General features: G+C 44.0%; 1 protein-coding gene across 3 annotated transcripts; it reads right to left on the bottom strand.

Annotated features, from left to right (window-relative positions):
* Positions 1–28,221: 28,221 nt before the first annotated feature.
* On the bottom strand, positions 28,222–60,055 carry LOC140069267 (NACHT, LRR and PYD domains-containing protein 12-like). 3 transcript variants are annotated; one of them, XM_072114749.1, is made up of 11 exons: positions 60,014–60,055; positions 56,027–56,073; positions 54,414–54,577; positions 41,475–41,646; positions 38,174–38,239; positions 35,638–37,336; positions 34,362–34,532; positions 33,235–33,405; positions 30,409–30,576; positions 29,935–30,105; positions 28,222–29,153 (listed from the first exon to the last, which is right to left on the bottom strand). In XM_072114749.1, the coding sequence occupies exons 2-11, from the start codon at positions 56,058–56,060 to the stop codon at positions 29,063–29,065; spliced, it is 2,907 nt and encodes a 968-aa protein (XP_071970850.1). In that variant the 5' UTR covers positions 56,061–56,073; positions 60,014–60,055; the 3' UTR covers positions 28,222–29,062. The 3 variants fall into 3 exon arrangements, with proteins under 3 accessions (XP_071970850.1, XP_071970852.1, XP_071970851.1); XM_072114751.1 differs by lacking the exons at positions 54,414–54,577; positions 56,027–56,073; positions 60,014–60,055 and adding exons at positions 41,790–41,944; positions 42,064–43,298; XM_072114750.1 differs by lacking the exons at positions 54,414–54,577; positions 56,027–56,073; positions 60,014–60,055 and adding an exon at positions 41,790–43,298.
* Between the last annotated feature and the right edge of the window lie 12,034 nt (positions 60,056–72,089).

Below are 72,089 nucleotides of genomic sequence, written 5' to 3'. Positions count from 1 at the left end.
ATACATAGGGGACAGTATTATAGTAGTTATATTCTTGTACATAGGGGGCAGTATTATAGTAGTTATATTCTTGTACATAGGGGGCAGTATTATAGTAGTTTTATTCCTGTACATAGAGGGCAGTATTATAGTAGTTATAGTCCTGTACATAGGGGGCAGTATTATAGTAGTTATAGTCCTGTACATAGGGGGCAGTATTATAGTAGTTATATTCCTGTACATAGGGGGCAGTATTATAGTAGTTATATTCTTGTACATAGGGGGTAGTATTATAGTAGTTATATTCTTGTACATAGGGGGCAGTATTATAGTAGTTATATTCCTGTACATAGGTGCAGTATTATAGTAGTTATATTCTTGTACATAGGGGCAGTATTATAGTAGTTATATTCTTGTACATAGGTGCAGTATTATAGTAGTTATATTCCTGTACATAGGGGGCAGTATTATAGTAGTTATATTCTTGTACATAGGGGACAGTATTATAGTAGTTATATTCTTGTACATAGGGGGCAGTATTATAGTAGTTATATTCCTGTACATAGGGGGCAGTATTATAGTAGTTATATTCCTGTACATAGGGGGCAGTATTATAGTAGTTATATTCTTGTACATAGGGGGAAGTATTATAGTAGTTATATTCTTGTACATAGGGGGCAGTTTTATAGTAGTTATATTCTTGTACATAGGGGGCAGTATTATAGTAGTTATATTCCTGTACATAGGGGGTAGTATTATAGTAGTTATATTCTTGTACATAGGGGGGCAGTATTATAGTAGTTATATTCTTGTACATAGGGGCAATATTATAGTAGTTATATTCCTGTACATAGGGGGCAGTATTATAGTAGTTATATTCCTGTACATAGGGGGGAGTATTATAGTAGTTATATTCCTGTACATAGGTGCAGTATTATAGTAGTTATATTCCTGTACATAGGGGGCAGTATTATAGTAGTTATATTCCTGTACATAGGGGGCAGTATTATAGTAGTTATATTCCTGTACATAGGGGCAGTATTATAGTAGTTATATTCTTGTACATAGAGGGCCGTATTATAGTAGTTATATTCCTGTACATAGGGGGCAGTATTATAGTAGTTATATTCTTGTACATAGGGGGCCGTATTATAGTAGTTATATTCCTGTACATAGGGGCAGTATTATAGTAGTTATATTCCTGTACATAGGGGGCAGTATTATAGTAGTTATATTCTTGTACATAGGGGCAGTATTATATTAGTTATATTCTTGTACATAGGGGGCCGTATTATAGTAGTTATATTCCTGTACATAGGGGCAGTATTATAGTAGTTATATTCTTGTACATAGGGGGCAGTATTATAGTAGTTATATTCTTGTACATAGGGGGCAGTATTATAGTAGTTATATTCCTGTACATAGGGGGCAGTATTATAGTAGTTATATTCCTGTACATAGGTGGCAGTATTATAGTAGTTATATTCCTGTACATAGGGGGCAGTATTATAGTAGTTATATTCCTGTACATAGGGGGCAGTATTATAGTAGTTATATTCTTGTATATGGGGGGCAGTATTATAGTAGTTATATTCTTGTACATAGGGGCAGTATTATAGTAGTTATATTCTTATACATAGGGGACAGTATTATAGTAGTTATATTCTTGTACATAGGGGGCAGTATTATAGTAGTTATATTCTTGTACATAGGGGGCAGTATTATAGTAGTTTTATTCCTGTACATAGAGGGCAGTATTATAGTAGTTATATTCCTGTACATAGGGGGCAGTATTATAGTAGTTATAGTCCTGTACATAGGGGGCAGTATTATAGTAGTTATATTCCTGTACATAGGGGCAGTATTATAGTAGTTATATTCTTGTACATAGGGGGCAGTATTATAGTAGTTATATTCTTGTACATAGGGGGCAGTATTATAGTAGTTATATTCCTGTACATAGGGGGCAGTATTATAGTAGTTATATTCCTGTACATAGGTGGCAGTATTATAGTAGTTATATTCCTGTACATAGGGGGCAGTATTATAGTAGTTATATTCCTGTACATAGGGGGCAGTATTATAGTAGTTATATTCTTGTATATGGGGGGCAGTATTATAGTAGTTATATTCTTGTACATAGGGGCAGTATTATAGTAGTTATATTCTTATACATAGGGGACAGTATTATAGTAGTTATATTCTTGTACATAGGGGGCAGTATTATAGTAGTTATATTCTTGTACATAGGGGGCAGTATTATAGTAGTTTTATTCCTGTACATAGAGGGCAGTATTATAGTAGTTATATTCCTGTACATAGGGGGCAGTATTATAGTAGTTATAGTCCTGTACATAGGGGGCAGTATTATAGTAGTTATATTCCTGTACATAGGGGGCAGTATTATAGTAGTTATATTCTTGTACATAGGGGGTAGTATTATAGTAGTTATATTCTTGTACATAGGGGGCAGTATTATAGTAGTTATATTCCTGTACATAGGTGCAGTATTATAGTAGTTATATTCTTGTACATAGGGGCAGTATTATAGTAGTTATATTCTTGTACATAGGTGCAGTATTATAGTAGTTATATTCCTGTACATAGGGGGCAGTATTATAGTAGTTATATTCTTGTACATAGGGGACAGTATTATAGTAGTTATATTCTTGTACATAGGGGGCAGTATTATAGTAGTTATATTCCTGTACATAGGGGGCAGTATTATAGTAGTTATATTCCTGTACATAGGGGGCAGTATTATAGTAGTTATATTCTTGTACATAGGGGGAAGTATTATAGTAGTTATATTCTTGTACATAGGGGGCAGTTTTATAGTAGTTATATTCTTGTACATAGGGGGCAGTATTATAGTAGTTATATTCCTGTACATAGGGGGTAGTATTATAGTAGTTATATTCTTGTACATAGGGGGGCAGTATTATAGTAGTTATATTCTTGTACATAGGGGCAATATTATAGTAGTTATATTCCTGTACATAGGGGGCAGTATTATAGTAGTTATATTCCTGTACATAGGGGGGAGTATTATAGTAGTTATATTCCTGTACATAGGTGCAGTATTATAGTAGTTATATTCCTGTACATAGGGGGCAGTATTATAGTAGTTATATTCCTGTACATAGGGGGCAGTATTATAGTAGTTATATTCCTGTACATAGGGGCAGTATTATAGTAGTTATATTCTTGTACATAGAGGGCCGTATTATAGTAGTTATATTCCTGTACATAGGGGGCAGTATTATAGTAGTTATATTCTTGTACATAGGGGGCCGTATTATAGTAGTTATATTCCTGTACATAGGGGCAGTATTATAGTAGTTATATTCCTGTACATAGGGGGCAGTATTATAGTAGTTATATTCTTGTACATAGGGGCAGTATTATATTAGTTATATTCTTGTACATAGGGGGCCGTATTATAGTAGTTATATTCCTGTACATAGGGGCAGTATTATAGTAGTTATATTCTTGTACATAGGGGGCAGTATTATAGTAGTTATATTCTTGTACATAGGGGGCAGTATTATAGTAGTTATATTCCTGTACATAGGGGGCAGTATTATAGTAGTTATATTCCTGTACATAGGTGGCAGTATTATAGTAGTTATATTCCTGTACATAGGGGGCAGTATTATAGTAGTTATATTCCTGTACATAGGGGGCAGTATTATAGTAGTTATATTCTTGTATATGGGGGGCAGTATTATAGTAGTTATATTCTTGTACATAGGGGCAGTATTATAGTAGTTATATTCTTATACATAGGGGACAGTATTATAGTAGTTATATTCTTGTACATAGGGGGCAGTATTATAGTAGTTATATTCTTGTACATAGGGGGCAGTATTATAGTAGTTTTATTCCTGTACATAGAGGGCAGTATTATAGTAGTTATATTCCTGTACATAGGGGGCAGTATTATAGTAGTTATAGTCCTGTACATAGGGGGCAGTATTATAGTAGTTATATTCCTGTACATAGGGGGCAGTATTATAGTAGTTATATTCTTGTACATAGGGGGTAGTATTATAGTAGTTATATTCTTGTACATAGGGGGCAGTATTATAGTAGTTATATTCCTGTACATAGGGGGCAATTTTTATTAGTAAAAACAAACAAAATACATTATACATTCTTATCAGAATTTACAATAAATCATATATCAAAATTACATTTGTAATAACTTAAATGTCCATCACTGGTTTAAGGGAAAAAAGTCAGAAATAAACAGAATTACATGATGCATCAGTATAGACATAAATTCCTCCATAACTTTCTATTCCCATCACTTTTCCCAATCTCTATGGATCTGATCCACCTGAGCTCAGACATTATAAGTGTGACTGCGGTCATGTGCTGGAAGGTCTCGCTGTGGATGGAGACTCGGGTCCTGTTGTGCCAGTGGTAATACTTAATGATGGTGATTATGAGGTACATGGTCCCCCGGTCAATGTCCGTTATGTGTGATGTTACCCCATAGATGATATCTGGGTATCTGAGAGACTGTAGACGTGGTATTCTGAGCCTGCGGGACACCTCCTGCCATATCTGCCTCCCTCCCGGGCACTCGGTGGTAAAGTGTTCCATAGTCTCCTCTTGGTGACATCCTAAGGGGCACAAACGGTCAGAAAGACTCAGGAATTTTAAATTTCCTTTGACGAAAAGCCTCCCATGCAGAGACAACCAGGCGATGTCAAAGAATTTGGCTGGAAGCCTCGGTCCATTAAGGAACCTCAGACTCTCCTGCAGGGTGGCCGTTGTGCAGTCCCTCAGAGCTGGCTGTAATGTATAGAAGGTCCTACAGATATTAGTGTACAGCTCCTTCCTGGTCCTACTCTCCAGATATGTCTTATCTATTCTCCACTTTTTCAAACACCTGAGACCATACTCCAGATACTGGGGGAGGAAGCCAGGAGTCCATCGGCCCCTCTTGAGACTGCCGCCTCGCACCCAAGACTCTGCAAAAGGCAATATCCAGTCCCTGACACTACTTACCCACAGGAGACCATTGTTTGATTCCAGGCAACCAAAATTAACTTTCAGAAACATGGAGTCAAAAAAGACCCTTGGATTTAACATATCCAGTCCACCCTCTCTCCTCTGCAGGTAGGTGATCCCTCTTTTTACTGGGTTCAACCTATTCCCCCATAAAAGCTGGAAGAACAGGCTAAAGAGCCTAGCGGAGAAAAATTCTGGCAAAGGAAAGACGACAGAGACGTAGAGGAAGACAGGGACCAGGTAAGTCTTCATCAGAGTAACCCTTTCTCTATAGGTCAGCCTCCAGTTCTTCCATCGCTGAACCTTTGCATTTCCGGTTTCCAACTTCTCCTCCCAATTTAGTTTGGCATTATCTTCCCTCCCAAATTTAACCCCAAGGATCTTAATATGGGCGGAGGCCTTGGCGAACTGTGGCAGATCAAAGCCAGGAGCAGTATCCAATGTCCAGAAAGCTTGACTCTTCTCTAGGTTGACCAGAGACCCGGAGGCCTCTGAGTAGCTTCTGATGGCTGCAGACAACATCTCCACCTCACGAGGTTCAGATATCACCACAGTCACATCATCCGCGTAGGCGACTACCTTCAAAGGCAAGCAATGGGGGACCGGCACCCCCTGAAAATCACACCGCTGCAGTGATCGCAGAAACAAGTCTATGGCAAACACATACAGCAGTGGACTCAGGGGGCAGCCCTGTCGCACCCCTGCCTCTACTTCAAAAGTGTCCCCCTGCCAACCATTGATCAGAGGAAAGCTCTTCGCCTCTCTGTACAAAGTTCTCAGCCAATCTATAAATTGTCCCGGAATACCGTACTTTGACAAAGTGGCCCATAGATAATCGTGGTCAACCCTGTCAAAGGCTTTAGCCTGGTCCAGACCTACAACATATCTCCCACACCTCAGAGCTTTACATCTCTCAAACATCTCCCTTATCGAGATGACTGCTCCAGAGATGTTCCGCCCTCTTACTGTGCCGTACTGAGAGCCTGCCAACAGTGCCGGGGACAAACAGACTAATCTAGAGAATAGAATTTTTGCCAGAATCTTCCTGTCGACATTCAAGAGGGCGATCGGCCTCCAGTTCTTGATGTCACTAGGCTCCTTACCTTTGGACAGCAGAATAAGGGAGGACACTCTCATGGATGGAGGCATCAGGTGATTCTCTAGACAATTTGTAAATACATCCACAAGGATTGGGGCTAAGAGGTCTCTGAACTTTTTATAGAATTCTGCTGTTATACCATCAGGACCTGGTGCCTTCTTCAGATGTAACTTATCAATGGCCTCTTTAACCTCCTCCTCTGTTATTCCTGCTGTCAAAGGAGAAAAATCCAAATCTTTAGTGTCAGGGCCTGGAGTTGCCTCCAAGAATTGAGCCATTTTCTTTTTATCCAAAACCTTCTTCTGAAATAACTCAGCATAGTAGGATCTCACCACCCCCAGGATACCCTCCCGAGATTCCTGCAAAACTCCCTGGGAGTCAGTGAGACCTGTGATCGATTTCTTGGCCACACGTTCCCGGCAATTTTCATACGGATCAGGAACGCCCAATTTTCCGTAATCTCTCTCGATCACCAGGGACGTGTAGCGGCTGTACTGATACTGCTTTATCTCAGATTTCAGTCGGTCAATCTTTTGTTTGTCCCCCCCTCCCGCCGAATACAGTGACTCCAATTCTCTCCGCAGCTTGAGATACTGGCTGTACTTGCTCTTACCCTTCTTCACTGACAGTCTCTTTAAGAGGGACCTGATCTCCTCCTTGACGTTCTCCCACCAGTCAGATATGTTGTCATAAAAGTCCTGTCTCTGGAGCTGGTCCTGAAAAAGGGAGTGGATACAATTCTGGACATAGACATCATCCAGGACGCTGGAATTAAGCCTCCATAACCCCCGACCAATATCCGAGCGGTTAGTGGCTCCCATGGAAAACAATAAGGCCAGATGGTCAGAATATGGGACAACTCTCTCGCTCATCCCACTAACAGTCTCCGAGGGACTCACAAAAGCCATATCGATCCTGCTATGTCTGTCAGCACAGGAGTAGGTGTATTTAGGTGTCCTACCATCCAGGGTGAACACATCACACAGATTGGCCTGTGATATAATGCTCTTTAGGACTTTGGAGTCTCTGACCACTGCTCTGCCCGAGGACCTGTCACCCGATGTCATGGTAACATTAAAGTCGCCCGCCATTACTACAGGGATTGAGGTAAATAGATACTGCCGTACCTCATTGAACAGCTGGATTCTCTCTGTCACTGTCTGTGGGCCATAGATGTTGATCAGCCGGAGCCGCCTACCATGGATGGTCACCTCTAGCACCAGGCACCTCCCCATAGCGACCTCCGTCAGCCTGTGCACCGTCACGTCTGTGGTGTTAAACAGTATGGCGACCCCGGCGTACGGCTCCACAGCCAGTGACCAGTAAGAAGGACCAGACCGCCACTCACGCTCAGCCTCACGGAGATGCCCTAAGGTGGTCAGACGGGTCTCCTGCAGGAAGATGACATCCGCGTCCAGATATCTCAGGTGGTCATACACGGCGTGTCTGGTCCTTCTTACTTTAATGCTGTTGACGTTGCTAGAAGCAACTTTTAGAGAGAACCCAGCCATTACAATGATAAAGAGCAGAGCAGTGACCCCCATCATCATATGTCAGAGTCATCCTCCCCCTGTCTTCCACCTGTCTCCATGTCTGACTCTACAGCGGTATCTTCAGGAGGGGGCTTCTTTTTAGTTGGGGGATCCCCTATGTCCACCTCACACTCATTATCAATACGTTCCAGCTCTCGTTCATAATCCCCATCTGACTCTGACAGAGCATCAAACCGGTTGGAAAGGACCATGACCCCAGTATCACCACTGGACTTTCTCCTGGTCTTAGGCTCCGCACTGTACTCCTCAGGCTTTCGGGATGATTTGTCTTTTTTCTTCCTTTTATTCTTTTTCACCTCCTCATATTCAGTAGATGTTACAGAGGTGGCTGCCTGAGGCTTCTCCTGGGTTACAACCTCCACACTCCCCTGAGCGCTGTCTGACTGCTGTGGTGCCGGTACTGTCTCACCTGAGCCCTGATGTACCTCCCGCCTAGTCAGAATTTGCCCCGACACCAGGGCCTCTTCCTCTAAGGCGTCTGCCTCCTGCACCATCTCATCATCTGAGAAGTCCCTGGCGATGTTATGCCAGGCCTCCGGGCAATCCTTGTGTGGGTGGCCCATCTCACCGCATAGATTACACTTGACCTTCTCACAGGTGGCACTGAGATGGCCGACCTCCCCGCACAGATTACATTTTACCACAGTACATATTTTGGCCACGTGACCAATCCTACCGCACCTAAAGCACTTCCGTGGCTGCCCTGGGTAGAAACAGACACCTTTCTCTCTCCCTATGAAGAAGGAGTTGGGGAGGTGCAGGGTGATATTGTTATATTGGCGCAGTTTTACCAGCACCTTCCACCCTCCAGTCCAGATACCGTCAGTGTCCCTGTTCTTAGTGAGGTCAGACAGCAGATCACAATGGCGCCTGAGCCACACTAGAACATCCTGAGGGGGAACAGACTCGTTCCAGAATATTATATTAACTACCACAGTACCTGGTCTGGATATGGGGACAAATGTAAACTTATTCCAGCCGTCCTTGTCCCCAAGCCGGGGTAATTTATCCCAAAACCTATCCAGACTGGACATGAGCTTAAAGCTGACATCATAGCCCTGTCTGTCTGGAAGGTTGATGACCGCCAGGATGTCATCTGGGGAGAACCCCATCTGGCGGCACAGGAGATCCCGCACCACAAACCTCCTATCCGGGAGATCTTCCTTTGCACCTCTGTTCTTAAAGCGCACCACGTTCCTCCTCTTAAACGCCTGCCCTGTGTAGTGTGCGCCGGAGGTGAAGGAGGGAGCGCCGCGGCTCCAGGCGTTTTTGGGAGGTTCCTGACGGGTCTCACTCTGGGTATTGGGGGGAGGGTCAGCTCTAGAGGGACCTGACTCTTCTGGGGGGCTCGATGTTAGTGGGGGAAAATCACACACATTATCCTGTACCCCCTGCCCCCCATCCACCTGTACATTATCCTCCGGTGGCTGCACCTCCCAGATAGACTCTGAGTCCCCTCCATCCCCCGACCCCTCAGACACATCAAGATGTCCACCAGTGTCCCCAGTCTCTGCCACAACAGTAAAGTTCTCCTGGGTCACCGCATCACCATGATGCATGGATGGAAGTCCGCTCTCCTGCTGCTGCATAGTCTCTGCTGGGACCTGTGGTACTACAGCATTTTTATCTACTGCGGGGATCTGCGGCTGCTCTTGTGTTTGTCCCTTCTGGAAAGAAAAGCTTGCAGGTTTCAGTACTTGCACTGACATTTTTTGGGGTGCATCTGGGGGGACGGGTTCTGCTTGTGCTGCAGGGGCCCGGGGTCCAGGGTTATAGCTCTGCTTCTGCTGGGCAAAGCGCTCCCTGTTCTTATAGGACTCGGCCAAGGGTCCCATCCTCTCCAGAACACAGTCCATGTCCCTCACCACCACCGCCAGCTCCTTACTTAGCGCCTGCAGCTTACTATTGTACAGGGCGCTGCTCTCAGGGTGCGTGGTCCTCAGGCTGTACATACAGTCTATCTGCATTTGCAGCATCTGCTTATGGTGACTTAGCTCCCCCATCCTCCTTACCAGTGCCGGGATCTCCTCCGCCATCTGCAGCTCAGGCGCTCGGGTGGTCTCCTTCAGCTGCCGTGCTGGTCTCTGTAGTCCTCCTCCTGTCTCTGGCCTTGGCTCCCCAGGCTTGCTGCTTGTACCAGCAGTGGCTGTGGCTGGTGCACACTGTGCAGGCCTGGTCTGTGGCTTTACAGCGGATCTGGTGCGGCCCGGACAGGACATGCTGGACACAACATCCCTCTGCTGCAGATTTTCTTGCAGGGTTTGTCTTTCCAATGATGTTCTCCTCTGTCTGGGTGCAGGAGTGGGGGGCTGTGCACCTGCTGCTGATCTCACACTCTGCATCACCTGTGCTCCTCCATGCTGGATGGACATGGGACTCACTGCTTTCACTGTTGTACTCACTTCCTTGTCTTGTTTCTTCTTTAATAAATCAACATTCTGTCCACAAACTTCTCTGTTAGTAACATTGGGATTTGCATCCCTAGTAGAAAGCTTTTGGGAGTTCACTCCCGGTGTAGGCCTGGAAGCCTGGGCCTTGCTTGGGGAATCTCCCCACCCAGGGTGGCCCCGCCCTGGGCTGTCTCCAGGCATCAGGAGACTTCAGGAGCTCTGCTCTCACACAACCTCCCAGCAAGGGGGCAGTATTATAGTAGTTATATTCCTGTACATAGGGGGCAGTATTATAATAGTTATATTCTTGTACATAGGGGGCAGTATTATAGTAGTTATATTCCTGTACATAGGGGGCAGTATTATAGTAGTTATATTCCTGTACATAGGAGGCAGTATTATAGTAGTTATATTCTTGTACATAGGGGGCAGTATTATAGTAGTTATATTCTGGTACATAGGGGGCAGTATTATAGTAGTTATATTCTTGTACATAGGTGCAGTATTATAGTAGTTATATTCTTGTACATAGGGGGCAGTATTATAGTAGTTATATTCTTGTACATAGGGGGCAGCATTATAGTAGTAATATTCCTGTACATAGGGGGCAGCATTATAGTAGTTATATTCTTGTACATAGGGGGCAGTATTATAGTAGTTATAGTCCTGTACATAGGGGGCAGTATTATAGTAGTTATATTCTTGTACATAGGGGGCAGTATTATAGTAGTTATATTCCTGTACATAGGGGGCAGTATTATAATAGTTATATTCTTGTACATAGGGGGCAGTATTATAGTAGTTATAGTCCTGTACATAGGGGGCAGTATTATAGTAGTTATATTCTTGTACATAGGGGGCAGTATTATTGTAGTTATATTCTTGTACATAGGGGGCAGTATTATAGTAGTTATATTCTTGTACATAGGGGGCAGTGTTATAGTAGTTATATTCTTGTACATAGGGGGCAGTATTATAGTAGATATATTCTTATACATAGGGGGCAGTGTTATAGTAGTTATATTCTTGTACATAGGGGGCAGTATTATAGTAGTTATATTCTTGTACATAGAGGGCAGTATTATAGTAGTTATATTCTTGTACATAGGGGAAGTATTATAGTAGTTATATTACTGTACATAGGGGGCAGTATTATAGTAGTTATATTCCTGTACATAGGGGGCAGTATTATAGTAGTTATATTCTTGTACATAGGGGGCAGTATTATAGTAGCCATATCCCTGTACATAGGGGGCAGTATTATAGTAGTTATATACTTGTACATAGGGGACAGTATTATAGTAATTATATTCTTGTACATAGGGGGCAGTATTATAGTAATTATATTCCTGTACATAGGGGGCAGTATTATAGTAGTTATATTCTTGTACATAGGGGGCAGTATTATAGTAGTTATATTCTTGTACATAGGGGGCAGTATTATAGTAGTTATATTCTTGTACATAGGGGGCAGTATTATAGTAGTTATATTCCTGTACATAGGGGGCAGTATTATAATAGTTATACTCCTGTACATAGGGGGCAGTATTATAATAGTTATATTCTTGTACATAGGGGGCAGTATTATAATAGTTATATTCTTGTACATAGGGGGCAATTTTTATTAGTATAAAACAAACATAAATACAGAAATACTTTTCCATCAAATAAATCAACATTAAAGGCCATCAGTATAAATCATACATGTTCATAAAAATAAAATTTAGATTAACTGTAACTTAAAAGTCCATTTTGGCTTAAAAAAAAAAAAAAAAAATAAAGAAAGATATATATATATATACATAACAGATACAATCGCATATTACAATCAGTCTAGATGGATGTTCCTCCAGAGTCTTATATTCTGGCTCTTTTTCTTGACCTCTAATGACTGGATCCACCTGAGCTCGGACATGATGAGGCTTATGGCTTTATCATGGTGGAATGGCTCGCTATGGATGGACACTCTGGTTCTCATGTGCCAGTGATAGTATTTAATGACCTGTATAACTATGTACATGGTCTCCGGATTGATGTTACTTACATTAGATCTTATACCATAAAGGATCTCTGGGTACTGAAGGGACTGCAGTGATGGGATTCTTATCTTGGTGGATATGTCACGCCAGATGTTATGTCCACCCCAGCACTCAGATATAAAGTGGACCATAGTCTCCTCTGTCTGACACCCGAGGGGACACATACGATCTGTCACGCTTAGGAATTTTAGATTTCCCCTGACAAAGAGCTTTCCCTGTAATGAGAGCCAGGCAATGTCACAGAACTTGGGGGGCAGCCTCCGACCATTCAGAAACCTCAGACTGTCCTGTAGGGTGGTGGTTGGACAGTCTGGAAGTGCCAGCTGTAAGCAATAGAAGGTCCTACATATTCGGGAGTACAAATCTTTCCTGGTCTTACTCTCAATAAAACCTTTGTCTATACCCCATTTCTTCAGACACCTTATTCCATACTCCAGATACTGGGGGAGGAAGCCAGGAGTCCACCGACCCTTCTTGAGACTGCCGCCTCGCATCCAGGATTCTGCAGAAGGCAATATCCAGTCCCTGACACTACTTACCCACAGGAGACTGTGGTTTGAGTCCAAGTTACCAAAATTAGCTTTCAGAAACATGGAGTCAAAGAAAACCCTTGGATTTAACATATCCAGCCCACCCTCTCTCCTCTGCAGGTAGGTGATCCCTCTTTTTACTGGGTTCAACCTGTTCCCCCATAAAAGCTGGAAGAACAGGCTAAAGAGCCTAGCGGAGAAAGATTCTGGCAAAGGAAAGACGACAGAGACGTAGAGGAAGACAGGGACCAGAGAAGTCTTCATCAGAGTAACCCTTTCTCTATAGGTCAGCCTCCAGTTCTTCCATCGCTGAACCTTTACATTTCCGGCTTCCAACTTCTCTTCCCAATTTAGCTTGGAATTATCTTCCCTCCCAAATTTCACCCCAAGAATTTTAATATGGGTGGAGGCCTTTGCGAACTGTGGCAGATCAAAGCCAGGAGCAGTATCCAATGTCCAGAAAGCCTGACTCTTCTCAAGGTTGACCAGAGACCTGGAGGCCTCTGAGTAACTTCTGATGGCTGCAGATAACATCTCCACCTCATGAGGCTCAGATATCACCACAGTCACATCATCTGCGTAGGCAACAACATCCAGGGGCAAGCAATGGGGGACCGGCACCCCCTGAAAATCGCACCGCTGCAGTGATCTCAGGAACGGATCGATGGCAAACACATACAGCAGTGGACTCAGGGGGCAGCCCTGTCTCACCCCTGCCTCTACCCTGAAAGTGTCCCCCTGCCAACCATTGATCAGAGGAAAGCTCTTCGCCTCTCTATACAAAGTCCTGAGCCAATCCACAAATTCTCCCGGGATACCGTACTTTGATAAAGTGGCCAATAGATAGTCATGGTCAACCCTGTCAAAGGCTTTAGCCTGGTCCAGACCTACAACATATCTCCCACACCTCAGAGCTTTACATCTCTCAAACATCTCCCTTATCGAGATGACTGCTCCAGAGATGTTCCGCCCTCTTACTGTGCCGTACTGAGAGCCTGCCAACAGTGCCGGGGACAAACAGACTAATCTACAGAATAGAATTTTTGCCAAAATTTTTCTGTCAACATTCAAGAGGGCGATCGGCCTCCAGTTTTTGATGTCGCTAGGCTCCTTACCTTTGGACAGCAGAATTAGCGATGAAATCCTCATGGATGGAGGCATCAGGTGATTTTCTAGACAATTTCTGTAAACATCCACGAGGATTGGAGCTAAGAGGTCTCTGAACTTCTTATAAAATTCTGCTGTTATCACATCTGGTCCTGGTGCCTTCTTCAGATTTAACTTATCAATTGCCTCTTTTATTTCCTCCACCGTTATTTCTGCTGTTAAAGGAGAAAAGTCCAATTCCCTAGTATCAGGGCCTGGAGTTGCCTCCAAGAATTGGGTCACTTTTTCCTTATCCAAAGCCTTCTTCTGAAACAAGTCAGTATAGTACGATCTCACCACCCCCAGGATTCCCTCCCGAGATTCTTGTAACACACCCTGGGAGTCAGTGAGACCTGCGATCAGTTTTTTCTCCACACGCTCCCGGCAATTCTCAAATGGATCCGGTGCCCCTCGGGTGCCATAGTCACGTTCGACTACCAGGGAGGTGTATCTACTGTACTGATACTGTCTTATCTCAGATTTCAGCCGGTCAATCCTTTGTTGATCATCCCCACCCGCCGAATAGAGTGACTCCAATTCTTTACGCAGTCTCAGATACTGGCTGTACTTACTTCTCCCTTTCTTAATTGACAGTCTCTGCAAGAGGGATCGGATCTCCTCCTTGACGTCCTCCCACCAGTCGGCCATGTTGTCATAAAAATCCACTCTGTCAAGTTGGTTCTGGAAAAAATAGTGCAAGTATTCCTCGACAGAATTGTCATCTAATAGACTAGAATTAAGTCTCCATAGCCCTCTACCAACATCAGGATACTTATTGGCACCCAAACAAAAATATAAGGCCAAATGATCGGAGTATGGGACAGTTCTTTCTCTTCTTTCCCTTATGGCTTCAGTAGGACTCACCAGAGCAAGATCTATCCTACTGCTGCGTCCTGCACATGTGTAGGTGAACTTAGGACTCCTACCACCCTGTACAAAAACATCAGACAGGCCAGACTGCTGAATTATACTATTAAGGACCTTACAGTCTCTGGTAAGGGGCCTACCGTTCCTGTCCCTGGTGGTAGTGGTGGCATTAAAGTCCCCAGCCATGATGACTGGAATAGACGTGAATAGATAAGGCTTCACATCATTAAAAAGCTGAGTCCTTTCGGTCACTGTCTGTGGGCCATAGATGTTAATGAGCCGGAGTCTTCTGCCTCTGATGGTGACCTCTAGCAGCAGGCACCGTCCCATCGATACCTCGGTGAGTCTGTGGATGGTGACATCATGGGTGTTAAACAAGATGGAGACTCCGGCATAAGGCTCCACAGCCAGCGACCAAAAGGAAGGACCAGACTGCCAATCTCTCTCCGCCTCTCGTAGGAGACCCAAGGTGTTTAATCGTGTCTCCTGTAAGAAATATACATCGGCCTTGAGATACTTCAGGTGGTCATATACAGCATGTCTGGTCCTTCTAGCCCTAATGCTATTCACATTGCTGGTGACCACAGTAAGATGGAAGTGTGCCATCATGAGAAGAAAAAGAAAGATCATCCCCATCATCATAGATCAGAGTCAGAGTTGTCTTGCTGACTACTAATCTCCATATCCCATATAGACTGAGACTCGGCATGAAGGGGTTTCCTTTTTGTGGGAGGATCCCCCCCCTGGGTCGTCATCATACTCCTCCATCATGCGCTTCAGTTCTCTCTCTATTTCCTCCTCTCCATCTGACTCAGACAGTACGCTGTACCTATTAGTGGTTACAGTAACATCAGCCTGACTCTGTACTTTCATTTTAGAGGGTTTTTGGACAGTGGTCCATGCACTCTCAGGTTTTCTGGTGCTCCTGTCCTTTTTCCTCTTTTTAACAGCACTATTATTATCCCCAGTGGCAGGTGCTGAGGCAGGGGAAGGGACGGGCACTGGTGGCTCTACAGACTGCTCCACTACCTCCATGTCTCCCTCAGTGTTACCTGTCCCTGGATGGTCCGGGGCAGCACCACTAATATCTGGGGTCTCTGGCACTGTGCACACTGACCCTGATAATAACGCCTCCTCCTCCTGCTCCTCATCTGGGACATCTGCCCCTTCCATCAGGTCTTCATCGGGGAGGTCCCTACAGATGTTGTGCCAGGCTTCAGGACAGTCCCTATGGGGATGACCGATCTGACCACAGAGGTTGCACCTGATGGTCTGGCAGTTGGCGCTCACATGGCCGAGGTCCCCACACAGGGTGCACTTCACTGTGGTGCAGTTGCTCGCCATGTGACCGGATCTCCCACACCTAAAGCATAACCTGGGCTGACCAAAATAAAAGCACACACCCTTCTCTCTGCCGATAAAGAATGAGTTGGGGAGGTGATGGGTGATGTTCTGGTTCTGATGTAATTTAACCAGGACCCTCCACCCCCCGGTCCAGATTCCATCCTCATCCCTGGTCTTGGTCATGTCTGACATGAGGGTGCAATGTCTCTTGAGCCATATGATGATATCTTGAGGTGGGACAGACTCGTTCCAGAACATTATGGTGACAATTGCAGTATCTGGTTTGGAGATGGGAATGAAACTAAACTTACTCCATCCCTCAGCATCTCTGTATCGGGGGCATTTAGACCAGAACCGGTCCAGATTACACATGAGCTTGAAGCTGATATCATACCCCTGTCTGTCTGGAAGATTTATTACGGCCAGGATGTCGGCTGGCTGGAAACCCATCTGGGTGCACAACATGTCCCTGACCACATGCCTCCTGTCAAGTAGATCCTCCTTAGCCCCTCTATGTCTAAACCTGACAACATTCCTCCTCTTGAAGGCCTGGCCGGTGTAATGGGTGCTAGAGGAGAAAAATGGGGAACCCCGACTCCACGCATTCCCTGATGTCTGACCCCTGTCCTGCTGTGGGGGATGTGTGGGCTGTGTACTGTCTGTACTAGGGGGCAGCTGACCACCCGGACCATGGGGCTTCTGAGCAGCTGGACCATGGGGCTCTGCTGCTTGTGGTGTAACTAAAGGGGGAAATTCCTCGCCCTCTACAACATCAACATTGGGGCTCTCTGTGTCACCAGCTGCCACTGATTGTACCTGAGATGACTCCTCAGCTGGGACATTATCAACCACAAAAACATCAACATTATCAGAAATATCTGCAATATCAGACATGTCAGCAACAGTATCAGAATTAACCACTTGCACAGCACAGTCCTGAATGTCCTGCTCAGATTCATCCTGAACTTCACAGTCCTGCTCAGAAATACCCTGGGGTACAGATACAGTGTTACCTGCATGTGAGAGTCCAGAGTCCTCCTGCAGTGCGCTGCCTTCTCCTGGGACTTTTGGTGTCTCCTCCACTACTTCACTGGCAACATCAGGTTTACTTACTGCTGGAGCTTGTAGTACCTCGTCAGGGCATGCTGGGACTTGTAGTACTTTATCAGGTGTAGTGGCAGGACTTGGCTGTTGTTGCTCTTTCTTGTAGACTTGTCCCTCTTCAAAGGGCAGAGTAGCTGGCTGTAGTATGGGCCTTACATGGGACTGCTGGGTCTCAGACCTGGATGATGAGGCCTTGTCCCTCTCAAACCTCTGCTGGTTTCTGAAAGTTTCTCCCACTGGCCCCATTTGCTCAATGATGGACTCCATCTCCTGCACAATGTCAGCAAGTTGTTTTGCGCACGTGTCCAGCTTCTTGTCCAGCAGGACCTGCTTCCCGGGGTTCGCTGCTTTTAGCTTATACGTGCAGTCAATCTGTTTCTGCAGGTGAAGTTTCTGCTCTTTCAATGCCTCCATCTTCCTCACCAGTGCTGGGATCTGTCTGGCCAGCTGGAGCTCAGGTGATGGCTCTGGGGGCTGCAGTTTGCTGCTGCGGTGTTGTTCCGGCCTGCTTGCAGTACTGGACCCTGCAAGTGCACCATGACCGCTGTTTCCTGGCACTGAACCCCGTGATTTTGGCGCAGAGTTCAGAGATTCCTGGATTTTCCCGGCTGCTGTCACAATCTCCTGATGGGCGACTGGATCCCGGATGTCTTGCAGACACGACGCTGGTAGCACCTTTGGATCTTGCTTCATGGCTGCCTTTGGTTTCTTTCACAGCCTGCAGGCCCCCAGACCTGGTACGATCAGACGGTAGCATCACCTGCTGCTGCAGGTTCTCCTGTATTGTCTGCCTTTCCAGTGATGTCCTCCTCTGCCTGCCCGGGGTGGAGGTGGATTGTCCACCTGAGGCTTGCACTGGACGCTGCTGCACACTCTGCATGGTACCTGACTTTGGACTCTGCGATACTTCAGGCTTGTTCACAGGCAGAACAACCTTCCTACTGGTAGGTGGTTTCACCAAATTCTTTCTTACTGTTACTTCTTTTTCTACACCAACTTTCCTGACACCACTGCAACTGCTGACATTTGTTCCAATAACAGACATTTTAGGGTTAACATCTCTTACTTCAGCTTGCTGATTGCTGTTCACCAAATTAGGCCTAGAAGCCTGGGCCTTGCATGGGGAGCTTCACCACCCAGGGTGGCCCCGTCCTGGGCTATCTCCAGACATGCAGAGGTCTCAGGAGCTCTAACCACGCACAACCTCACCTCTAGGAGGCAGGATTATAGTAGTTATATTCCTGTACACAGGGGGCAGTATTATAGTAGTTATATTCTTGTACATAGGGGGCAGTATTATAGTAGTTATATTCCTGTACATAGGGGGCAGTATTATAGTAGTTATATTCTTGTACATAGGGGGCAGTATTATAGTAGTTATATTCTTGTACATAGGGGGCACTATTATAGTAGTTATATTCCTGTACATAGGGGGCAGTATTATAGTAGTTATATTCTTGTACATAGGGGGCGGTATTATAGTAGATATATTCCTGTACATAGGGGGCAGTATTATAGTAGTTATATTCTTGTACATAGGGGCAGTATTATAATAGTTATATTCCTGTACATAGGGGGCAGTATTATAGTAGTTATATTCTTGTACATAGAGGGCAGTATTATAGTAGTTATATTCTTGTATATAGAGGGCAGTATTATAGTAGTTATTTTCTTGTACATAGGGGGCAGTATTATAGTAGTTATATTCTTGTACATAGGAGGCAGTATTATAGTAGTTATATTCCTATACATAAGGGGCAGTATTATAGTAGTTATATTCCTGTACATAGGGGGCAGTATTATAGTAGTTATATTCTTGTACATAGGGGCAGTATTATAGTAGTTATATTCTTCTACACAGGGGGCAGTATTATAGTAGTTATATTATTGTACATAGGAGGCAGTATTATAGTAGTTATATTCTTGTACATAGGGGCAGTATTATAGTAGTTATATTCCTGTACATAGGGGGCAGTATTATAGTAGTTATATTCTTGTACATAGAGGGCAGTATTATAGTAGTTATATTCCAGTACATAGGGAGCAGTATTATAGTAGTTATATTCTTGTACATAGGGGGCAGTATTATAGTAGTTATATTCTTGTACATAGAGGGCAGTATTATAGTAGTTATATTCTTGTACATAGGGGAAGTATTATAGTAGTTATATTCTTGTACATAGGGGGCAGTATTATAGTAGTTATATTCTTGTACATAGGGGGCAGTATTATAGTAGTTATATTCCTGTACATAGGAGGCAGTATTATAGTAGTTATATTCTTGTACATAGGGGGCAGTATTATAGTAGTTATATTCCTGTACATAGGAGGAAGTATTATAGTAGTTATATTCTTGTACATAGGGGGCAGTATTATAGTAGTTATATTCCTATACATAAGGGGCAGTATTATAGTAGTTATATTCCTGTACATAGGGGGCAGTATTATAGTAGTTATATTCTTGTACATAGGGGCAGTATTATAGTAGTTATATTCTTCTACACAGGGGGCAGTATTATAGTAGTTATATTATTGTACATAGGAGGCAGTATTATAGTAGTTATATTCTTGTACATAGGGGCAGTATTATAGTAGTTATATTCCTGTACATAGGGGGCAGTATTATAGTAGTTATATTCTTGTACATAGAGGGCAGTATTATAGTAGTTATATTCTTGTACATAGGGGGCAGTATTATAGTAGTTATATTCTTGTACATAGGGGGCAGTATTATAGTAGTTATATTCCTGTACATAGGAGGCAGTATTATAGTAGTTATATTCTTGTACATAGGGGGCAGTATTATAGTAGTTATATTCCTGTACATAGGAGGAAGTATTATAGTAGTTATATTCTTGTACATAGGGGGCAGTATTATAGTAGTTATATTCCTATACATAAGGGGCAGTATTATAGTAGTTATATTCCTGTACATAGGGGGCAGTATTATAGTAGTTATATTCTTGTACATAGGGGCAGTATTATAGTAGTTATATTCTTCTACACAGGGGGCAGTATTATAGTAGTTATATTATTGTACATAGGAGGCAGTATTATAGTAGTTATATTCTTGTACATAGGGGCAGTATTATAGTAGTTATATTCCTGTACATAGGGGGCAGTATTATAGTAGTTATATTCTTGTACATAGAGGGCAGTATTATAGTAGTTATATTCTTGTATATAGAGGGCAGTATTATAGTAGTTATATTCTTGTACATAGGGGGCAGTATTATAGTAGTTATATTCTTGTACATAGGGGGCAGTATTATAGTAGTTATATTCCTGTACATAGGGGGCAGTATTATAGTAGTTATATTCTTGTACATAGGGGGCAGTATTATAGTAGTTATATTCTTGTACATAGGGGGCAGTATTATAGTAGTTATATTCCTGTACATAGGAGGCAGTATTATAGTAGTTATATTCTTGTACATAGGGGGCAGTATTATAGTAGTTATATTCCTGTACATAGGAGGAAGTATTATAGTAGTTATATTCTTGTACATAGGGGGCAGTATTATAATAGTTATATTCTTGTACATAGAGGGCAGTATTATAGTAGTTATATTCCAGTACATAGGGAGCAGTATTATAGTAGTTATATTCTTGTACATAGGGGGCAGTATTATAGTAGTTATATTCTTGTACATAGAGGGCAGTATTATAGTAGTTATATTCTTGTACATAGGGGAAGTATTATAGTAGTTATATTCCTGTACATAGGGGGCAGTATTATAGTAGTTATATTCCTGTACATAGGGGGCAGTATTATAGTAGTTATATTCTTGTACATAGGGGGCAGTATTATAGTAGTTATATTCCTGTACATAGGGGGCAGTATTATAGTAGTTATATACTTGTACATAGGGGACAGTATTATAGTAATTATATTCTTGTACATAGGGGGCAGTATTATAGTAGTTATATTCTTGTACATATGGGACAGTATTATAGTAGTTATATTCTTGTACATAGGGGGCAGTATTATAGTAGTTATATTCCTGTACATAGGGGGCAGTATTATAGTAGTTATATTCTTGTACATAGGAGGCAGTATTATAGTAGTTATATTCTTGTACATAGGGGGCAGTATTATAGTAGTTATATTCTTGTATATAGGGGGCAGTATTATAGTAGTTATATTCCTGTACATAGGGGGCAGTATTATAGTAGTTATATTCTTGTACATAGGGAGCAGTGTTATAGTAGTTTTATTCTTGTATATAGGGGGCAGTATTATAGAAGTTATATTCTTGTACATAGGGGACAGTTTTATAATAGTTATATTTTTGTACATAGGGGGCAGTATTATAGTAGTTATATTCTTGTACATAGGATGAAGTATTATAGTAGTTATATTCTTGTACATAGGGAGGCAGTATTATAGTAGTTATATTCCTGTACATAGGGGGCAGTATTATAGTAGTTATATTCCTGTACATAGGGGGCAGTATTATAGTAGTTATATTCTTGTACATAGGGGCAGTATTGTAGCAGTTATATTCCTGTACATAGGGGGCAGTATTATAGTAGTTATATTCTTGTACATAGGGGGCAGTATTATAGTAGTTATATTCTTGTACATAGGGGGCAGTATTATAGTAGTTATATTCCTGTACATAGGGGGCAGTATTATAGTAGTTATATTCTTGTATATAGGGGGCAGTATTATAGTAGTTATATTCCTGTACATAGGGGGCAGTATTATAGTAGTTATATTCTTGTACATAGGGGGCAGTATTATAGTAGTTATATTCTTGTACATAGGGGGCAGTATTATAGTAGTTATATTCTTGTACATAGGGGGCAGTATTATAGTAGTTATATTCTTGTACATAGGGGGCAATATGATAGTAGTTATATTCTTGTACATAGGGGGCAGTATTATAGTAGTTATATTCTTGTACATGGGGGGCAGTATTATAGTAGTTATATTCTTGTACATAGGGGGCAGTATTTCAGGAGTTATAGTCTTGTACATAGGGGGCAGTATTATAGGAGCTATGATCTTGTACATGCAGGGGCAGTATTACAATATATTTTACTTAGGGGCAGTAGTATTATAGTACTTACATTCTTGTTTATTGGAGAAGGTATTGTAGTATGTTTTTAATGTACATATATGGCAGTATTAAGTTTTTTGCTCTTAAAAAGTGTTATTCCTTTACAAGGAGGCAGTATGAGTCTCTTCCTCTGCGGTGTACATGTGATTTGGACCATCTATTAACAGTTTGTATGGAGTTTAGTAACTCCACCCACATCACAAGGTCACGCCTACTTGTTTTGACCCCGCCCACAGAACGGGGCCACTTTTACAGTTTTTTCCAGGGCCACTTTAAATTCCCAGTCCGCCCCTGGGTGACATCACCGGGCAGGTCAAGGGGGAATATTGACACTGGGGGTATATAGATCATGATACAGTAGAGTCAGTGACCTTAGCGCCTCAGACTCATATTTTTAGAACATAATTTATACGGTAATCCGTACCAGTATTACAGAAAAACGGTGCCTTCCCTTAGAGTACCTAACAAACAAGTCAGCGAGGGCAGCCTCCCACCAGTAATTTTTAAGACTGTACTTGATATTAGTAAAAAAAACAATTTAGCATCGGGTGCCTGATTCGGAGTGATCCTTTTATGTGTTCTTTCCTAATTCAACAATGTGTATATCCATAGGGATCTTATGACGTTCCAGACTGCATCCATAGATAGCGACCCATCAGGGGATATGCTCTGTGACACATCTATATAAGGTGAGATGATGTCCAATCTTGGACCATCTACCTGTACCACATCATCACACTGAAACTTAAAGGAGATCTACCATCAGGATGAAGGATTGTAAACCAAGCACACTGACATACTGGTGTGCACCCCCTCTGTTAGGATCTGCTTTTCTTTTAGCTTCTTATGTCCTTGTTTTTGAGAAAAAAATGCTTTAAGAATTATGCAAATGAGCCTTAGGGGCCCCAGGCTCCATTAACCCCTAGGCGCACCAGGACGTTATAGTACGTCCCCGGGGCTAGATGCTTAGCGCACGGGGACATTCTATAACGTCCTGCTTCTGGCACCGGCTCACGAACGGAGCCGGTACCAGAAGCAGCGGCTGTCAGCTGTCTAGTCAAACATGACCGCGGCGTGTAAGGGTGTTTGCGCTGTGGATCGGATCCCCGTGCCGCTTACCGGGGGATCCGATCCTCTTCTGGGCAGCTCCGAGGACTGGCATGTGCCCCGGAGCTGCCCGGTCTCCATGGCAGCCAGACCCCTTACGGTTCTGACTGCAAACTGTCTGAGCATGCGCAAGCATGCCAGACAGATTACACTGCTCTACAATAAAATAGTATTGTACAGCAGTGTATTGAACTTAAACCAGTGATCAGAGCATCAGAGAATCAGAGCATCACTGGTTCAAGTTCAAGTATGTATAAGTAAAAATATGCAAAAACACTTAACACTACACATTATAATAAATAAAAAATAAATACATAAAAATATAAGCCCCTAAAATGTCACTTTCCCATAAAAACACTTAATAAAGTATAAAAAACACAAAAACACAAAAAACCCCGCATATTTGGTATTGCCGCGTCCGTAACAATCTGTATAATAAAACAGAATCATCACTGGACCCGCACGGTACACGCCGTAGAAAAAAAAACGCAAAAACGTTCCGAAAAAAGATAATTTTTAATTAATACCCTATCAAAAAATGCTCTAAAAAGTAATGTAAAAAATGTTATGCACTCCAAAATAAGCCCACTAAAAATAACAACTCTTCTCGCAAAAAATAAGCCCCTAACCAGATTTGTCAGCCGAAAAATAAAAAAGTTATGCATATGAAAAAATGATGATGCTAAAATGAATAAGATTTTCTCCAAATTGTTTTTTATTCAGTACAATTGAATAAAATACACAAAACCCCCACATATTTGGTATCCCTGCGTCCGTAACAATCTGCATAATAAAACAGAATCGTTATTAGATCCGCAAAGTGAACCTCGTAAAAAACAAAACAAAAAAAAGCTCCAGAAAAAAGATCATTTTCAATTAATACCCTATAAAAATGCTCTAAAAAGGGATTTAAAAAATGTTATGCACTCTAAAATAAGACCACTAAAAAGAACAATCCTTCTCGCAAAAAATAAACCATTAACCAGATTTGTGAGGCAAAAAATAAAAAAGTTATGCATATGAAAGACGGTGATGCTAAAAGTAACAACATTTTTGCCAAATTACTTTTTATGCAGTAAAAATGGGAAAAAAAATAAAAAAATCTATATAAATGAGGTATTTTTGTAATCGTGGCGACCCATAGAATAAAAATAATATACTATTTTTATGGTATGGTAAACAGCCAAAAAAAAAACCCCATAAAAATCTTCCTGAAAAGTGATGATTTTCATTTCCTCCACCAACAAAGAGTTAATAAAATCTCACCAATTAGCATATAGATTCCCCCAAATTACGTACCAGAAAAGTGCATCTCATGTGGCAAAAGAAATAAGCCCCTATAGGTCCACAATAAAAAAAAGAAAAAAATTATAGCCTGTGCAATGTGACATAAAAAATCTGCTCTGGATGGCGCCTCCATCCGTTCTATGTCCGGCCGTGCGCCCATACAGCAGGTTACCAGCACATATGGGGTATCGGTGTACTCGGGAGAGATTGGGTAACAAACTTTGTGGAGCCTTTATTCATTTAATCCATTGTAAATGTTTAATTTTCCACCCAAAATGGGTGTATTGTGAAAAAATATTACAATTTGCAGACTGCACCTCCATTTTGTTTTAACCCCTATAAAACACGTAAAGCGTTAACAAACTTCTTAAAAGTGCTTTTTCATACGTTGAGGTGTGTAGTTTCCACAATGGAGTAATTTACGAGTCTCACTATTATTTAGGCCACTCAGTGTCAATTAGAAGTTGAGCAGGTCCATCTGAATGCGGGTTTTGGTGATTTTACAAAAAATGTGAAAAATGATACCTAAATTCTGAGCCTCATAACATTCTAGTAAAATATGTGGAATCTTAAAAAACCATGCCAACATAAAGCAGACATTTGGGAAATGTAAGTTATGAATTTATTTGGGAGCTATGACCATCTGCATCAAAAGTAGAGAATTTAGAACGTTGAAAATAAAGAATTTTTCCAAATTTTTTCCAAATTTTGTTTTTTTTCATATCTAAACACAAAAGATATCATCCAAATTTTTAAACTAATTTGAAGTACAATGTGTCACGAAAAAACAATCTAAAAATCCCCTGGATATCTCATAGCGTTCCAAAGCTATAACCACTTATAGTGACACAGGTCAGATTTGAAGAATGGGGCCGCGTCCTTAAGGCCAAAATAGGCTGTGTCCCCTAGGGGTTAACATCTAGGGCAGTGATGGCTAACCTATGGCACTGGTGCCAGAGGTGGCACTCGGAGCCCTTTCTGTGGGCACTCAGGCCATCACCAGAGATGACTCCAGGTATCTTCCTGCAGTCCCAGACAGACCAGGACTTGCTGTGCAAAGAGGTAATTTAAAGTGACAGCTGTACCTGGGACTATTTTCTGCTTTATTGGTGCCTCAGGTGCTTGTATCAATGAAAACAGTGACAGAGAAGGGAGTATAAATCACAAATTAAATTTCGGTGTTGGCACTTTGCGATAAATAAGCGGGTCTTTGTTGAAGTTTGGGCACTCGGTCTCTAAAAGGTTCGCCATCACTGATCTAGGGGAACCTGGAGCCTCTTAAGCTCATTTGCATAATTATTAAAGCTTTTTTTTTTTTAACAAACAGGGAATAAGAATCTAAAAGAAGACCAGATCTTGCCAGAGGGTGCGCACACCAGTATGTCAGTGTGCTTGGTTTACAATCCTTCATCTCTATATTGGGCACCATTGCTCCTGGATTCCTACTCCTTCCCAGATATGGCCTATGACTTGCTGTTGACATTTTGTATTTTATGCATTTATTTATTTGTACTTATATACATTTTTCAACCTTTCATTTGCATTCAAGTGGTTTCTAATCCTGGGCCTCCTGCCAGGCCATGTAGTGTAGTGCATGGTACTTACCTATGTCAGGAAAACCAGTGTCTAATCACTGTATGTGACCTGGAAGCCATCATTACTCTTACCTGACAACTCTGGGCCTGACTGTAGACACATCCTCTACCCATTTCTTATAATAATAATATAATCTCTGGTTACAGAAAATATAATGAGAAATCACAAGTAACGTGTAATAATAATCCTCAGTACTACAAGTCAATTCATCACCATGACCTATGTATGAGCATCAATGGCTCCTCACCCATTACATGACTGGCTCCATCTTTTCGAAGGTGAGAAGGCATATTTTCTTAATGTAACAGGAGAAAGAAATTAACTAAGCAGGTAAATTACATTAACCCTTTTCCTCATGTGTCCTAACAGGGTGGCACCTCTATGGCCAAGGAGGTAAGAGATATGTCCTCTCTTCAGAGGGCTATTACTTTGGATCCTTGGCACCAAGAATCTAACTTCTTATTTCATCTGAAAGAGGAGAATTTCCTCTTTCAAATGGATCTAAAAATAAAAAAAAAATTGTTTCTGGGTGTTTTGGGTGCCGTTAATATCTCTGGATCCCTGGCACCTAGAAACACAGAGATTCTCCTTTGTAGAAGAAAAAACAAGTGAGATTCTAGGTGCCAGGGTTCTCTGAAGTTTAGCCCCCCATCTAGCTTCTTAGCCAGCAGGCTGCAGGGAGAATTTGGAGGAGGGTGCACAGCGGAGCTGCTGTACCTCACAGATAATGTAAATATTGCCCTTATACGTTGCCAAATTTTTATGAGTTATATTGTTAACTAATGTTCATGTTATTGACCCTTTCCTACCCAGAACAATCTGACAGCACATAAATTGAGCGAAACAATGAACATCCGATCCTCTTTGCCTAACGTGTCTACATATTACTACCTTGACCCAGAACTTGTCCAAAAAGTTACATGTAGCGCGAAAAAGACACACACGCTCCTGAATAAAGTTTTTATTTTGCACCATCCTCAGTTATTTACACCCATCTTATGGCATTCTCGCTCAAATTCTTATGAACAAAGTGACCTTTATTATCTCATCAGCTCTGTTTATTGATATATAGTATTTTATTGGTTACTATTGTGTGAGGGAGTGTACAATAATATATCTGTGCGAAGTTCAGTGCAATTTTTCGCAACAACAGTTTGGTGCATTCCAGGGATTTAATGTTCCTTTTACTGCGTATTTTGGTGAATATATGTGAGTATGCTCTCCTCACATCTTTCTGTTTTTAGGCAATTACATTTTCTTCATATAAGTATTCTGGATGTGTACATAGTTTAGTGGAAATTTAGAATATTCATGTAAGTTTTGCATTTTAATCACTGTTTGCAGCAAAGTTGCACAAAGGTGTTAATGTGTATGAATTAAAAAGTTATTTCTCTATACATGGTAGGCTGGGGATTGAAAATATTGCATGGTTTATGGTTTAGCATTCTTGACTGTTATGTGATATATGAATCTGCTCAATTGGTGTAATATATACTTGTGCATAGACCTCCACTTTGATGTGAGTTTTATGTAAAAATGTATGTTTTCATTGCATTTACAATGCATTTAAAAAAAAATAATTTGTGTTTGTCACAAAGTTGCATGATGGTTGCGCAGGCTGTCAATCAATGCTATTGCCTGGTTGTCTGTTTTCAAAAATTTTACAGGTTTTAGGAGTGACTTTACTCTTTAGTCCTTAGTACTTTTAGTCCTAAATGTGTAGCTTAAAAGCAGATAATTGGTTACTTGAGTTTTACAGATTTTATTTTTGAGAACATATGACTTCCAGGTATCTATGAACTCTAAACATGATCACGATTACATTTAGGAGGTGTGAAGCTAATTATTTTCTGCTTGGGGCACAATTTTTGGCATCAAATTCAATTTACCATATATACTCGAATATAAACTGAATTTTTGTGCTGAAAATTCCCCACTCGGCTTATACTCGGGTATACAAAAAAAAAATAAACTGACTACTCACCATTCCGATGGCCCGGGTAGCTCATCTTCATCTTCATGCCGTCGGTCCGCGACAGCTCTGTGGCTGCACCTCTTCTGTCTTCATGCCGGCTGCAGGTCCGTGACAGCTTCATGCGCACAGCCCGGCTGGCATCACAGAGGGCGCCGCCCGGGCCGTGCGCACAGAGCTGTCGCGGACCTGTGCCGAAGCACGTGAAGACAAAAGAGGCGCGACCACAGACCTGCGGCATGAAGATGAAGAGGAGCTGCCCGGGCCATCCGAATGGTGAGTAGTCAGTTTTTATTTTGTTTTTATTTTACAGGCAAGCTATACCCTGCAGGGGGCTGGCAGCCAATATATATTACAGGGTGGCTTGGCTATATACTTTAAGGGGCTGGCAGGCTATACATTACAGTGGGCTGGCAGGTTATATACTACAGGGTGTGGGAGACTATATACTACAGGGGGCTGACAGGCTATATACTATAAGGGCTGGCAGGCTATATACTACAGGGGGCTGGCAGGCTATATACTATATATACTACAGGGGGCTGGCAGGTTATATATTCTACAGGGAGTGGGAGACTATATACTACAGGGGGCTGGCAGGCTATATACTACAGGGGGCTGGTGGCTATATACTACAGGGGGCTGGCATGCTATTTACTGGGAGGCTGTGACCAATGCATTTCCCACCCTCGACTTATACTCGAGTCAATAGGTTTTCCCCATTTTTGGTGGTAAAACCAAGCACCTTGGCTTATACCCGGGGCGGCTTATACTCGAGTATATACGCTATATGCTTTTATTTTTTAACAACTCCCCCTGGCTGGATTAGCAACTAAAGCCCAATCCAAACCTGACAATCGGATCTGCTCATCTGTAAGCACCAGGAAAAATTGTGTATACATTTCCGGAAGGAGTGTTGACCCGTTGTCTGTCCATCACGGATAGAAATCTGGATTCTTACTTATTTAATAAATATCTTGAGATTTGTCTTGCGCCTTCCAAGCTCTTTTAAGGCTTCTTTCTCCGTTTTCGACAATCCATTTCTGTCCAAACTAGAACATAACCAGAGTCACCAGTATTAGTACATTTGTAATATGTGTTGATTCTTTAGATTTGTCGGTGATTTGATCAGAAGAAAAGACAAACAGCATCACCAAGCTCATCGCTATCGTTCTCTTGCCCGAGAAAATTGTCAAACTATAACATGTGAAGGTGAAATGGAGCGATGAGAAGGCAGTCAATAGACTGGGCAATAAGGGCGTTGGGTCAAGGTGCGTTGAGCACACAGTGTCTCATCGTACTGTGACCAAGCTGCTCAGCTTTTAGTGAAGAGGAGAGGGGTGAGGAGCACTCATTCCATTCCTGGATCCGATTCCATGTGAATGAGGCCTGTGGTTACCTGCACATGAACTGTACTTTTCATAGGTCACAAACAAAAACACTGCCCAATCAGCAAACACGGGCAGAAATACACCCTGCTCTATAATTTGCCGCCTGGGCAGTCGTCTTACACATGGGGCCGTGGTATCTACTAATTTTAGGTTTATCTGAATATTTCCCCTGCTAACATTGCCAATTTGGTCTTTTTGATATGTATTTTTGAACCAACTCCAATCAATATGTCCCCTGTTGTCTCCAGGTCCTAAAAAAAGTTGCTGTAGAAGAAAATAAAGTTGGCCCAAAAGAGTAAAAGTACAAATCAAATATGTGCCCTTGACCAAAGAGGAGAAGACAAAACAGTCAGACGTTAGAAGATGTATCACGTAACATAGTAAAGGTTGTCCCAACACGTCTACCCCTGTACATAACTCTCACTGATTCTGACATACTCACTGTAATTCCTCTATCCCGCAAGTTTGACTGGAAAGAGCTTCCACCAAGTCACTGAAGTGAGGACCCGACAGTTGGTTATCAGAGAGGACAAGTTTCTTGAGGTACCGGTTGTTTCTTATTCCAGATGCCAACTGGATACAGGAGATGTTTGGTAGGTAATTACCACCCAAGCTGTAAAAATAAGAACATGAGATGTGTCTGATGTCCCCATGGACTCCGGAATTGTGAATGAGGAAAGAAAATGTCCCTGGGTGTAAGTAATATCCATAAATGCAATCACTGTAATTTGCCCTGGACCGCCAGGATGTTTGCCACCGGTGGCTTGGCCAAATTGTAATCCCCTATTGGTCATAGAGGACATCAAGCAAAACCAATCACAAGGTAAAAAGTTTATTGATAGTGAAGGTATTAGAGAACAGTCAGCATCATCAAGAATATTATGTATTCGGAGCCTTCGTCATCTCTTATACGTACTCTAATATCTCTATCCTGCAGGGTGGACTGGACAGCGCTTCCATCACTTCACCAATGTGAGGCTCAGAGAGACTATCAAAGAGGTCAAGTTTCTTCAGATGCCGGTTGTTCCTTATTACAGACGCCAACTGGATGCAGGACCCGTGTTTCAGGTTACTGAAGGTCAACCTGTGACAATACAAAGATGAGCTGTAGGTGACACCTCCATCGCTACATAAAGACTGGAATTAATCCCGATGCCTTGTGAAACGCCAGTGAAAGTGATATATTTTTAAAGTGGCCCTTAGTGTTGGGAGGGACCTCCCATATGTTTGATTATTCCTTTTTCTAGGGACCAAAGTGTTCATTATTCACTCTGACTTTCAAAATAGCAGGTAGTGTAGATTCTTATTGAAAGACTTTACTTTACCTTCAAGCTATTGTATAATTTTGAGTTAAGGGAAAGCTTAATAATCTTTATTGAAATAGCGCCATCAAATTCTGCACACGACCGTATGAAAATGGCCGGATGCTACCCGTACCGTACCGTTTTTTTATGTGTTACATACGGCCACATTCATTTCAATGGACAATACGTCCAACCATTCATATTGCCGTTGTTTACACCATGTCAGGCTTCAGAGGTAGTGAACCCCCTGGACCACCGCGGACAATGACACAAGCCGACACCTGGGACCGGAATCTAAGTGGCACCCAGTCTTCACCAGACCCCGCCGCAAAGCGGGTTGGTCTTGCTGCGGCATGGTACCACCAGGTCGTTTCACAAGTGCGACGTTGTCCGTGGTGGCAGCCAAGGCGAGGTACAGAGTCGGAAGGCAAGTTTGTGGTCGGGGACAGGCAGGAGGTCAAGACAGGCGGCAAAGGTTCATGGTCAGAAGCAGAGCAGAAGGTCAGGGCTGGCAGCGGAGGAGCATAAACAGAAACAGGATGCCTCAGTAACTGAACATAAATATTTCAAAATTCCAATATAACTTTATTAAATCGGCCATCAAAGAAACACACAGTTAAAAACACACACATAAAAACCACAAGAGATGTGGCGGTGGTCACGAGTAATGCAGTACATGTAAATACATCCAAAATTACAAACACCAATTTATACACTGAGGCTATGACCAATAATATTACCCACCAGGGTGTAATGAGCAGCCAATAATTGTGAAATAGTAGATCTGACCACCGCTACAGCACCCCAGGGGTGCTGTGGCGGTGGTCAGATCTACTATTTCACAATTATTGGCTGCTCATTACACCCTGGTGGGTAATATTATTGGTCATAGCCTCATTGTGTATAAATTGGTGTTTGTAATTTTGGATGTATTTACATGTACTGCATTACTCGTGACCACCGCCACATCTCTTGTGGTTTTTATGTGTGTGTTTTTAACTGTGTGTTTCTTTGATGGCCGATTTAATAAAGTTATATTGGAATTTTGAAATATTTATGTTCAGTTACTGAGGCATCCTATATACTTTTATTGGTATTGCTTGTTTATTGGTAGTAGTAGGATAGTACATAGGGGATTGGGATATCTTAAGTTGGTATTCATCATAAACAGAAACAGGTCCGGGGTCACAACGGGGAATCCAATCACAGGCACAAAGCACAAGACAAAGCTTTCTCAACGGCATAGAGCGCGAATATCCGGTGGGGAATGCTGAGAAGAGACGGCTTTTAACAAATTCTGGGAAGCGCTGGCCCTTTAAATTTGTGCGTGCCGGTGCTCGCTGGGAGGCCGAGACAGGAGCAGGAGTATAGAGAGGTGAGCGATGCCGGGGGCGCGAGCGCCGAGGAGAGGGGTGCGGGTGCGCCTGCAAACCAGGATATGGGTCGCAGGAGCACCCGTGGCACACCGTACCATATACTGGCCGTATAAAAATATAGAGCATGTCCTATTTTCTCCCGGATTTCAGTTCTGTATGCCCTAGAAGTCTATGGGGACGGGTTAAATATGTGTTGCATACGGATGAAAAACGTCACATATATGCGGTCTCATACGCATTCACACGTTAGTGTGAATGCAGCCTAACCCTGTCCCGCACCCGGATGTAACTGTACGTCATAAGGTGCAGGTAGTTGCCGCACCATGATGTACAGTTACGTCATGATGAAAAGCTGAGCACATGTCAGTGACAAGCGAGGTCGCGACTATCGTAATCCCCGCTGTTTAACCCTATAAATGCAGCGGTCATGGTGACCGCAGCTTCAATAGGCATTACAGGAACGATTGTTGCTAAGGCAGCCCTGAGATCCGAGGAAGGACCCCAGGGCTGCCTTCAGTAGAAGCCTGTTAGATTGAGCCTGTGCAGAATATGCTGCAGTGCATTATTGTATGATCACTTGTTCAAGTCCCATCCTGGGACAAAATAAAACAGATTAAAAAGAAAAAAATGCAACTAAAAAATTATTAAAAAAAGAATAAAAGTCCCCTGATGCCCCATCCCATATAAAAAATTAAATACAAAATAAGAAAGTGAAAATCACCAAAAAACACTACATATTGGATATCACTACATCCCTTACAACCCGTACAATAAAATAAAATTGTCAATGAACCTATATGGTGAACACCGTTAAAAAAAACGGGACAGTACTATGGGGGCTGCACAGGGGGCCTTACTATGGGGGCTGTGCAGGGGACATAAAACATAAAGGGGGGTTACAGAAAAGGGGGCATTTTAGATCGGGGGCTGCAGGAAATGATACTTTATATGGGTTACGGTGAGATATGGGGTATTTGCTGGTTATGCATTTTTTTCGGGAGGAGCCAGTTCCCGAATTCAAAAAGCTTGGGGACCACTGAGCTACACATCTATTCCACTCACCGTAACTCTTCCACCCTGCAGCTCGGACTGGACAGAGCTTCCATCAAGTCACCAAAGTGAGGACCAGAGAGACCATTACTGGCCAGGACAAGTTTCTTCAGGGAGGGGTTATTTCTTACTATAGATGGGAAATGTAAGTAGATGTTGTCTGGCAGATTATCCTCATACAAACTGCAAGAAGATGAGAAATGGGCAGTGCATTGGTGAAGTGGAAAGAAAGATCCACAAATGGAGGGTAAATACAGCAGTACATGCGGTCTCCTACTTAAGAACACCCGACTTACAGACGACCCCTAGTTTCATGATTTTTTCATGGCCCAGTGTTGTGGCATCATTTTTGGTAAATCTATATTGTACATCCGATTTACAACTCACTTCAAAGTTGATTTTCTGGATGATGCCACCAAAATGAACCATGTCATCTGAAAGTTGTTACGTAGCGTAGTGATTTATTAGGTTAATTTCTGCTGACAAATTCCATTTAAAGAGGTCATTTCCCCACCTCACACATGATAAGGTGAACATAATGTAATGGTGGGTCTGCTACACATTTTCAGGGGCACTTGGAATTTTCTTTCTAGCCCTCACCGTTGGGGAGATATCAGTTCCAGTATCTGACCATTGTATCTGATCTCTCAACTGTCAGAGAGGAGGGTCTCTTGCAGGGGGAGGGGCGTGTTACAGTGAACTTCTCTACCCACCTTTTTTTTTTTGACACCCAGGCCCTCTGATTTCTAGGATTAGAGCATAACTAGATACAGATTAAATTTCTTATGATGGTATTTTTTGAATTAAGAATATTTGAAGAGAGAGGAGAGATGAAAGCTGACTAGCCATGGTCACAAACATTGCTACTAGATCACAGCATTCTGGTTCTTACAGTCACTGGTTACTCTGCCTACCCCAACTTTTATTCTGTTCGTTGGGTTCTGTCTGGCCAGATGGATTCTGCCCGACCATTGCGTTCCTCAAACCTAAACTGCCTATGACTATTCCCGCCTGACCCCCAGTGTCTCACACCAATGTCCACTAACCCTGGGCCAACAGTCACCTACACCAAGAAGCAGCCACCTGGCTTCCTTGTTAGAGTGGACTCCTAATCCTCTATGGGTTGTACTCATACTCACTCTAACATCTCTATCTGTCCGGCTGGACTGGACAAAGCTTCTATCAAATCAATGAAGTGCGGAGAAAACAGACGGTTACAAGACAAGATAAGTTTTTTCAGGGAGCGGTTTTTCCTTATTACAGAGGCCAACTTGATGCACGATGTGTCTGGTAGACTATTCCTTGTCAAACTGTAACAATAAGAAAATGAGATGTGAGTGACTTGGTCTATCAACAATCTTACATCATCTGAGGTGTTCAGAAAATAACATGTCCAAAGTAGTAACTTCTGCCCTATATTACCCACCCACACACAAAAAAATCTAATGCTGAAACCGGATACCACTGTAGGGAGCATTGATGTAGAATCATTAGACTTACGTAAACATCCGGGGGTAAAAACTTTTGGGGAAGTAATCACCATGCGGTTTGGTTTTTTGTACTGAGACTTTTTGTCTCGGTTGAGAAATTTTGTCTCGGTTGAGAATTTTTTTGTTACGGTGGAGATTTTTTGTCTCAGTTGAGAATTTCTTGTTACGATGGAGATTTTTTGTCTCAGTTCTCCATTTAGACCTTTTTACACTCTCAGGTCTTAAGATGTAGGGATTTATTTATGTTGGAAGGGATCATGGTATATTAGTTGCAAATTCTTTAGTTGGCACCTGCTTTTTCTTTGTAACTGGATTGTTACATAATCATCCACTGATCAATCAAGTCTGGGGGTGCTACCTGTTACTGCAAGACCATGAAAAGCCATAGCCAAAAGTCCTGGACACTCCACCAAATGGGGAGGAAGCTCGGGACTTTGGTGGTCCAAAGCAGGGCACTAAATATTTATGGTCTTTGGTAGCACCAGGATGTGTCCACAGTGTCGGATCATGACCCTTTCAAGGTGCAGTCCAACATGTGACCTGGGTTTTCACATTCTATATCATTCTATATGGCCCGTTGATTAACGCACTACGGGCAGCTAGATATGCAACATTAGGAGCCTGTCCTCCAGATTACTTCTAGAGTGTCCCTAAACCGGACAAAATAAGGTCCTCCCAGTCCTCCCTTCCTACAGTCACTCCAGAATTGAGTGCAGAGTTAACAAGGGGCGTGCGACACACTTCTGTTAGACTTTGCATGATAAATGTGGTCCAAGTTCCAACTGAGCACCGGAACCCCCCCACCTCCCTTCAGTGCAGACATTTAAAAACACCTTCCAAATATAGTGTTCTTGCCTTCTTTTCTTACCTTAGGATCTACTCTACTTATAAAAAAAGATAAAACGTAATTAGTAATCTTCATTACCTAAGACATGTCAGGTTGAGTAAGGCCGGTGCAAGTCTTTCTAAAGCTTCTGCATCTAAGGAACTGTGTTGGAGAATGAGCTCTTCTATATCTCTGCAGGTATCAATAATAAATGCTAATAATGTGCAGTCTAGAGGGGACAGGTGAACTTGAGAAAGATCCAAACATCTGAGAGCTTTCAATGATTCCTGTACCAAAACCATATTTCGGGATTCAAATAGATAGAAGAATGTATTGAGGAGATTCTGCTTGTTCTCATGGCTGAACAGCAGCTTCTCCTCTTCGAGAACAAAGTTTTTCATCCAAGTGATGACTTCTATGGAGGCCTGAGCTGCTTGTGTGTCCAGGTATCCGGTTAGTAGAGACCTGGTGGTGGCATCTGATAGACCACACAGGAAGCGCAGGAACATCTCACCTCGTCCATCAGGATAGGATTTGGCTTCTTCTAGTGATTCCTGTAACTTCTCAGGAGAATAATCGGCATAATGCACAAAGGCAGAGAAGAATTCCTGGACAGTGAGATGTAAGAAGGAATAGGACACAGGTTCCTCCGATTCCATCAGGAAACTTGATAAGAGATTTGACTTATTGTCCACCTGGAAAGATTCCAGATCCCAATCATCAAATATAATCCTGTGATTCATGACCCCATGTTCTGCCATCCATCCGATGGACTGCAGGAGCTTCTGGGCGCCACTTTTCTCCAGGCTGTGATTGGACAGGATGTTGGCCACAAATATGGCAAAGAGCTGGGTCACGGTTCTGGGTAATAATGAGACCTGCTGGTCACTACTTGTGGTCTGGAAGCTCCTGGATAATACTGTACAGATGATCCAGCAGTAGGACGGGAGGTAACAGAACGTGTACAATGTGTCATTCTGCCTCACATAGGTAAAAGCCTTTTCTGCCAGTTCAGGGTCACGGAAGAAATTCTCAAAGTAAATCTTTCTTTCTTCTGTGAAGAATCCACTGATTTCTACTATTCGATGGAAATCCCTACAATCCATTGATGCCAGTCTGGTCGGGCGACTGGTCATCAGAACAGAACAACCAGTAAGAAGAGACTTTCTCACCAAACTGACCACAATGTGACCACAACGTTCCGGCTGTTTAGGGTCGGAGCACAAGTGACGTGATGTGAAATCCATTGTCTGATTGCTTTCATCTAATCCATCAAATATAAAGAGAAGTTTCTCTGGATCTTGTAGGATGTTCCCGAGCTGCTGCCACAGATATGGGTAATGATGAAGGATCAGGGTCTCCAGACTAACCGCATCCCATCTGTTCAGTTCCCGAAATTTGAAGAAAAAGACAAAAGAGAATCTTTGATAGAGATCCCCCTTCACCCAGTCATAGACAATCTTCTGCATCAGCGTGGTCTTCCCTACCCCGGGCACTCCGACCACCATCACCATTTGTGGTACCAGTCTGGACCGGTGGCACCAGCGGAAAATCTTGTTGGGGGAAATGGGTAGTAATTCTTGTTGTTTTTCCTTTAAATATTCCTCATGTCTTGCCCCGGTCTCTATGAGCTCATTCTCGTAACGTTCCCTAAAGTGATGAGTGGAGACAATGATGAGGGTCACATAACGTTTGCTCAATGGGAAACTTTCCTCCTCCTCGTTACATCTCGGAGGTTTGTTTTCTTGAAGTTTTGCAGTTTGTTCATCTAAATGCTTCTTGTGATGGGTCTGGATGTCTACAGAAATAATGGACATAAATGTAAGTGTTCGACATTTACTTACGTATAATCGATGTGACACTAAATATGAAGCTATATCTTGTCTTTTTTGGAAATACTATTCAACATATGGAAATATTGTGAAACAACAAAAATTGGAGTTTGCCAGAAATTAGCATTAATGTCCCAGTAGATGAGTTGACATCTATTCAAGTTTTATCCATTATCTCCCTACTACATTCCTAAATATCAGCTCTTATAACAACCATCCCCTGAGGACTCATTCTGATTTGACATTGTAGACTACAAAGTAGGGATGAGCAGAGCCGTTAAGGTTCGGATGTTTGGCTAAATTTGTCCGCTCAATACCCTTACGGTTCTATTGGGTTTCGAGAACGCGATCTCTCTCTGGCAACACATAAATTTCTTTAATTTGATGATTTCCAATAAATGTTGCCATATGGTCACTTAGAATAGCTGTCCTTGGATACAACCATACTGCTGGAGTGATTGCTGAAAGAAACAAATAGATTTTGCATATGAAATGTCCGGAAGTCACTGCACGTCAAGGTGGTAAGGTGCCTCGATAGAGCATTTCTGGCCATTATTGGAAGAGTGCAGTGGTGGTCGTTTCCAAGGATGACTATTTTGTTTCTAAGGGACAACATAGCCACATTTATGGGTAATTATCTGCACACAGGTGCTCCCCACCATCTTCTTGCTACCTTCGATTCCTGTGGTTTCTTCCAGGAATGCTGTGAATGCATAACATAACTTCAGTTTTATCTTATTTGTTGTATTGCATTACAGTAACGATTATTTTAGTATAATCATATTTATATATTGAGCACTTACCTTTCATTTCTGGGGAAAGGTTGTGTCCCTCTTCATCCAGGAGGATTTGCTCCACCAGACCGTCACCTAATTTGAAATTAAATGGATCTTTAAGGGAACCCATTAATAGATTTTATCCCATTAAATTACTAGCCCCGCGAAATAGGGTATAAAATGTCCTTTCTACAATTTACTTTATTATGTGAAATCTTACCAATTTACCTATAAAAATATCCTCCAAAGTCATGTTAATATGTGACTAGATTCATATTTATCTGAGATAAGTCAAGCTTAGAGGCTGCATGAGAAGAGTCACTTCAGGCACCCCTATCTTTTCTTTGAGGCTTAGTGTGTTCATTTACACAGTAAAGGCAGAGGGGGGGGGGGGGGGGGGCATGAGACAGTGTTTAAGTCTGTATGTAGTTGAGTGTGTTCAGGGCTGTGGATGCTGAAGTCTCCTACACAGAATTGTTAAGTAAAATGCCTCCCATTTTCCCTGTCAGTTTCTCAATCCCAGTCTGTAATTCTAAAACTTTCTCTGTCTCTCTGCACCTTATGCTGTGTCATACACTCTGCAGTCCCCTCCACCACCTTCTGCTCTCCCACCACTATTAACGTGCACATCATGAAAATGTTTCACTGCTGGTTTCTACTACATATTACATTCTCCATGTTCTTCCATGTGACGAAATCTACCAGGATAGTCACTATAAACATCCTTTATGTACAGCATGCACAGCTCCGTGTATTTACTTGTAGAAATATCACAGGATTTACTGTTAAATTACTTGATACAGATACAGGGCAGATACAGGAAGTGGTCCGTTTCTTCCCACTACACTGCTGCAGAGGAAGATTTATGACAAGCTGCTTCATAGCAGAAAATGTCATAACTCTGGAAAGAAAAGGAATAGGTACACAATAAGGACATTGTTCTGTTTGTTTTCAACGGGGGAATCAAATGTGACATTTTGGTAAAACTTTATGACATTGGAGTTACACTTTAAGTGGTATATAGAGTATTTTGAAGAAACATGTCTTTTTAATCATGAATGCACATTGGATATATATTGACATTTTCTACAAATATGCCATTTTAGTGCTTGCCGTGTCTTGTCAATCTCATGCTATTGTAAAATGTCTACTTACTAGTTATTACAGATGACCTGTCACCCCCAAAAACGGCACTAGGAGCTGTTACTAAAGTAAGCAGCTCCTAGTGCTAAGACAAATGCAGCAGTGTTACACTGCTAGCGTTATCGGAAACCTGCTGCGCTGTAACCTGGAAACGCCGGACTGCTCTCAAATAGGCCAGAGGTGACTGCCGCGAGTCATGCAGAAGTTGCAGCCCCTAATCCCGCCCCCAACCCCGCCCCCTCCAGTGTTTCTAGTGCATATCGCAGTGGTGTTTGTTAGCCTTATTGGAGGTTTCCGATAACTCTACCAGTGTAACACTGCTGCATCGGAGATAGTGCTAGTTGCTGATTACTTTAGACTGAGATGAGAGAAGAGAGATAAGGAGGTGCAGCATTATGCAGAGCTTTGTGGATGAGGGTTAATATTTTAAAGTGAATACCGAAGGAGACGGGCAGCCAGTGCAGTGATTGGCACAAACTGGAGGCATCTGTGTAGCGTTTGGCCTGAAAGACGAATCTGGCTGCTACATTAAGAATAGATTGAAGAGGAGAGAGTTTAGAGAGTGGAAGATGATTAGTAGGGAGTTAGAGGAGTCTAGAAGAGAGTGAATAAGTGCAACAATTAGCATTTTATTAGTTTCAATTGTCAGAAATGGTCGAATTCTGGAGATGTTTCTGAGATGCATCCGGCAAGAGCGAGCAAGAGATTGAATATATGGTGCAAAGAAGAAATCGAAGTCCAGCACAACCCCAAGACAGTGGCCCCAGTGCTATAGTGACCCCACAGACCGAGATGGAGAGGTCAGGTTTAGTTAAGTTAGTAGATGGTGAAAAGATTAAAAGTTCAGTGGAAACCAAATCTGCTGATGGTCTGTCCAATGGGGGCAGTATAAAGGGAGAAGAGAAGAGGACCTAGGACTGAGCCCTGAGGAATCCCGACACTGAGAGGACCTAGGACTGAGTCCTGAGGAACCCCGACACTGAGAGGAAGATGAGAAGAGAAGGATCCAGAAAAGGAGACACTGAAAGTGCGGTCAGAGAGATAGGAAGAAAACCAGGAGAGTGCAGGGTCCTAAAGGCCAATGGAGTGAAGCCCCCGAGGAGGAGCTGGTGGTCCACAGTATCGAACGCTGCCGATAGATCCAGGAGAATGAGGAGAGAATAGTCACCTTTGGATTTGGCAGTGAGGAGATCATTGGAGACTTTAGTAAGAGGAGTATCAGTGGAGAGCATAGTACGAAAACCAGATGTAGGGGGTCAAGGAGGGAGATAGCGGGTTATAGAGAGAGGGCGGGTTATAGAGAGATGGCGGGTTATAGAGAGAGGGCGGGTTATAGAGAGATGGCGGGTTAGTCGAGAATAGACCAAGCGTTCCAGGAGTTTGGAGATGAAAGGAAGGTTAGAAATCGGTCTGTAGTCAGTAGCATTGGACGGGTCCAGTGAAGGTTTCTTTAGTAAAGGGGTAACAACAGCTTGAAAGAAGAGGGGATGACACCAGAAGAGAGAGAGAGAGAGGTTGAAGATGTCAGTGATGTGAGAAGTGACTGCTCGGGAGAGAGACTGTACCAGATGTGAGGGGATGGGGTCACTGATGCAGGTAGTGGGGCGAGGGGATGGGATCACTGATGCAGGTAGTGGGGCGAGCACAGGAGAGGAGCCTGGACACTTCTTACTGTGGTCAGTGGATTTAAAGGGAACCTACCACCACGTATCTACCTATAAAGGTAGATCGGGTGGTAGGTGGATGTAAGGGACGTGAGGAGAGCTCTTTTCAGAGTTAATCCTCACGCCCCCGCTAACTTTTGGGAAACTTTATTGACCGAATATGTAAATTTAGCTATGCGGCTACTGGGGCGTGGAGTAGCCGGCACGGGGCTACATGGCGCGGCTACTCCACACACACAGGGTAGGAGGAGTAATGTGGCTACTGGGGCGTGGAGTAGCCGCGCCGTGTAGCCTCGTGCCGGCTACTCCACGCCCCAGTAGTCGCATAACTAAATTTACATATTCGGTCAATAAAGTTTCCCAAAAGTTAGCGGGGACATGAGGATTAACTCTGAAAAGAGCTCTCCTCACGTCCCTTACATCCACCTACCACCCGATCTACCTTTATAGGTAGATTCGTGGTGGTAGGTTCCCTTTAAAGGCTCTTTATCATGATTGAAGCATCTTATAAGCGATTTTACCTGTGTGACGGAGCTCCTCCAGTACAGCGTCCAGGCAGGGGGAACCATAATTCTTCTGTAAGACATGAAGACTGACCCACAACGTTATCACAGCTTCTCTTCCTTTTTTAAAAATATCCTGTAGTAAAGTCTGAGCCAATTTTTTTCTATCATGTTCTAGATCCCTGTATTTCTAGAACACAAGAAAGGTCCAACATAAGGGTCATTATACACAGACACATAATACAAGGGGCTAGGATATGCAAGTATTTCAGGTCAGTTACAGATCTAACACCATTACCATGACCTGGGACTCATTGGGGCTCATTTACTTACCCGTCCGCTGGAGTTCACCTAAAGTGCATTGTCTGACCAGAATGCCCTGTGCCGCCATTCACTAAGATCGTGCGCCCGATATCTTGCATGTGTCGCTTCCCTGCTCAGGTCCCCGGAGTTCACCTTCTTCTTCCTGGTGCATGTAAGTGCCTGATCTAGAGACACAATTTGAATGTTAAATCCCGCGCTTAGTCCGAATCAGTCGGATCGTCCGACCCCCGATTGCAGCCGCTCCACAATCCGATCGCGTGCAATACAATCTCTTGTTAAATACCTCGGGCAAAACCCGAAAACATTGGAAAATTCGTCAAAAGTGCGTCTTCGGACCCTTAGTAAATAAGCCCCATTATCTGAAAGTCTACAAGGGTTACTGAAATACTTCCTTCCTGAAATGAAAAGCGTTATGTCAGTGGAACAGTTCAAATTTCTGCCAGTAGGGGGCAGTCAAACAATAGAAAGAGAAAGTCGAGACCCTGTGTGTAGAGGAAGAGGCGTCTACCCTGGCAGGACAGGTAAATATCACACCGTAACTGGATCACTTTTATAATCCCTGTAAATGTTTAATTTAAAAAAAAAAAAAAATTTCTAGGTTCCTGGACACATAAGATTTTTGGATAAAAAATGACACACAAAGACCACAGCAGTAGAAAAAATGTATAGAAAATGCCGGCTCACGCAACCTTAAGGCCGTTATTAAGACATACACGCCTTCTGGACGCCTTCTGGTGCACGGACGATAATCCTTCCTTAGCCGTCTGGAACTTGCATACAAAAAGAGTTGGATCCGGCACGACATAAAAGAGCATCCACGGGTGTTCTCTGTCACAAACGAACTTCCTTTATTTCATGAAATACATCTTAAAACATGAGGAGACAACTCCTTAACCATGGATGCTCTTTTATGTCGTGCCGGATCCAACTTTTTTTGTACATAAGGGGCCACATGTATCACTCGTTTTTTCTGTTGTTTTTGCGCCTTTTCATTCAGGCGCACGGTTTTTGCGCCATTTTTGCGACTAAGCGCCAAACTAGCCACGCAGCAAAAATAACCAGCTTTCCCTCATCTATCTTACCAATCCAGATGTTTTGCTGTGCCTAATGATATTCATCACTTGCAATGTTTTCATTTAGGCGCAAAAACACTCCAGCCCGAAGGTGGCGTTATCTGAGAAGAAAGCACTGAGCCCCTTTGCAGAACAGCTCATTTCTAGCAGCAGAGCTCAGCCAGACACTGGAACATATAATAGATACATTAGATACTCTGCAGACAGGAGCTGCAGACTCTATTTACAGTTCATCACCTTCTATTTACAAAACATTCTGCAGAATCCTGAGCTCAAAGCAAGAGAGAAGAGAACGTTACAGAATGTTGCAGATACGACAGACAAGTGTCCCCCATGTAATTCTGCACAGTATCACCAGTGTGTCTGAGGGGGATATTGTGCAGAATTACAGGGGTGCAGCAGGAGACCAGCACTGGGGGATCCCCTCCAGGAGAAGCCCCTGCTGAGGAGGTCACTGGGTGCAGGGTGTCACACACCTGGGTGCTGCTGTGAGTGTTATCTTCATTCTGGGCTGTGGGAGAAGCAGAGAGGAGCTTGTAGCAGGATCACATGTAAGTGCCTGAATCTAACATTACGCCTAAACTGCGCCTAAATTGCGCCAAAACTGTGTTAAAGTAAAGTGATTAATAAGAGGCAGAAAATATACTTATCACAGATGGTTGTAGCTTGTGATAATTCTGGCAAAACAGTGCGCCCGAATTTAGGCGCAACTACTACACTTAGGCGCACAAAAGTGATAAATGTGGCCCAAGATTTTTTGACTTTTAATAAAATGGGCAAACTAAGGGTCTGGGGGAATTTTTGTTTTATGTCTTTTAGCACTTTGTAGCCTTGATAATGTTGGCTCTCTTGTAGACGGTGACCATTATTAAAGGGGTTGTCCAAGACGTTAAAAAAAATTATCTGTGGCCGGCAGGGAGTTGCATAAAAAAAACTAAACATTTACTTATCTCTGCGGTCCACGATGCCGTCTCTCCGCTCCGTGCCCCTGAGTTCTGCTTCTGGCCGGCCACGCCCACTTGTTCCAATTCCCAGCGCTGTATCAGGCTGTACCAGCTGGCAAGATTAGGCTGCCATGGGCCAATAGCCACGGCCTGGGACATCTTGTGGTGTCAGCTCACTGCGTGCTTTTTGTTTATCAAATAAATAAATAATAATTTAAAAAACATAATTTTTTTAATTGTTTATTTATTTAACAAACAAAAAACACAACCCAAAAACTATATGAAACAAAGTTCAATATGTGTCTAACAAAAATATATATATATACAGGCAGTCCTTGGGTTACATATAAGATAGGTTCTATAGGTTTGTTCTTAAGTTGAATTTGTATGTAAGTGGGAACTGTATATTTTATCATTGGAGTTCCAGACAAATTTTTGTTTGGTCTCTGTAACAATTGGATTTTTATAACAACCCGGATAAGCAATAAATCTTCATTGCAGACACCTGTGATAATTGTTACAGCTGAATATTAGCCTAAATCTAAAGTACAGTAAATACCGCTGTGCGGGGAGTCACTGAGATCGTGCGCCCGATATCCTGCATGTGTCGCTTCCCCGCTCAGGTCCGTGGAGTTCACCTTCTTCTTCCTGGTGCATGTAAGTGCATTGTTCGTGTATAATGCGCTGTGCGGGGAGTCACTAAGATCCTGCGCCCGATATCCTGCATGTGACGCTTCCCCGCTCAGGTCCCCGGAGTTCACCTTCTTCTTCCTGGTGCATGTAAGTGCATTGTCCGTGTATAATGCGCTGTGCGGGGAGTCACTAAGATCCTGCGCCCGATATCCTGCATGTGTCGCTTCCCCGCTCAGGTCCCTGGAGTTCACCTTCTTCTTCCTGGTGCATGTAAGTGCATTGTTCGTGTATAATGCGCTGTGCAGGGAGTCACTAAGATCCTGCGCCCGATATCCTGCATGTGTCGCTTCCCCGCTCAGGTCCCCGGAGTTCTCCTTCTTCTTCCTGGTGCATGTAAGTGCATTGTCCGTGTATAATGCGCTGTGCGGGGAGTCACTAAGATCGTGCACCCGATATCCTGCATGTGTCGCTTCACTGCTCAGGTCCCTGGAGTTCACCTTCTTCTTCCTGGTGCATGTAAGTGCATTGTCCGTGAATAATGCGCTGTGCGGGGAGTCACTAAGATCCTGCCCCCGATATCCTGCATGTGTCGCTCCCTGCTCAGGTCCCCGGAGTTCACCTTCTTCTTCCTGGTGCATGTAAGTGCATTGTCCGTGTATAATGCGCTGTGCGGGGAGTCACTAAGATCGTGCGTCCGATATCCTGCATGTGTCACTTCCCCGCTCAGGTCCCCGGAGTTCACCTTCTTCCTGGTGCATGTAAGTGCATTGTCCGTGTATAATGCGCTGTGCGGGGAGTCACTAAGATCGTGCACCCGATGTCCTGCATGTGTCGCTTCCCCGCTCAGGTCCCTGGAGTTTACCTTCTTCTTCCTGGTGCATGTAAGTGCATTGTCCGTGTAAAATGCGCTGTGCGGGGAGTCACTAAGATCCTGCACCCGATATCCTGCATGTGTCGCTTCCCCGCTCAGGTCCCCGGAGTTCACCTTCTTCCTGGTGCATGTAAGTGCATTTTCCGTGTATAATGCGCTGTGCGGGGAGTCACTAAGATCGTGCGTCCGATATCCTGCATGTGTCACTTCCCCGCTCAGGTCCCCGGAGTTCACCTTCTTCCTGGTGCATGTAAGTGCATTGTCCGTGTATAATACGCTGTGCGGGGAGTCACTAAGATCCTGCACCCGATGTCCTGCATGTGTCGCTTCCCCGCTCAGGTCCCCGGAGTTCACCTTCTTCCTGGTACATGTAAGTGCATTGTCCGTGTATAATGCGCTGTGCGGGGAGTCACTAAGATCGTGCACCCGATGTCCTGCATGTGTCGCTTCCCCGCTCAGGTCCCTGGAGTTTACCTTCTTCTTCCTGGTGCATGTAAGTGCATTGTCCGTGTATAATGCGCTGTGCGGGGAATCACTAGGATTGTGCGCCCGATATCCTGCATGTGTCACTTCCCCACTCAGGTCCCCGGAGTTCACCTTCTTCTTCCTGGTCCATGTAAGTGCATTGTCCGTGTATAATGCGCTGTGCAGGGAGTCACTAAGATCCTGCACCCGATATCCTGCATGTGTCGCTTCCCCGCTCAGGTCCCCGGAGTTCACCTTCTTCTTCCTGGTGCATGTAAGTGCATTGTCCGTGTATAATGCCCTGTGCGGGGAGTCACTAAGATCGTGCACCCGATATCCTGCATGTGTCACTTCCCCGCTCAGGTCCCCAGAGTTCACCTTCTTCTTCCTGGTGCATGTAAGTGCATTGTCCGTGTATAATGTGCTGTGCGGGGAGTCACTAAGATCATGCGCCCGATATCCTTCATGTGTCGCTTCCCCGCTCAGGTCCCCGGAGTTCACCTTCTTCTTCCTGGTGCATGTAAGTGCATTGTCCGTGTATAATGCGCTGTGTGGGGAGTCACTAAGATCGTGCGCCCGATATCCTGCATGTGTCGCTTCCCCGCTCAGATCCCCAGAGTTCACCTTCTTCTTCCTGGTGCATGTAAGTGCATTGGATGTGACACAATTTTAATCTTAAATCCCACGCTCAGTCCGAATTAGTTGGATCTTCCGACGGCACCGCCCCCCGATTCCTGTCAAATGAAAGCAGTGTATCTGAGCTAAAAACTAATTGCATGTGACACAATCCCAGCGCAGACACCTGATAAATACCCAAAAAAGGTGCAAAGTCCAACGAAAGTGATGTCCATGATGATCTCTTCATTTCCATAAAACATAAGATAAAATCAAAAAAGACTCCCAAGACTCATTTTTGCTAAAAAAAAGGATAAAGGGACAATATCTCATTCCAGCCCCGGGGTGAGGTGGTCCCAACTTCTTTATGCATTTTAATTCAATTCTCTCATTTCTTAAAGTTATCGCCGCCACGTGATCCCATAACAATTGTGTCTATATCATAGGCCCCTAATCCTGCCATCTATTCCCATGGCATCCAAAAAAAGGGTTTGGGAATAGGGTACAAATTGGCAGTTTTCTGAATCTCCGTAGAGGTAAGTTACCCGGTCTGATGTCTTTAAAGGATACCTGTCATCAGGTCTGTGTCACTAGTCCTGTCACCTCTACCTGTTGGAGCCGCTCACAAGGATCCCATCCCAGCCTTTATCTAGTTATTTCATACATTATTCATTGTAAAATCATCTATTCTTTATCATGTAAATGAGGCTGGTCACATGGTCAGAGGCAGTGATGTCACCCCTGTTCCCCTCCCCTCTCCTCCCCCTGCTCATGTCTGTGTGTAATGTATAATAAAGCATTGCTGGTGTGTGTGCTGCATCTGCTGACATGCTGCATCCTCCTAATACATCTGTGTGATACACAGACATCAGCTACACCAGTACCTGACATGTTCTGCTGTAACATGGCTGCATCCTGGAGCTGTTGTATCTCACCTATATACACACAGGCTGCAGGGGGCACCAGCACCAGGAAGCAAATGGAGGAGACATTACACCATTATACCTCACACCATTATACAGGCTGTCAGTCATGTGTATAGGAGTATCTCATACACATATGGGCTGCAGGGGGCGCCAGCACCAGGAAGCACATGGAGCAGCCATTACACCGTTATACGGGCTGTCAGTCATGTGTATAGGAGTATCTCATACACACACAGGCTGCAGGGGGCCCCAGCACCAGGAAGCACATGGAGGAGCCATTACACCATTATACCTCACACCATTATACAGGCTGTCAGTCATGTGTATAGGAGTATCTCGTACACACAGGCTGCAGGGGGTGCCAGCAACAGGAAGCACATGGAGGAGCCATTACACCTTATACCTCACACCATTATACAGGCTGTCAGTCATGTGTATAGGAGTATCTCATACACATGCAGGCTGCAGGGGGAGCCAGCACCAGGAAGCACATGGAGGAGACATTACACCATTATACATCACATCATTATACAGGCTGTCAGTCATGTGTATAGGAGTATCTCATACACACAAAGACTGCAGGGGGCGCCAGCAACAGGAAGCACATGGAGGGGCCATTACACCATTATACCTCACATCATTATACAGGCTGTCCGTCATGTGTATAACAGTATCTCATACACACACAGGCTGCAGGGGGGTAGCCACCAGCACCAGGAAGCACATAGAGGAGCACACCATTATACCTCACATCATTATACAGGCTGTCAGTCATGTGTATAGGAGTATCTCATACACACACAGGCTGCAGGGGGCACCAGCACCAGGAAGCACATGGAGGAGACATTACACCATTATACCTCACATCATTATACAGGCTGTCAGTCATGTGTATAGGAGTATCTCATACACACACAGGCTGCAGGGGGCACCAGCACCAGGAAGCACATGGAGGAGACATTACACCATTATACCTCACATCATTATACAGGCTGTCAGTCATGTGTATAGGAGTATCTCATACACACACAGGCTGCAGGGGGCACCAGCACCAGGAAGCACATGGAGGAGACATTACACCATTATACCTCACATCATTATACAGGCTGTCAGTCATGTGTATAGGAGTATCTCATACACACACAGGCTGCAGGGGGCACCCGCACCAGGAAGCACATGGAGGAGACATTACACCATTATACCTCACATCATTATACAGGCTGTCAGTCATGTGTATAGGAGTATCTCATACACATACAGGCTGCAGGGGGCACCAGCACCAGGAAGCACAAGGAGGAGCCATTACACCATTATACCTCACACCATTATACAGGCTGTCAGTCATGTGTATAGGAGTATCTCATACACACAGGCTGCAGGGGGCGCCAGCACCAGGAAGCACATGGAGGAGCCATTACACCATTATACAAACTGTCAGTCATGTGTATAGGAGTATCTCATACACAGAGGCTGCAGGGGGCACCAGGAAGCACATGGAGGAGCCATTACACCATTATACTTCACATAATTATACAGGCTGTCAGTCAAGCACTAGGGGTGTGGCTGTGCCTCCCACTAATAAATAAGCTGGACGGCTTGAATATGCTAATGACTCATTGGACATTTCACAGGTAATTTGCATACAGCTTTAGGACCTCATTGCTTAGGTTTACAGGCATGTAGAGGGACAATGGACAGGGTCAATGGATAGAGGCAATGCTTTCTAATGGCAGTTTATGAAAATATATTTAGTTTAGGGGGGTTATTTTGCCTGACGGGTTCTCTTTAAAATGTTTAGACTCTCAAACTCAACTTAATGATGTGTAATGTCTCTCACAGTATATGTGTCTTGTGACGCTATTAAATATACATACACAAAATATGGTGGAAAGTTGTTCCAGATTAAATCAAATAAAAAAGACGAGGGGGCACTGTCTCCGTCTGGAGAAAACAAGGTTTAATCACCAGAGGCGAGAGGGCTTCTTTACTATGAGAACTGTCAATGTGTGGAATAGCTGAGCTCAGGCGCTGGTCACAGCAGGGACAGCAGAGAGCTCAGGCGCTGGTCACAGCTGAGACAACAGAGAGCTCAGGCGCTGGTAACAGCAGGGACAGCAGAGAGCTCAGGCGCTGGTCACAGCAGGGACAGCAGAGAGCTCAGGCGCTGGTCACAGCAGGGACAGCAGAGAGCTCAGGCGCTGGTCACAGCAGGGACAGCAGAGAGCTCAGGCGCTGGTCACAGCAGGGACAGCAGAGAGCTCAGGCGCTGGTCACAGCAGGGACAGCAGAGAGCTTCAAGAAGGGTCTAGATCAGTGGTTCTTAACCTTGTTTGAGGTAGCGAATCCACTGGTTTCATATGCAGATACACCAAACCCTTCTTCAGTGATAACTCAAATATGTGTGACCTCCATGGCAGAGGCTCCGCCGCACCCCTAACACTGAACTTTTCGGGGATTGTGCCAGGGATTGTGTCGCAATCATGCCGGCTTTCACACAACACAAATCGGGGGGTGGGACGGCGGATTCGGACTGAGCGCAGGATTGAACATTTAAATTTGTGTCGCAAGCCAAGCACTTATTGTCCCCGCATCGGCGCCGTCTTGCACGCAACAGAAATCGGGGGTCAGGCCGTCGGACAACCCGACGGATTCGGAAGAAACGCGGAATTTAAAAAATAATTTGTGTCGCAAGATCAAGCACTCACATGGACCGGGAAGAAGAAGGTGAACTCCGGCCGACCTCGGCGCAGCAGCGACACCTGGTGGATATTGGGTGCACGACCTTAGTGAATCCCAGCAGAACCCGAATCCTTGTAGGAGAACACGCCGCTGGATCACGACTGGACCGGATAAGAAAATGTGCCCATAGACATTCACCCAATAAAGTCTCCTAATTTACTCCTCATTGGGACATGGTATCAGATGGGCAGAAATCATGACATGGAGGGAGATCGATTGATGATGTCACAGGGAGCGATGACAAAGCCAAGATGCAGCAGACACTCACCCTGTACGGGAAGGACCTGTGAGCCCTCTCCGAAAACCCACAGCTCATGTGTCACGTAGCTACCAAATTACTATTCATTTAGTGAAATCTAGTTATATATATGGGGGTTACTATATAACTCTTTATCCAGGGCATATAACAGACTGAAATAAATAGTGTAGTCGTAGTCAGGGTCAGCAGGGAGGGGTAAACAGGCAGTTACCAGGTTACATACAAGATCGGTTCTTTAGATTTGTTCTTAAAGGACATCTACCACCAGGATGAAGGATTGTACACCCAGCACACTGACATACTGGTGCACGCCCCCTCTGGCAGGATCTGCTCTTATTTTAGCTTCTTATGCCTTGGTTTTAACAAAAAAGTATGCAAATGAGCCTGAGGCACTACGGGCTCCATAACTGTTAGGTGGAGCCTCTCAGGTGCATTTGCATATTTTTAAAGCCTTTTTTTTAAAAAATAAAAGTAGAGGAAGCTTAGAGCGAGCAGATCCCGCCAACGGGGGCACGCACCAGTATGTCAGTGTGCTTGGTTTACAGTCCTTCATCCTGGTGGAAGATGTCTTTTCAGTTAAGTTTGTATGTAAGTCGGAACAGGTATATAGTTGAAATTCTGGACAAAACATTTTTTTGTCCCAGTGACATTTGGACTTTCCTAATGTTGTGCAGTAGATCGGGCTCCGGGTGCCGGGTGTCACACAGCAGGAGATTTGTGGCTTCTGCAGGAATAGCAGCTGTTTGCTTTACTCTGGCAGCAGCTTAGAGATAATGTAACTAGCACCAGCTATTTATATATGCACTACTGCAAGGGGACTGACTACAGATATTACCCCCAGTATACACAGCCTGATACCCCCAGTATACACAGCCTGTTACCCCAGTATACACAGCCTGGGCACTCTAATAATAAGATCTTACAGTCTATGAGAATGAGAGGGTGACACAAGAGCTTACAGTCTATGAGGATGAGGGGGGGGGCACAAGAGCTTACAGTCTATGAGGATGAGGGGGACACAAGAGCTTACAGTCTATGAGGGGTGACACAAGAGCTTACAGTCTATGAGGATGAGGGGGGGGCACAAGAGCTTACAGTCTATGAGAATGAGGGGGACACAAGAGCTTACAGTCTATTAGAATGAGGGGGTGACACAAGAGCTTACAGTCTATGAGAATGAGGGGGACACAAGAGCTTACAGTCTATGAGAATGAGGGGGACACAAGAGCTTACAGTCTATGAGGATGAGGGGGGGGGGGCACAAGAGCTTACAGTCTATGAGGATGAGGGGGTGACACAAGAGCTTACAGTCTATGAGGATGAGGGGTGACACAAGAGCTTACAGTCTATGAGAATGAGGGGGACACAAGAGCTTACAGTCTATGAGGATGAGGGGTGACACAAGAGCTTACAGTCTATGAGAATGAGGGGGTGACACAAGAGCTTACAGTCTATGAGGATGAGGGGGTGACACAAGAGCTTACAGTCTATGAGGATGAGGGGGTGACACAAGAGCTTACAGTCTATGAGGATGAGGGGGTGACACAAGAGCTTACAGTCTATGAGGATGAGGGGTGACACAAGAGCTTACAGTCTATGAGAATGAGGGGGTGACACAAGAGCTTACAGTCTATGAGGATGAGGGGGTGACACAAGAGCTTACAGTCTATGAGGATGAGGGGGTGACACAAGAGCTTACAGTCTATGAGGATGAGGGGGTGACACAAGAGCTTACAGTCTATGAGGATGAGGGGGTGACACAAGAGCTTACAGTCTATGAGGATGAGGGGGTGACACAAGAGCTTACAGTCTATGAGGATGAGGGGGATGACACAAGAGCTTACAGTCTATGAGGATGAGGGGGTGACACAAGAGCTTACAGTCTATGAGGATGAGGGAGTGACAAACGAGATTACAGTCTATGAGGATGAGAGGGTGACACAAGAGCTTACAGTCTATGAGGATGAGTGGGGACACAAGAGCTTACACTCTATGAGGATGAGGGGGTGACACAAGAGCTTACAGTCTATGAGGATGAGGGAGTGACACACGAGATTACAGTCTATGAGGATGAGAGGGTGACACAAGAGCTTACAGTCTATGAGGATGAGGGGGGACACAAGAGCTTACAGTCTATGAGGATGAGGGGGTGACACAAGAGCTTACATTCTATGAGGATGAGGGGGTGACACAAGAACTTACAGTCTATGAGGATGAGGGGGTGACACAAGAGCTTACAGTCTATGAGGATGAGGGGGTGACACAAGAGCTTACAGTCTATGAGGATGAGGGGGTGACACAAGAGCTTACAGTCTATGAGGATGAGGGGTGACACAAGAGCTTACAGTCTATGAGGATGAGGGGGTGACACAAGAGCTTACAGTCTATGAGGATGAGGGGGTGACACAAGAGCTTACAGTCTATGAGGATGAGGGGTGACACAAGAGCTTACAGTCTATGAGGATGAGGGGGTGACACAAGAGCTTACAGTCTATGAGGATGAGGGGGTGACACAAGAGCTTACAGTCTATGAGGATTAGGGGGTGATACAAGAGCTTACAGTCTATGAGGATGAGGGGATGACACAAGAGCTTACAGTCTATGAGGATGAGGGGGTGACACAAGAGCTTACATTCTATGAGGATGAGGGGGTGACACAAGAGCTTACATTCTATGAGGATGAGGGGGTGACACAAGAGCTTACATTCTATGAGGATGAGGGGGTGACACAAGAGCTTACAGTCTATGAGGATGAGGGGGTGACACAAGAGCTTACAGTCTATGAGGATTAGGGGGTGATACAAGAGCTTACAGTCTATGAGGATGAGGGGATGACACAAGAGCTTACAGTCTATGAGGATGAGGGGGTGACACAAGAGCTTACAGTCCATGAGGATGAGGGGGTGACACAAGAGCTTACAGTCTATGAGTATGAGGGGGGACACAAGAGCTTACAGTCTATGAGGATGAGGGGGGACACAAGAGCTTACAGTCTATGAGGATGAGGGGGGACACAAGAGCTTACAGTCTATGAGGATGAGGGGGTGACACAAGAGCTTACAGTCTATGAGGATGAGGGGTGACACAAGAGCTTACAGTCTATGAGGATGAGGGGGTGACACAAGAGCTTACAGTCTATGAGGATGAGGGGTGACACAAGAGCTTACAGTCTATGAGGATGAGGGGGTGACACAAGAGCTTACAGTCTATGGGGATGAGGGGTGACACAAGAGCTTACAGTCTATGAGGATGAGGGGGGACACAAGATCTTACAGTCTATGAGGATGATGGGGTGACACAAGAGGTGTAGGATGATCCAGCCATTTATTGTAAGAGAATGGAATAAAAATAATTTAATGCTGCTTGAACCAGTCATCAGCTCCCATATATACAGGATAGTAGTAGTACTGTGCTTATAAATACAGGATATAACCATACAGTATGTGTGGGAGGAGTTGTGTACATTGCCTTAATATATAGTAAGAGACAATACACGTGGGGTCATTTACTAAGGGCCCGATTCGCGTTTTCCCGACGTGTTACCCGTATATTTCTGATTTGCGCTGATTGTACCTGAATTGCCCCGGGATTTTGGCGCACGCGATCGGATTGTGGCGCATCGGCGCCGGCATGCGCGCGACGGAAATCGGCGGGCGTGGCCGAACGAAAACCCGACGGATTCGAAAAAACGCAGCATTTTTTTAAAAAAATGTGTCGCGAAAATTGCGCTTACCTTCATCCAGGATAGGCCGGTGAATTTCAGGGAATTTTCGGCGCGCCTCCGGGAACTTCAGCGCAGCAGCGCCACCTGGTGGACGGCGGAGGAGCTACCTTCATAAATCGCGGCTGGACCCGAATCCAGCGCAGAGAACGCGCCGCTGGATCGCGAATGGGCCGGGTAAGTAAATCTGCCCCAGTAACTGATAACCACACAAAGACGTCAGGAGCCGCAGAGAAGCCAGAGTGCAGGGGGTGAAGCCCAGCTCCTACTTACCCTCCGAAATCCTTAGTCCTTAGCACATCATCCACACTGACCAGATTCTAATCCACCATTAATGATAAAACAGGTGGAGTTTGTACATAACACCGGCACATCATGTCCTCTTACCTCCAGATCTGGGATATTTCGGGAATGGAGCTCACTCAGAAGTGACAGGGATCTCCAGTTCTCCACAATGTAGAGCAGATCCTCCTGGAAATATTCATACATTATCCTCAGGACGTGATCCTTGTACTGACAAAGCTCCTGGTAAAACTGCCGGGTCTCATCATCTGGAAATGAAGGAGATACAAGGATGAAATCTTCTAGAACATGTAAAGGATATAATTGTATGGAGAACTTTGGAGCCAATGTATGCGTCACAATCCTGGCAAAAAATGTTACTTTGTAACCTTTTGGGCTTACTTATGCAAAAATTGTGCACATTTTGCCAAAATTTTAAAGTTTTATGACTTTACGTCCTACCATTCCACATTTCACAAGCCTCTGGGAGATAATTTTCCTGATTTACCAATGCAACTTTTTAAAAAGTCGTAAAACCAGCTCTATATGTGTCGACTATCTGCTGGATAGACGCTTAGGGAATATTGAAAATTTTGGAATTTTTGGTAGAGAGATTTGTAGTGTAGTATCTAATGTTGGCCAGACAGTTGTGTCAATTAGGCTAAAGCTAAAGGGAACCCCCCCTCTATACGGTGGAAGGGAGCAAGTTCTTAGGTACTTTGTGAAGCTGCTGCCTTATCTGTGTCTCTCACAGGCAGCAGATATATCATAATAACTATCAAAGCTTTACTGTACACAAAGAAATGAGAAGGGGAGGAGACAGGAAAGATAACAGGGAAGTCTCCGCCTTGCTCAACTTCCTTACTGAGGCTAATTTGAATAATAAAGAAAATGTAATGTCGCAAATATTGATGTATGGACAAACCAGATGAAGGCTGGGATGGATTCCTTGTGAGCTGCTCTGAGAGGTAGCGATGTATGAATTAGGGGGAGAGGACAGCTGACAGGTTTCCTTGAAGTAGTTGCTTTTTTGCTAAGCAACTATAATATACTGTCTCTGTGTAGGCTTTGATTTGGATGCATTTAAAAAAACATGTGCCTTTTTTGTGCTGCTCACTCCTCACCTCTTAGCCCCCACCTTTGTGCTCCTGTACAGCTCTGTCCCTCTGCCCCTGATGTCACTAGGCTGTAAGGTCTGTGAAGGAGCAGGAGGGAGGAGCTGTACAGGAGCAAAAAGGTGGGGGCTGAGAGCTTAGGACTGAGCAACACAGACAAGTCACATGTTGCTTTTTGAAATGCATCCAAACCAAAGCCCAACCCCTGGGACTACACAGAGAATTCTGTCAGGGAGCTAGGTAAGTTATAACACACAATTATATTGCAGAAAGGCATAATTTTTCAATGCAGGTGTGATTGCAATGCAGGGGTGAGCTGGGGCTGATGGACTTCCTCTAGAACCAGACTTGCTCAACTTTTACCAAGTGCATTAGAATGCAAGAGACTGGATGTAACATATTTACTGCTTGACTTCATACCCATCACCACTTCCTTGAGAAAATCAATGAATACTGTGCTTCAGGGGCCTTGGCCCCCTTGTCATGATAAAACTGTCTGGGCCTGTGACTAAAGTCCCAGTATACACCTCCATATGGCAGGCAGCCTTAGGAATCACAATAAGATTATTGTAAGAAGGAAGAGGTAGAAGCAGGAATCCTTACCATCGCTAGAATGTATGATACCTGTTCTTGGCATTATAGTAAAATCCCTGGAAAGAAAGAGAAACATTTGTCATTGTACGAGAAGGGGGAGGAGATAAGCTGTGACATCATCTATTGTCAGTAGTGATGTAATGATGGGTCAGTGTTATCTATATAGAGGTCATTGTACAGGGAGGAGGAGGAGATAAGCTGTGACATCATCTATTGTCAGTAGTGATGTAATGATGGGTCAGTGATATCTATATAGAGGTCATTGTACAGGGAGGGGGAGGAGATAAGCTGTGACATCATCTATTGTCAGTAGTGATGTAATGATGGGTCAGTGTTATCTATACAGAGGTCATTGTGCAGGGAGGGGGAGGAGATAAGCTGTGACATCATCTATTGTCAGTAGTGATGTAATGATGGGTCAGTGTTATCTATATAGAGGTCATTGTACAGGGAGGGGGAGGAGATAAGCTGTGACATCATCTATTGTCAGTAGTGATGTAATGATGGGTCAGTGTTATCTATATAGAGGTCATTGTACAGGGAGGGGGAGGAGATAAGCTGTGACATCATCTATTGTCAGTAGTGATGTAATGATGGGTCAGTGTTATCTATATAGAGAACATTGTACAGGGAGGGGGAGGAGATAAGCTGTGACATCATCTATTGTCAGTTGTGATGTAATGATGGGTCAGTGTTATCTATATAGAGGTCATTGTACAGGGAGGGGGAGGGGATAAGCTGTGACATCACCTATTGTCAGTAGTGATGTAATGATGGGTCAGTGTTATCTATATAGAGGTCATTGTACAGGGAGGCGGAGGAGATAATCTGTGACATCATCTATTGTCAGTAGTGATGTAATGATGGGTCAGTGTTATCTATATAGAGGACATTGTACAGGGAGGGGGAGGAGATAAGCTGTGACATCATCTATTGTCAGTAGTGATGTAATGAAGGGTCAGTGTTATCTATATAGAGGTCATTGTACAGGGAGGGGGAGGGGATAAGCTGTGACATCATCTATTGTCTGTAGTGATGTAATGATGGGTCAGTGTTATCTATATAGAGGTCATTGTACAGGGAGGGGGAGGAGATAATCTGTGACATCATCTATTGTCAGTAGTGATGTAATGATGGGTCAGTGTTATCTATATAGAGGACATTGTACAGGGAGGGGGAGGAGATAAGCTGTGACATCATCTATTGTCAGTAGTGATGTAATGATGGGTCAGTGTTATCTATATAGAGGTCATTGTACAGGGAGGAGGAGGAGATAAGCTGTGACATTATCTATTGTCAGTAGTGATGTAATGACGGGTCAGTGTTATCTATATAGAAGTCTTTGTACAGGGAGGGGGAGGAGATAAGCTGTGACATCATCTATTGTCAGTAGTGATGTAATGATGGGTCAGTGTTATCTATATAGAGGTCATTGTACAGGGAGGGTGAGGGGATAAGCTGTGACATCATCTATTGTCAGTAGTGATGTAATGATGGGTCAGTGTTATCTATATAGAGGTCATTGTACAGGGAGGGTGGAGGAGATAAGCTGTGACATCATCTATTGTCAGTAGTGATATAATGATGGGTCAGTGTTATCTATATAGAGATCATTGTACAGGGAGGGGGAGGAGATAAGCTGTGACATCATCTATTGTCAGTAGTGATGTAATGATGGATCAGTGTTATCTATATAGAGGTCATTGTACAGGGAGGAGGAGGAGATAAGCTGTGACATTATCTATTGTCAGTAGTGATGTAATGACGGGTCAGTGTTATCTATATAGAAGTCTTTGTACAGGGAGGGGGAGGAGATAAGCTGTGACATCATCTATTGTCAGTAGTGATGTAATTATGTGTCAGTGTTATCTATATAGAGGTCATTGTACAGGGAGGGGGAGGGGATAAGCTGTGACATCATCTATTGTCAGTAGTGATGTAATGATGGGTCAGTGTTATCTATATAGAGGTCATTGTACAGCGAGGGGGGAGGAGATAAGCTGTGACATCATCTATTGTCAGTAGTGATGTAATGATGGGTCAGTGTTATCTATATAGAGGTCATTGTACAGCGAGGGGGGAGGAGATAAGCTGTGACATCATCTATTGTCAGTAGTGATGTAATGATGGGTCAGTGCTATCTATATAGAGGACATTGTACAGGGAGGGGGAGGAGATAAGCTGTGACATCATCTATTGTCAGTAGTGATGTAATGATGGGTCAGTGTTATCTATATAGAGGTCATTGTACAGGGAGGAGGAGGAGATAAGCTGTGACATCATTTATTGTCAGTAGTGATGTAATGATGGGTCAGTGTTATCTATATAGAGGACATTGTACAGGGAGGGGGAGGAGATAAGCTGTGACATCATCTATTGTCAGTAGTGATGTAATGATGGGTCAGTGTTATCTATATAGAGGTCATTGTACAGGGAGGAGGAGGAGATAAGCTGTGACATCATCAATTGTCAGTAGTGATGTAATGATGGGTCAGTGTTATCTATATAGAGGACATTGTACAGGGAGGGGGAGGAGATAAGCTGTGACATCATCTATTGTCAGTAGTGATGTAATGATGGGTCAGTGTTATCTATATAGAGGACATTGTACAGGGAGGGGGAGGAGATAAGCTGTGACATCATCTATTGTCAGTAGTGATGTAATGATGGGTCAGTGTTGTCTATATAGAGGTCATTGTACAGGGAGGGGGAGGAGATAAGTTGTGACATCTATTGTCAGTAGTGATGTAATGATGGGTCAGTGTTATCTATATAGAGGCCATTGTACAGGGAGGGGGAGGGGATAAGCTGTGACATCATCTATTGTCAGTAGTGATGTAATGATGGGTCAGTGTTATCTATATAGAGGTCATTGTACAGCGAGGGGGGAGGAGATAAGCTGTGACATCATCTATTGTCAGTAGTGATGTAATGATGGGTCAGTGTTATCTATATAGAGGTCATTGTACAGCGAGGGGGGAGGAGATAAGCTGTGACATCATCTATTGTCAGTAGTGATGTAATGATGGGTCAGTGCTATCTATATAGAGGACATTGTACAGGGAGGGGGAGGAGATAAGCTGTGACATCATCTATTGTCAGTAGTGATGTAATGATGGGTCAGTGTTATCTATATAGAGGTCATTGTACAGGGAGGAGGAGGAGATAAGCTGTGACATCATTTATTGTCAGTAGTGATGTAATGATGGGTCAGTGTTATCTATATAGAGGACATTGTACAGGGAGGGGGAGGAGATAAGCTGTGACATCATCTATTGTCAGTAGTGATGTAATGATGGGTCAGTGTTATCTATATAGAGGTCATTGTACAGGGAGGAGGAGGAGATAAGCTGTGACATCATCAATTGTCAGTAGTGATGTAATGATGGGTCAGTGTTATCTATATAGAGGACATTGTACAGGGAGGGGGAGGAGATAAGCTGTGACATCATCTATTGTCAGTAGTGATGTAATGATGGGTCAGTGTTATCTATATAGAGGACATTGTACAGGGAGGGGGAGGAGATAAGCTGTGACATCATCTATTGTCAGTAGTGATGTAATGATGGGTCAGTGTTGTCTATATAGAGGTCATTGTACAGGGAGGGGGAGGAGATAAGTTGTGACATCTATTGTCAGTAGTGATGTAATGATGGGTCAGTGTTATCTATATAGAGGCCATTGTACAGGGAGGGGGAGGAGATAAGCTGTGACATCATCTATTGCCAGTAGTGATGTAATGATGTTATTACCGTCTATTGTAATGCGGTCTGTGATGTAAGTCAGGTGAGTGCTGCAAAGAAAGCCCCTACGGAATAAGTTATTGACATTCTTATTATTCCATTGGTTCATAGAGAAAATTTAGAGAGTGTACATACAAAAATTATTTTGAACATATGTAACACTCATGCAGTTGCTTATACAATAGCTCATCTTTCGGTAACAAGAAACTTGTGACATATCATGGTCCTAGTCCCACCAGTTCCCCCCCGGTACCTGATAGTTTGGCTGCTGTGATCTCGGGCTCCTCTTACACCCCCGTCCTGCCTCATACTATATAAGATCCCGGCTGTGAGACTGCAGATAGCCACAGCTACTCCCTCCCTCCCCCATGCTGTCCTATGGCTGACAGATTAGATTAGAATAATAATTCTTTATTTACATCATATTCCCCAGCGCAGGGTTTTACCTAGAGATAAGCGTGGGGCTACTAGAATGACTCTCTAAAAAGTCTCAGCTCACAAACACCCCCCCCCCCCCCTAGTAGTCTGTTCAATCTAACATATGGTTTTAGGATAAAAACTTGTGATTTTTTATTTTCTTGTGGGCTCAGTTTTTACGACTTTCACTCTTCGCTCCAAATAACATATCTACTTTATTCTTTGGTTCGGTGCGATCGCGGTGATACCAAATTTATATAGGTTTTATTGTGTTTTAGTACATTTTCAAAAATTAAACGAATGTGTTTCAAAAAAGAAAAAAAATTTTTTGCCATCTTCTGACGCTAATAACTTTTTCATACTTTGGCGCACGGAGGTGTGTGGGGGGTCATTTTTTGCAAAATGAGGCGACGTTTTCATTGCTACCATTTTGAGGTCTGTGCGACATTTTGATCATTTTTTATTTCATTTTTTATGTTATGTAAAAAGGTGTAAAAGTCGCATTTCGGACATTTGGGCGCCATTTCCCGCCTCGGAGGTCACTGCCGCCCGTAACCATTTTTATATTTTGATAGATCGGGCATTTTGGGACGCGGCGATACCTAATATGTCTGTGATTTTTACTGTTTGTTATGTTTTATATCCGTTCTAGGGAAAGGGGGGTGATTTGAATTTTTAATATTTTATAAATTTTTTTTATTTTTTAAACTTTTTTTTTTCTTTTCACTATTTTTTAGACCATCTAGGGTACATTAACCCTAGATGGTCAGATCGCTCCCACCATATACTGCAATACTTCTGTATTGCAATATATGGCATTTTTGCAGCTCATTCATTACAATGAGCCACTGGCTCATTGTAACGAATCTGCAGATGCCAGATAGTCTCGGGTCAAACGAAGACCCGAGGCTACCATGGCAACCGATCACCGGCCCCTGATAACGTTCGGGCGCGCGGCGATTGTAATAAAGATGGCGGCGCCCGCACGCCTTTGTGACTTTGCCGGCGACTTTGCCGGCGTCGTTGAAAGGGTTAATAGCCGCGGTCGGTGCAAAATGCAAAAACCCCCACCTTTGTATGAAGAGGACTCAGCCCGTGAGCCCTCTTCATACACTTCTTATACCTCTGCGCCGTAGAGCTACGGCGCAGAGCGTTAAGGGGTTAATAAATAGAGCTCAAGGTTCTTAGTTACATTTTGATGACAAATCAAAGAGATGAATAATATGAATGGAAACAAAAGAGCTCAGAAAAACTTCTATAGAGATTAAAAGTGAACTTCAAGCTCAAGGAACATCAGTGTCAGATTGCACCATCCGTCTTTGTTTGAGCCAAAGTGGACTTAATGGGAGACGACCAAGGAGGACACCATTGCTGAAAACAAATCATAAAAACCCAAGACTGGAATTTGCTAATTTACAACTTGACAAGCCACAAAGCGTCTGGGAGAATGTCCTATGGACAGATGAGTCTAAAAGCAAACTTTTTTGGCAAGGAACAATCGCTCGATGTTTACAGCCATTAAAATGAAGCATCTCTTGAAAAGACGCTGTCCCTACTGTGACTCATGGAGGAGGCTGGTATGTTCTGGGGCTTGGCTGCATCTGGCACAGGGGTCATAAATCTGTGCAGAGTACAATTACATCTCAAGACTATCAAGGGGTTGTGGAGAGAAATGTGCTGCCCAGTGTCAGGAAGCTTGGAGTCAGCCGCAGGTCCTGCAACAGGATAATAACCCAAAACACAGATAAAAACCCCTAAGAATGTCTGAGAGGAGAACATTGGACTACTGTGAAGTGTCTTCTATGAGTCTGGGCCTAAATCCTATTGAGCATATTTGGATGGAGTTGAAACCCTTCACCCCCCGGACACTGGAGCAGCTCATGAGTAGCGACCATATCCCTGCTGAGAGGAGCAGAAGTCTCCCTGCCAGGAATCGTGTGATCGCAGCGATCGCCTCAAAAGGTTCTGCAACAAGTCAAAGGAACCATCATTACTGTCCAGGACTGTGTCATCAAATTTATTTTTCCTTGACTTTGGGACTTAAAATTACCGCTGAGAAACCCAAACCCCAACCCCCCCCCCCTTCACTCATTAATGGGCGTACACAGACGTTGGGTGTAAAGGCCACAGCGGCCGCATTTATTATAACAAAACATCATCATTAATCAATAACATTGTATAACATTACAATTTACATTAAACTCAGCTAGCAAAGGGGTTCCGGGGGGCATCTAAATTGCCATCCAATCCGTTGTCACGAAGTCTCACTTGCCCCCAGCCGTATATGCGCCTGACCAGGGACCCAAAATGGAGACTTCCGCACCTCCTGAGATCCTTGTTCCCAGGAATTCACCATTTATCTGTTAATCCAACTATTCAGGGGACTGGACACCCCCCGTGGTGCCAGCTCCCCCATCTCATCACCTCCTTTTTGCCCCCGAGAACCCCTCCTAAATCCGCCGCTGCGACATTCGTTTTTTGGTTCCCCATCTGCATCCCTTGACACTACCTCATGTCCGTATATTTACAAATATTCCCAAACCCTCCCCTGTACGTGACTGCTCACTACTTACTGTAACATCTCCCCCTCCCATCTCTGACCTTCACCTAAACCCATAGATAGCTCCCATTTAACCCCTTGTCATGCCGCCATTGCGTTACATTGCATTCACTTCAATTCTGTTGCAGTCTGGAAGAAAAGCAATGTCTGCCTCTCGTGTCTTCATTCTCATAGAAGATTTAAATTATTTCAGTGACCATTGTGGGTTTTTCTTTCATTACACGAGGGGAACCAACAATTTTGCCCAGGTGTGTAATTCTTCCATACCCCTGGGCTCAGTAGTGTCTTCTCCTCTGGTGTCTCCCCAGTCCTACTTGGAAAATACAGGTATGAACCAGGCAATATCTCATTTCCGGGGTATTCCAAGGTACATTTAGCTTGTGCTGGCGTATCCGTAAGCCCCACCCCCTAATACGCTCCGTCCTCCTGATGTATTCGGCAGGGCAGCGGCGCTGGTGTTAGATACCTCCATGCCCTGAGCGGCGTAGAGTTACACTGTCCCTGTGCCACATATCAGGTTTGGCTTTGTGTATTTGACAAAGGTCTTATCTAAATAGCCCTAATGATTTTCGCCCTCTAACCCCTTTACAGGGATCTTTGGCTGTTACCTTTCAGAGCAGCCCCATTAGCAACTGACCTAGACAGCGCAAAAGATGCCGATTCTTGGTCAGTTCATATAGACGGGGATATTTTTGGCTTTTTTGATTTCTTGCTTTCTGCATCCAAACCTTCAAGAATAGTGATGAGTGGGACCCAAACCTGTAATGTCAGGACCTGTGCTGTAATGTCAGGACCTGTGCTGTAATGTTAGGACCTGCGCTGTAATGTCAGGACCTGTGCTGTAATGTTAGGACCTGTGCTGTAATGTCAGGACCTGTTCTGTAATGTTAGGACCTGTGGTGTAGTGTTAGGACCTGTGCTGTAATGTTAGGACCTGTGCTATAATGTTAGGACCTGTGCTATAATGTTAGGACCTGTGCTATAATGTTAGGACCTGTGCTATAATGTTAGGACCTGTGCTATAATGTTAGGACCTGTGCTGTAATGTTAGGACCTGTGCTGTAATGTTAGGACCTGTGCTGTAATGTCAGGACCTGTGCTGTAATGTCAGGACCTGTGCTGTAATGTTAGGACCTGTGCTGTAATGTCAGGACCTGTGCTGTAGTGTTAGGACCTGTGCTGTAATGTTAGGACCTGTGCTGTAATGTCAGGACCTGTGCTGTAATGTCAGGACCTGTGCTGTAATGTTAGGACCTGTGCTGTAATGTCAGGACCTGTGCTGTAATGTTAGGACCTGTGCTGTAATGTCAGGACCTGTGCTGTAATGTCAGGACCTGTGCTGTAATGTCAGGACCTGTGCTGTAATGTCAGGACCTGTGCTATAATGTCAGGACCTGTGCTGTAATGTCAGGACCTGTGCTGTAATGTCAGGACCTGTGCTGTAATGTTAGGACCTGTGCTGTAATGTCAGGACCTGTGCTGTAATGTCAGGACCTGTGCTGTAATGTCAGGACCTGTGCTATAATGTTAGGACCTGTGCTGTAATGTCAGGACCTGTGCTATAATGTCAGGACCTGTGCTGTAATGTCAGGACCTGTGCTGTAATGTCAGGACCTGTGCTATAATGTTAGGACCTGTGCTGTAATGTCAGGACCTGTGCTGTAATGTCAGGACCTGTGCTGTAATGTCAGGACCTGTGCTGTAATGTTAGGACCTGTGCTGTAATGTCAGGACCTGTGCTGTAATGTTAGGACCTGTGCTGTAATGTCAGGACCTGTGCTGTAGTGTTAGGACCTGTGCTGTAATGTTAGGACCTGTGCTGTAATGTGAGGACCTGTGCTGTAGTGTTAGGACCTATGCTATAATGTTAGGACCTGTGCTGTAATGTTAGGACCTGTGCTGTAATGTTAGGACCTGTGCTGTAATGTTAGGACCTGTGCTGTAATGTCAGGACCTGTGCTGTAATGTCAGGACCTGTGCTGTAATGTGAGGAACTCTGCTGTAATGTTAGGACCTGTGCTGTAATGTCAGGACCTGTGCTGTAATGTTAGGACCTGTGCTCTAATGTCAGGACCTGTGCTGTAATGTCAGAACCTGTGCTGTAATGTTAGGACCTGTGCTGTAATGTTAGGACCTGTGCTGTAATGTCAGGACCTGTGCTGTAATGTTAGGACCTGTGCTCTAATGTTAGGACCTGTGCTCTAATGTTAGGACCTGTGCTGTAATGTTAGGACCTGTGCTGTAATGTCAGGACCTGTGCTGTAATGTCAGGACCTGTGCTGTAATGTTAGGACCTGTGCTGTAATGTTAGGACCTGTGCTGTAATGTCAGGACCTGTGCTGTAATGTTAGGACCTGTGCTGTAATGTTAGGACCTGTGCTGTAATGTCAGGACCTGTGCTGTAATGTCAGGACCTGTGCTGTAATGTTAACACCTCTACTTTATTCTTTGGTTCGGTGCGATTGCGGTGATACCAGATTTATACGGGTTTTATTGTGTTTTAATAAATTTTCAAAAATTAAACGAATGTGTTTCAAAAAAGAAAAAAATTTTTTTGCCATCTTCTGACGCTAATAACTTTTTCATACTTTGGCGCACGGAGATGTGTGAGGGGTCATTTTTTGCGAAGTGAGGCGATGTTTTCATTGCTACTGTTTTGAGGTCTGTGCGACATTTTGATCATTTTTTATTTCATTTTTTATGTTATGTAAAAAGGTGTAAAAGTCGCATTTCGGACATTTGGGCGCCATTTCCCGCCTCGGAGGTCACTGCCGCCCGTAACCGTTTTAATATTTTGATAGATCGGGCATTTTGGGACGCGGCGATACCTAATATGTTTGTGATTTTTACTGTTTATTATGTTTTATATCCGTTCTAGGGAAAGGGGGGTGATTAGAATTTTTAATATTTTATAAATTTTTTTTATTTTTTAAACTTTTTTTTTTCTTTTCACTATTTTTTAGACCATCTAGGGTACATTAACCCTAGATGGTCAGATCGCTCCCACCATATACTGCAATACTTCTGTATAATACTTCTGTATTGCAATATATGGCATTTTTGCAGCACATTCATTACAATGAGCCACTGGCTCATTGTAACGAATCTGCAGATGCCAGATAGTCTCGGGTCAAACGAAGACCCGAGGCTACCATGGCAACCGATCACCGGCCCCTGATAACGTTCGGGAGCGCGGCGATTGTAATAAAGATGGCGGCGCCCGCACGCCTTTGCGACTTTGCCGGCGACCTTGACGGCGTCGTTGAAAGGGTTAATAGCCGCGGTCGGTGCAGCCCGTCAGCCCTCTTCATACACTCCTTATACCTCTGCGCTGTAGAGCTACGGCGCAGAGCGTTAAGGGGTTAATAAATAGAGCTCAAGGTTCTTAGTTACATTTTGATGACAAATCAAAGAGATGAATAATATGAATGGAAACAAAAGAGCTCAGAAAAACTTCTATAGAGATTAAAAGTGAACTTCAAGCTCAAGGAACATCAGTGTCAGATTGCACCATCCGTCTTTGTTTGAGCCAAAGTAGACTTAATGGGAGACGACCAAGGAGGACACCATTGCTGAAAACAAATCATAAAAACCCAAGACTGGAATTTGCTAATTTACATCTTGACAAGCCACAAAGCGTCTGGGAGAATGTCCTATGGACAGATGAGTCTAAAAGCAAACTTTTTTGGCAAGGAACAATCGCTCGATGTTTACAGCCATTAAAATGAAGCATCTCTTGAAAAGACGCTGTCCCTACTGTGACTCATGGAGGAGGCTGGTATGTTCTGGGGCTTGGCTGCATCTGGCACAGGGGTCATAAATCTGTGCAGAGTACAATTACATCTCAAGACTATCAAGGGGTTGTGGAGAGAAATGTGCTGCCCAGTGTCAGGAAGCTTGGAGTCAGCCGCAGGTCCTGCAACAGGATAAAAAATCACAGATAAAAACCCCTAAGAATGTCTGAGAGGAGAACATTGGACTACTGTGAAGTGTCTTCTATGAGTCTGGGCCTAAATCCTATTGAGCATATTTGGATGGAGCTGAAACCCTTCACCCCCCGGACACTGGAGGAGCTCATGAGGAGCGACCAAATCCCTGCTGAGAGGAGCAGAAGTCTCCCTGCCAGGAATCGTGTGATCGCAGCGATCGCCTCAAAAGGTTCTGCAACAAGTCAAAGGAACCATCATTACTGTCCAGGACTGTGTCATCAAATTTATTTTTCCTTGACTTTGGGACTTAAAATTACCGCTGAGAAACCCAACCCCAAACCCCCCTTCACTCATTAATGGGCGTACACAGACGTTGGGTGTAAAGGCCACAGCGGCCGCATTTATTATAACAAAACATCATCATTAATCAATAACATTGTATAACATTACAATTTACATTAAACTCAGCTAGCAAAGGGGTTCCGGGGGGCATCTAAATTGCCATCCAATCCGTTGTCACGAAGTCTCACTTGCCCCCCAGCCGTATATGCGCCTGACCAGGGACCCAAAATGGAGACTTCCCCACCTCCTGAGATCCTTGTTCCCAGGAATTCACCGTTTTCTGTTAATCCAACTATTCGGGGGACTGGACACCCCCCGTGTTGCCAGCTCCCCCGTCTCAACACCTCCTTTTTGCCCCCGAGAACCCCTCCTAAATCTGCCGCTGCCACATTAGTTTTTTGCCCCCCCATCTGCATCCCTTATTATAAAGGGGCGGGCGGGCGGGAAAAATTGTTCTTTTCTCCCCAGATTCCAGTGACAGACTGACACTACCTCGTGTCCGTATATTTACAAATATTCCCAAACCCTCCCCTATACGTGACTGCTCCAGACTTACTGTAACATCTCCCCCTCCCATCTCTGACCTTCACCTAAACCCATAGATAGCTCCCATTTAACCCCTTGTCAGGCCGCCATTGCGTTACATTGCATTCACTTCATTGCTCCTTTTAATTCTGTTACAGTCTGGAAGAAAAGCAATGTCTGCCTCTCATGTCTTCATTCTCATAGAAGATTTAAGCCCCTTCCACACTGGCGTTTTTCACGCGCGAGTTCTGCGCGTGCTTTTGACGCGCAGAACTCGCATTGCACTCTGTCCCATTGTATTCAATGGGTCTTTCTTCAGTAGCGTTGTTTTTAACGCGCGTGCTTGCGTTCGTTTTCACGCGCGTCAAAATCGCAGCATGCTCTACTTTTGCGTGTCACGCGCGTTTTTCACGCCCCATTCAAGTCTATGGAGATGCATCAAGAACGCATTGCACTCGCAATCATTGCAAGTGCAATGCGAGTGCAATGCGTTTTAAACGTAAGGGTTGCTAGGTGACCAGAATAACATTATTTCCCCTGCTCGCGATCGAGCATTTAATTAAAAAAACACAATGAAGAACAGTGAAGAATAGAATAAAAACAGTGAACACAGTGAACACAGTGAACACAGGATCATTTAAGATAAAAACACAGTGCAGAACACAGTGCAGAATAGATTACAGATGTTCGGCACATCTGCTTACTTGTCGGGAGATGCGCACGGAACGGTGCGCCCAAAATAGCATGTGAAGAACAATATATATGTGTGTGAAGAACACATTGCAGATGTATTTAAACATCTGCAATGTGTTCTTCACACACATATATATTGTTCTTCACATGCTATTTTGGCCGCACCGTTCCGCGCGTATCTCCCGACAAGTAAGCAGATGTGCCGAACATCTGTAATCTATTCTTCACTGTGTTCTGCACTGTGTTTTTCTCTTAAATGATCCTGTGTTCACTGTGTTCACTGTTTTTATTCTATTCTTCACTGTTCTTCACATCTGATAACTTGTCGGGAGATAATATACGCGCGGAACAGTGAAGAATAGATCGCAGATGTTTGCAAATTATCAGAAGACATTCTTTTTCAATTAAATAACACATTTTAATCCCAAACCATGGTCCCTTTGAAAAATGCTCGAGTCTCCCATTGAATCGCGCGTGAAAAAAGCGCCGAAAACGCAAAAAAACGCTAACAACACGCGCGTGAAAAACGCAAAAACGCTAATTACTCCAAGGAAAAATGGAACAAAAACGCAGGCAAAAACGTCAGTTTTTCACGCATTGCACCCTGACGTGAAACGCAACGCTAGTGTGGAAGGGGCCTTAAATTATTTCTGTGACCATTGTGGGTTTTTCTTTCATTACACGAGGGGAACCAACAATTTTGCCCACGTGTGTAATTCTTCCATACCCCTGGGCTCAGTAGTGTCTCCTCCTCTGGTGTCTCCCCAGTCCTAATGGGAAAATACAGGTATGAACCAGGCAATAGCTCATTTCTGGGGTATTCCAAGGTACATTTAGCTTGTGCTGGCGTATCCGTAAGCCCCACCCCCTAATACGCTCCGTCCTCCTGATGTATTCGGTAGGTGTTAGATACCTCCATGCCCTGAGCGGCGTAGAGTTACACTGTCCCTGTGCCACATATCAGGTTTGGCTTTGTGTATTTGACAAAGGTCTTATCTAAATGGCCCTAATGGTTTTCGCCCTTTAACCCCTTTACAGGGATCTTTGGCTGTTACCTTTCAGAGCAGCCCTATTAGCAACTGACCTAGACAGCGCAAAAGATGCCAATTCTTGGTCAGTTCATATAGACGGGGATATTTTTGGCTTTTTTGATTTCTTGCTTTCTGCATCCAAACCTTCAAGAATAGTGATGAGTGGGACCCAAACCTGTAATGTCAGGACCTGTGCTGTAGTGTTAGGACCTGTGCTGTAATGTTAGGACCTGTGCTGTAGTGTTAGGACCTGTGCTGTAATGTTAGGACCTGTGCTCTAATGTCAGGACCTGTGCTGTAATGTCAGAACCTGTGCTGTAATGTTAGGACCTGTGCTGTAATGTCAGGACCTGTGCTGTAATGTCAGGACCTGTGCTGTAATGTTAGGACCTGTGCTGTAATGTCAGGACATGTGCTGTAATGTTAGGACCTGTGCTGTAATGTTAGGACCTGCGCTGTAATGTCAGGACCTGTGCTGTAATGTCAGGACCTGTGCTGTAATGTCAGGACCTGTGCTGTAATGTCAGGACCTGTGCTGTAATGTTAGGACCTGTGCTCTAATGTTAGGACCTGTGCTATAATGTTAGGACCTTTGCTGTATTGTTAGGACCTGTGCTGTAATGTCAGGACCTGTGCTGTAATGTTAGGACCTGTGCTGTAATGTTAGGACCTGTGCTGTAATGTCAGGACCCGTGCTGTAATGTCAGGACCTGTGCTGTAATGTTAGGACCTGTGCTGTAATGTTAGGACCTGTGCTGTAATGTTAGGACCTGTGCTGTAATGTCAGGACCTGTGCTGTAATGTTAGGACCTGTGCTGTAATGTCAGGACCTGTGCTGTAATGTTAGGACCTGTGCTGTAATGTTAGGACCTGTGCTGTAATGTCAGGACCTGTGCTGTAATGTCAGGACCTGTGCTGTAATGTTAGGACCTGTGCTCTAATGTCAGGACCTGTGCTGTAATGTCAGAACCTGTGCTGTAATGTTAGGACCTGTGCTGTAATGTCAGGACCTGTGCTGTAATGTCAGGACCTATGCTGTAATGTTAGGACCTGTGCTGTAATGTCAGGACATGTGCTGTAATGTTAGGACCTGTGCTGTAATGTTAGGACCTGCGCTGTAATGTCAGGACCTGTGCTGTAATGTCAGGACCTGTGCTGTAATGTCAGGACCTGTGCTGTAATGTCAGGACCTGTGCTGTAATGTTAGGACCTGTGCTCTAATGTTAGGACCTGTGCTATAATGTTAGGACCTGTGCTGTAATGTTAGGACCTGTGCTGTAATGTCAGGACCTGTGCTGTAATGTTAGGACCTGTGCTGTAATGTCAGGATCTGTGCTGTAATGTCAGGACCTGTGCTGTAATGTCAGGACCTGTGCTGTAATGTCAGGACCTGTGCTGTAATGTCAGGACCTGTGCTATAATGTCAGGACCTGTGCTGTAATGTTAGGACCTGTGCTGTAATGTTAGGACCTGTGCTATAATGTCAGGACCTGTGCTGTAATGTCAGGACCTGTGCTGTAATGTTAGGACCTGTGCTGTTATGTCAGGACCTGTGCTGTAATGTCAGGACCTGTGCTGTAATGTCAGGACCTGTGCTGTAATGTCAGGACCTGTGCTGTAATGTTAGGACCTGTGCTGTAATGTTAGGACCTGTGCTGTAATGTCAGGACCTGTGCTGTAATGTCAGGACCTGTGCTGTAATGTTAGGACCTGTGCTGTAATGTCAGGACCTGTGCTGTAATGTCAGGACCTGTGCTGTAATGTTAGGACCTGTGCTGTAATGTTAGGACCTGTGCTGTAATGTTAGGATCTGTGCTGTAATGTCAGGACCTGTGCTGTAATGTTAGGACCTGTGCTCTAATGTCAGGACCTGTGCTGTAATGTCAGAACCTGTGCTGTAATGTCAGGACCTGTGCTGTAATGTTAGGACCTGTGCTATAATGTTAGGACCTGTGCTATAATGTTAGGACCTGTGCTGTAATGTCAGGACCTGTGCTGTAATGTCAGGACCTGTGCTGTAATGTTAGGACCTGTGCTGTAATGTTAGGACCTGTGCTGTAATGTCAGGACCTCTGCTGTAATGTCAGGACCTGTGCTGTAATGTCAGGACCTCTGCTATAATGTTAGGACCTGTGCTGTAATGTTAGGACCTGCGCTGTAATGTCAGGACCTGAGCTGTAATGTTAGGACCTGTGCTGTAATGTCAGGACCTGTGCTGTAATGTTAGGACCTGTGCTGTAATGTTAGGACCTGTGCTGTAATGTTAGGACCTGAGCTGTAATGTTAGGACCTGTGCTGTAATGTCAGGACCTGTGCTGTAATGTTAGGACCTGTGCTGTAATGTTAGGACCTCTGCTATAATGTTAGGACCTGTGCTGTAATGTTAGGACCTGCGCTGTAATGTCAGGACCTGAGCTGTAATGTTAGGACCTGTGCTGTAATGTCAGGACCTGTGCTGTAATGTTAGGACCTGTGCTGTAATGTTAGGACCTGTGCTGTAATGTTAGGACCTGTGCTGTAATGTCAGGACCTGTGCTGTAATGTCAGGACCTGTGCTGTAATGTTAGGACCTGTGCTCTAATGTCAGGACCTGTGCTGTAATGTCAGAACCTGTGCTGTAATGTTAGGACCTGTGCTGTAATGTCAGGACCTGTGCTGTAATGTCAGGACCTGTGCTGTAATGTTAGGACCTGTGCTGTAATGTCAGGACATGTGCTGTAATGTTAGGACCTGTGCTGTAATGTTAGGACCTGCGCTGTAATGTCAGGACCTGTGCTGTAATGTCAGGACCTGTGCTGTAATGTCAGGACCTGTGCTGTAATGTCAGGACCT

Source organism: Engystomops pustulosus, chromosome 7 (assembly GCF_040894005.1).
Source record: "Engystomops pustulosus chromosome 7, aEngPut4.maternal, whole genome shotgun sequence".
Lineage (NCBI taxonomy): Eukaryota > Metazoa > Chordata > Amphibia > Anura > Leptodactylidae > Engystomops > Engystomops pustulosus.
This window is presented reverse-complemented; position numbering and strand designations above follow the sequence as displayed.

Coding starts and splice junctions, on each gene's coding strand:
- LOC140069267 (XM_072114749.1), bottom strand. CDS start 56,060: ATGCCAAGAACAGGTATCATACATTCTAGCGATG. Junction 54,578..56,026: donor TATCATACATTCTAGCGATG/GTAAGGATTCCT, acceptor CTTCATTTCCAG/ATGATGAGACCCGGCAGTTT. Junction 34,533..35,637: donor CTCAACCTGACATGTCTTAG/GTAATGAAGATT, acceptor TTATTGTTACAG/TTTGACAAGGAATAGTCTAC.